Source organism: Sciurus vulgaris (genome assembly GCF_902686455.1).
Source record: "Sciurus vulgaris genome assembly, chromosome: 13".
Lineage (NCBI taxonomy): Eukaryota > Metazoa > Chordata > Mammalia > Rodentia > Sciuridae > Sciurus > Sciurus vulgaris.
The window spans coordinates 20124449-20196537 of NC_136474.1; the positions used below are offsets into that span (position 1 = coordinate 20124449).

The 72089-nt window shown below is 41.3% G+C and overlaps 1 pseudogene across 1 annotated transcript; it reads right to left on the reverse strand.

The window, feature by feature from the left end:
• Window positions 1-42977: 42977 nt before the first annotated feature.
• LOC306643306 (electron transfer flavoprotein-ubiquinone oxidoreductase, mitochondrial-like) lies at window positions 42978-45044 on the reverse strand (annotated as a pseudogene). The gene has a single exon. The product of its transcript is annotated as an electron transfer flavoprotein-ubiquinone oxidoreductase, mitochondrial-like (transcript).
• Between the last annotated feature and the right edge of the window lie 27045 nt (window positions 45045-72089).

Sequence of the window (72089 nt, forward strand, 5' to 3'; positions counted from 1 at the left end):
GCCTTCTATAAGCCAAAGAGAGAGGTTCCCCAAGACTCCAGAGAGAGGCTTCCCAAGACTCCGGCCAGCACCTTGATAAGGAAGCACCCTTCAGTCACTTGACAAGAGAAATAGGTCTGAATTCACAGTGGGGTGCACTTCAATTGGCCAGCCCAGGCCCTGCTGTTCCTTCAGGAGGTGGCAGAAGCATCCTTAGTTCATCTCTTTGAGGGTGCGCACCTCCTCTCCTTCCATCCTGGGTGAGTCACTTTCTTCCCCAAGGATGTATAGTTGGCCAGGAGAACCCACGCATTGAGGAAGGACTTGGTTGACCTCCTGCAATAGTGTCTCTGGATGTTATCTGGGACTCTCAGGAGCCACAACTAGACCCAGTGGTGTCTGAGGTGCTACTTGGATTTTGCTATCTCTGAGCAGTGCGTGCACGTTGCCCTTTAAAATTTCTTTGTGTAGGAGAAGACTGCATGTTTCCTCTGTAGCAGAGACATTACAGGAGACAGTCACAATGTTCCAAAGACCTGAAAAGACTTAGTCGGCGTGATAATCACATGACTCATAAAGGAATTTGAAGACATCAGATCTGCCATGTTATAGGAAAAGGATATTTACTTATTATTTTAGGTCATTCTATACTACATGCATTTTTTTACCATGCGTATATTTGTACTTTTATTGAAAATGTAAGAGAAAAATAAAAGAACACTGCCCATCTATTGTGAAGAAGAAAAAAAAGAACAGAAGAATACAGGGCGCGTCTCCAGAGCTGAGCTACAGGTGCAGAGGGAAAAGCAAGTCCTGAAAGACACAGAGACAGGAAGAGGCAGAAAATCAGAGAAAAGGACAAAGGACCCAGGTGGACAGAAAAGGCAGAGAGGGGCTGAGAGCTGCAGCTGGAGACTCAGAAGAAAGTCAGAGCCAGACACATGGAGGGACAGATTCTCAGGGACCAGATCCAGGAGGGCAGGCAGAGAAGCCAGGAGACAGGAACTGGATAAAGATAGGGGAGAGGAAGACCAGAGGACACCAAGAGGGAGGTGAGACTAGGGAGACAGAGAGAGAGAGAGAGAGAGAGAGGGTAGACTGCAGGAGTAGGGAAAGGATGGAGATGGGAGGGTCAGAGGGTGGAGGCCAGTACAGGGCAGGGTCACCATGGAGGCAGGCACTCCCATCCTGGGGACCCTACGTGGCCTGGACACCAGGCATCCAGGGTTCTCCATCCATCCTAGTTCCTTTTCCCAGTGGGGACCTGGCCAAGGACCCAAAGCCACAGAGTAAAGGCCAGAAGGCTGACCTCACTAGAGCCCTGGAGGCTGTCTCTGTCCCCACTCGCTCAACAGGCCTCTGCACGTTGTTTGCGTAAGACAATATTCCTGTGGGGGATGCTAATGCACTCTGATATTTTTGACTCTCCTGGATTGTGGTTTGAATATATTTGCATATCCTGAGCTAGAAGAAGTCTGGGATCATGTAAATGAACCAGACAGCTTGGGGTTCAGTTGGACTTTGGGCTCCCTGTCTGTCAACAAGCTGTGCTGGCTGCAGCCATCATCTGGGGGTGCCCTGGAAGGTTGACCCGGTTTATTGGCTGTGTGTTTCCCTATCCTGATGCCACTGTCCAACTCAGGTCTAGAATAATCAGGGGGAGTTCTCAAAAATCTGTGTCTGAGCGTGTCTCATCCTTCCATGGCTTCTAGAATCCTAGAATAAGGCCAAAATTCTCTGCAATCACAAGACCAATGTCTACCAATCCCTGAGCACCTTCTTTCTCCCTCTGTCTCCTCCCTCCAACCACAATGTAACCTCTTCCTCTCAGGGCTCTCTCAGCAGGCTTCTGCTCACCACAGGACCCTTGCACATGCTACCCACAGTGGCCACGTTATGTTTCCCTCCTCCTTTTCACTCCCTTACAGATAATTCATCCTTTGGATTCCAGGGAGAGTTCCACTTCATTAGGAAAGCCCTCCCTGTCATGTAACCGTATCCCCCATTAGGCACTCAGTTCCCTTGGAAAGCTGGAGTTATTCTTGATGAAGTCAACTAGTTCATGCCAACTTCCCCATGAGACTCTGAGACTTTGTCTCTTTCATCACTGCCCTCCTAGCAGTGCTGCCAGGTATGTAGAGATTTCCAACTAATTACAATTTGTTGAATGGATAGGTGGGTAGATGATGGATGGATGGATGGATAGATTGAAGGATAAATGGATGGATGAATGTATAAGTGAATGGATGGATCAGTGGACAGATGGGTGGATAAAAGAGAGAGTGGATGGGTGGATGGATGGATGGATAGATGCACAGAAATTTTTAAGCATCTGTTTACTCTAAGCAAGGGTGAACATGAAAGTACATGTACATCATCTAGATGACCATGATATGGGAGGTATGGAAGCCACATCCACAATACAGATGAGGAAAGAGACTCAAAGAGGCACACCAGAATCTTGGCAGGACTGGGCGTCCACCGCAGAGCTCTGGGACCAAGATCCCCCAGCCCCACCCATGCACATTCCCACTGACCCTCTGGGGGCACCCACCCATGTGAGGAGTACACATCTCTTGACCTCACGCAGGAACTTGAGTTCACCAGCATGCACACAGGCATGGCCTGGCTGGATCACACCTCAAGGCCCATGAGAGTCCACACCCCATGCCTGTGTGCACCCACACTGACCTGCAGTCCTCATGCACAGATGCCACACATACACACACAAGCCCACCCAGACATTCCTTCAGACATTCACCACCAGTTCACTGCACCTGCTATACATGGGCCTCTGTGCCAGAAATGGCAGGGTTTCTAGGCTCCTCCAGCCCCTTCAGAGTTTCCCTAGGGATACAATCCCAATCCCCACATGCATTTAAACTTTGGTTCCCTGGAGCAAAGCTCTCTGCTCACGTGAGAGTGAACAGATCACAGGGTAGAAGTGTATGAGATGAACTATCACACACACAGAGCACGTGCCCCTACTGCACACTCCTAGTCCAAAGGCAGAACACTTGTCCTCAAAATAACATGCTCTTCCTCTGGGAAGTTCTATCCCAGACACTGATGGAAGCCTAGATGCATTCAGAGCCCAGCCACCAAATTCCCGCCCAGCAACCTACACCAGGTTAACTATTAGAAATTGTCATCTGCCAGGCCAGCTGGGGTTTGCTGAGGCCCCCACGTGTACCCAAGGGTAGGCATCAGGCCTGGCCAAAGAGAAGGGAAGGGTGTGAAGCAAGGAGCAGGAGCAGGGGATAGAGGATGTGAATGTGGGTCAGGTGACACTGTGGTGGCATGCTGTGGCCAGGCACCCAACAGGCTCATGGGATAATCTGTAAAATGTTGAACAGTTGCTTTCCTTATCTCAACCCTGTCTTTGGTGTGCTGCCTCCTCCACCCCAAACACATCTTTACCCAGCGTTGAGGCTAGAAGCAGAGGGAAATGAATCACCCTTGAGGTACCACAGGTACATGAGCCCTGGGGACATTTGTGTCCTCAGACAGAGTAATGTCACCATGGAGTTCATGAGTGGAATAAATCTCACTCTTGGGTACAGTCACCAGAGGCTTCTGGGATTGTTGGGGCTTGGTGAGGCTAGGGAAGCAGCCTAGGGATGGGGGTCCACACTTGGTGCAGTCTCTGAAAGAATGATGTGGACCACTGGTGTCCTGGTCAGGAAAGGTCACCTGGGACTTGGTATTGTGAACTGAAACCTTCTTGACTGCCATTAGTGGAGGGCAGGCATCACAGTGGTCATGGCTTATATGTTGGGGGCCTGACATGTCAGCACAGGGGAAGAGAAGTCCCACCTGGGTTGCCAAAGGGATCCTCCTTGCCCTTGTCAAGTAAGCAGGATGCCAGGCTGAGCTGGACACACTAAGCTGTCCTCCTGAAGACCGAACCACCTGCCGGCTCTGAGACTCAGTCTTCTCTGAGAAATGGGGCAGTGCTCAGACTTACCTCACAGCACTGTGGGCTGGGTACACAGTGCAAAGAGAATGCCTAGCACATAGTGAAATGCTCTCTTCTATTGTGAACCTACCCAGAAAGCCTCAGGTGTTTGCTGAGTTCACCACATTACCAGGTGACCTCAGGCAAGCTCATCCCCTGTTCTGGCGCTTACCTGCCCAATTTGAAAAGTAACAGGTCTCACCCCAATAACATCCCAGAACACTTATGGCTTTACCCTCTCTGGTTAGATGTTCTGTCTCTTGAACTCCATGCATATCTCTGCATCCATGATCAGAATCACCCATTTCCAAGAGCATCAGCCCTAAGAGTAAAAACATTGCTTTTGAAAATGAACTAACAAAGAAGAGTTCAGCCTGATCCTCCATTAAGATCCTCACCTCACATTGTTCACAACATCCCTCCACACAGCCTTCAATAGTCCTAGTGGCCATGCTAATGGAGGGCTTATTTTGTGCTAGGCACACTTCTGCATACAAAACCCCCATGGACACAACTAGGACCTCCATTTATAACAAAGGAACTGAGGCACAGAGAGGTTAAGTAATTTACCCAGAAACACATGAGTCAAAAGAAGCCCAGCAGGGATTTAAATCCAGGTCATTTGATTTTCCACTCCAGACTCCTCAAACCAAAGATTCAATAAGTGGAAGAAGATCAGGCATGTGTTCAACCTGTGGTAGAGACATCTTTGGTGAGTGGAGCCTTCCAGTGAAGCAGACATGTCCCATTCTTGAGGGCTGCCTCACCTGGCCTCATGAGTCCCACTCAGACTCGAGGAGAACAGACAATCCCCTCCCAGCCTGTTTTAAAAAATTTAATGGTCTGAGCTGCAACAGTCTCACAGTCTCCTATGCTCTGCTGAGCTGAGGAGGCTCCTCCATATCCTGTCAGAGATGATTAGAAATGACATCGCTTTTAAGGAGACAAGCCCATGGCCAATTGTTCAAGATTGGTTAAGTCGGTGACCAGTACAGGCAACCAGGAGAGGGGACACTATTGTCTTCCCTGAACGCATTCCATTACCTGCCCATTTCAATGATGACCCAGACCAGGGTCCAGGGGCTGAGCAGATGGCCAGGGTGTAGACCTGGTGGCTCCCAGCTGACATTCTCCCTGCCCAGGAGCTGCTAGAAACTGCTTTAATGGGGACTTGTGGGTGGATGTGTGGGAGTAACTGCTAGCTTGAACCCTGAGGCAGGACAGGGATGGTTTCAGGCCTCACCAGACTGTGCCTGAGCAGGATGGTGTCAGGGAGGGGACTGCACCAAAGGCCTCCATCTCACAGCACTTTATGCACTCTGGTGAACCCCTACCGTGCCCCATGGGAATGTATCCTGAAGGTGACCTAAGCAGGCCAGCAGCACATGCAGAGGGGCAGAGGCCTGTGGGCTTGGTACATTTGTGCCATGTGGGGAGTTGAGGCTGGCCAGTCAGGATGCACATGAGCATGGCTGCACCAGAAGAGGCAGTTGGACAGTTACTTACCTATTTCCCTTGGGCTCCATCTGTCTTACAAGCCAGGCACAGAGATGAAGCTCTTCCACATTACAGGTGAAGAGTCTGAAGGAAAGAGAGGTGAAGGCATTTCCAGGTCATGTGGGTAATACATGGCAGAGCTGGGATTCTAACCCAGGTCTGCCCCTAGAGCTGTTTACCTGTCCCTTGTAGCATGACTTTCTGACAAGTCCAGATCCACCCAATCCCAAATCAATGCTTTCCAGGGGATGAGGGCCAGAAGGGACCTTGAAAGTCCCTCAGAGTCACCTTGTTCATGGCACATAATGGGAACTTAGCAGGGGGCAGGGGGAAGGGCAAGACACTTGGTTAGGATCAGGTGTGACAGACTGTGTCCTTGTGTGACCTCCCCAAGTTCTATTGAAGGCACCCACAACAAGTGAAAACCAGTTGAATTTTCCCAGAGCTTCACAAAACCGGATTTGTGAATTGTTTGGTGGGCACACATTCCTTCTTTGAAGACCATGGTTCTGCACTCCCTTGAGTTGATAAAATGCTGCCCCCTATACCTGCTTTGGAGAGTCACATGTACTTGAATCATATAAGGTTCTGATACGTTCTACTGCAAAGGAAGTTACTAACATCTCCTTATTCCAGCACTTCCAACATTCATTTGAACATGAGATACTTATAAGCATGACATTTCAGAAGTGATCTTGGGAGAGACTGGTCTTGGTAACTACCAGAAGTTTCAAATAGTTTCCCTAAACTCACAGAAAAGAATTCTGAATACATTTTGGAGACTGAGTAACATGGCTAAGGGATGGAGAAAGATTTCAAGGACCAAGGGGCTATTTCAGAGCAGGGAATTATCCCTAGGAGGATCCTAAGTTGGACAGTGGAGATATTTCCTCCCTGATCCCTGAGAGCAGACTCAGGGCCAGTGAAAGGAGGAAAGGGGTTGGAGACTAGCTGGAAAGGAGGAAAGGGGTTGGAGACTAGCTGAGACTTGCCATTTTAGTAGGGAGAGAGCTCCCCATTCCAAGAGATGTGCAAGTAGAAATTAGGAGACTCTTGTATCAGGCTGCTGAAGATCACTTCCTCTAGGATTCTGGGCTTCAGGGTAAAGAAATGCAAGCTGACTCAGCCATGCTCAATTTCTCCTTCTCTCAAAAGTGTGCAAAAAGGAACCAGGGTTGATACATTCATCTGACTTTATGAAAATTATTATAAATAAAATGGTTCCTATAAAAACTGAGCTCTCCACAGTCCATCTCATCTCAACAATAATAACACCAAGCCCATAACCCCTCATCTTTCCATCAACAAGAGGAAACACTTAAGAAGTCTTTTAAAAAGTAATTTAAAGTCTATTAACATTTTTAAAAATGTGTCAGCAAGAACTTGGAATATATTACTGGCTCAATGAGAGATGCAGAGACATGAGGAGAGTGGAATCATATTGATTTTCCTCCATCTCCATTTTAACCTGGAGGACTGCATGTCTCCCAACCACTTCAGTCTCCCAACCACTGCTGGCTTGGTGTTCCCCCTTCCCGAAGAAGGTTTTGTTGGGAAAGGGTGGCAGGTACCTTGGCCTGGTGGTGCACAGATTTCAAGATTTGGGTTCCCAACCTGGCTGAGCCCTGACAATTCAGCTGAGACCCAGGTTTCTTCTTCTGTGAGTGTGGGCAGGTGATCTGACCAGTGTGGAAAGGGAATCCAGGTCCTCTCTTTAGAGAGAAGGCCTTAGCTATCCAGTAAGGCTTGGCAGGACTGGGGGAATGGAGAGATACACATCGTAAGTCCCCACCTGGCCGCCTCCCCTTGCCCCACCCAGAGTTACCATCTACATTCCCTGTGCTGAGCTCAGCCCTGGATAGGAGAGTGAAGGGATGGGGGTGGATTTCAACCCACAAAGCACGCCAAGTAGAGGGAAATTATTGTAGGATGGACACGAGGCAACTCCAGCAGCTCCCTGTGGGCAGGCAGGGGCAGCCCCATCAGGGGTTCATTGGGTCAAGGACTGAACCCAGACTCATGCTCCACATGATGGCATCTCAGACTCCCCTTCTAATGCACATGTGCACGTGCACACCCCCACACACATGCTGCAGCAATACGGACACATGTGCATGGGCCACTCACTCTCATGTGTGTGGATGTTTCACATGTATGCCAACATCATCACATGTGTGAGCACCTCTCTTCTTAGGTGCTCACACATACATGTCAGTGCAGCTGTCCATGTCTGCTCAAACGTGGGCACATCGTGCCCAGACCAGGTGTATGCACACCTACACATGCCAGCTCTGTCTTTTGCATTTACACACTTCTGTGCACACATGAGGGACAGACACTCATCCTGACCTGTTTCCCACACTCCCAGCCATGTACCCACCCAGCACATGCCAATCACACATGTGACACATACAAGCACTCACCCACAGTGGCCTCCCCACCTCCCCATGGCATCACACACCCCAGCTCCCCACTCCAGGACCAAGGGCGCCTTGATGGAGAATTTCATAGCCCCTTTCCTGCCCCTAGGCTTCAGAAACCCCAGCACTGGCTTTGTTAACCAGGGCAGAGCTGCAGGGTCCCCTGATGTGCCCTCTTCAGAGGCCTGTGCCAGTCCTGCTTCCCCCAACTGGGTGCCCAACCAGGGCCCTGGGAAACAGAAGGGCCTCAGGAATCCTTCCTATGCCCCCATCACCCTTTTCCAGGTCTTATATGTGGGGGTGGAGGAAAGGGCAGTGGCTTCAATTTAAAGAGGCCTTTTCTAGAAGCACATGCCAGCCCCTCCCCTTCATCCTCCACCAGCTCAGCTCCTCACATCTGCCTTGTGTTCCCACCCCTTGACCTTTGCCCTTACACCATCTCTCCCCTTACCAAGGCCAGCTCAGCTGCCTCCTCCAGGAAGCCCTCCTCATTTCCTTTCCACATGGACTCCAAGCTGCCTGCACATCTTTCCTTGTCCCCTTTTACACCACGATGTCAATTTCTTACATCCCGAACATAAACATGAGATAAGGATGTGCAGAGGTTGGGGGAAGGTGGGGAGCTGGGTTTCCATCATCCTAGAAGCCCCCAAAGGAGGAGGAAGCCATGGCCAGGTTCCAGAACTCTGCTGGAGAAGGGGGGGCTGGATGGAGACCCCTGGAACTGTGCATGGCACCTCGTATCCAGGCTGCTGGAGTGAATTAGGTCCCTGATCTTAATTTAAGAGTTAAAGAATACCACCACACATATTAGAAAAGGTAAAAATTCCTTCCCTCCCTTCATTACTGGAAAACTGTCCAATTCTGGATTGTGATGATGTGCATGGGTAATGAAATTAGCTTATCTATCAACACACTACCAGCTCATCATGGACAGGGAAGGGCAAGTGTGTTGCAATTCCAAATCACCCTCTTCTGTAGGCTCCCTGGGCATGGGCTCCTAAATGGCCCAGAGGAAGACCCATCTCACTAACCCCTGCCTAGGCCCTACCAGGCAGCCCCAGGAGCACTGAGGGACCTTCCTGAAGGGGGGTCCTCACTGTAGTGACTTTGGATACAGTGAGTGGGACCTGTAGGTTGAAATTGGCATTGCAGGGGTGGGCATCCTGGGTCTTCCCATGCAGATGGAGGCCTGTGGAGGGCTCTCACTGGGCCCTCCCACCTGTCAAGTGGATGTCAATACACATGGAAAAATAGGAAGTGCTCTTAAAGCAGTTCTAACAAGATTATGGTGAAGTGCATGACCCTCCACTCATATGCATGTGATTTCTTCTCTCTGAGCCTCAGTCTTCCCTTCTGTAGAATGGAAATAACAAGTGAGTCAAAGTTTCCAACAGCACTCCCTGTGTCATGCGGGGCTCCCTTCCAGGCACACATGTGCTCCTTGAAGGCCAGGGATCGAGGGGCAGATTGGGCATTTGACCCAACCTGGAAGTGGATTCACCTCTCTAGTAAGAACTGTGTCCAAGGAACAGTACCAGGCACACAACCAGAAGTCAGCCTGTGGGTTGCTTCCTCCTCTCTGATGGGCTCTCCAACTCCCTGGCTTCTCCTGGAATTCCATCAGAACACCATATGCTGACTCTTTCCAAACCTGTCTGATGACCAAGTGCATTGGGAAGGACCAGTGAAGCCCAGGGTCATCGGCCTGTCTGTAATGGTCCTTCCTCTCATTACTAAGGGGCAATAGGGAGCTAGTGAATGCTCAGGAGCAGAGCATGGATGGGTTCTCTGTTTAGCTTTGCAAACTGTCAATGTCAGACCTCCCTGGGGATTTCTGGCCCCACAGAAAAGAGCTCAGGTCCTGGGTCATTACCATCCTCAGTCTTGAATTCCACTTACCCCCTGCTACAAGCCTGGCTTGCCCCAGGTCCACCTGCCCTACATATTGACTAGAATCTTTACAAATATCATCACAGTCCCTGGAGGAACCATGTTGTTCAAGATGTCCTTGCGAAGATTTCCAGCTAGAGTTTTCTGTGACAAGTTAAGTTTCTTTGTCCAGTGATTCTGATTGGATAATGCTGCTTCCCATTTCATACATGAGGATGGAAATGTTGATCCAGGGTCATGGAGGCAGTCTCCAGAACCTCCCACTGAGATCCAGGTGGCTGGGCTTCTTTAAAACAGAGGATACATATTTTCATATTTTTAAAAATTCTTTCCCAATTCACCCCCTCCCCATGACCTTTGAAGGACATGCCCCATGAAAGGTAAATGTGTGTTGGTAATAGTAAAAATGCAGTTAAAACTACACTTCCTACATGCTATATGCACTCTATGCATAGTCTCTCATTTATTTCATATAAAACTTCTCACCCAACACCCAGCATATACCAAAAGTTCAATCAAAGTTTACTAAATATATGAATGAGTGAAACAACCACCACCAACAAAAAGAGAATCTCTTAACTTCAGCCCAGTGATGGGTTTCAGAAACGTGGACTGGAATCCCTGTTCTACCACTTAACTTGTGATATTGCTCCAATGACATTCCCTCTCTGTGACTTCAGTTTCACACCTGTAATGTTGGAATGCTGAAATAAGATACAAGGAGTTCAGCATATAAAATGCTCAGCCTGACACTTGGATCAACCCACAGTGTGGTCATTATTACTGTTGGTGCATATGACATCGTTGTGTGTCTCAGTCCACTCAGCTTGCAGTTGTTGGTCAAGAAGTTCAAGACCAGAAGTCACATGTGTAGTTCCCAGGCTTCATCCAGCTCCCAGATGTGTTTTGTTTAGCTGATATGATACTTCATTTTTTTAAAATTAAACAAGTTGCCAGCAGTTGAAGATTGAGAGACCTTACATAAAAGTACAAACTCTTGATCTCTCTTAGAATCTTTGCTGTTTGAAGAACATCAGAATCACATTCTCTCAGAGCTCTGGTTGACTGGAGCTGAGACGTATCTGCCCCTTTCCATGGGGCATGGCTTGCTCTAGTCCCCACCTCTCCCAATTGCCTTCCTCCAGGCCAGCTTCATTTCTTTAGGTTTTTCACCTGCCAACAGAGTCTATTGCACTTGGAGTCCTTGCTTCAAATCGTTTCTTCTGTGAGACGGATAATCTGAGTCACACTTAACTAAATGGATATAAACAAAAAGATGAAAACCTCACACTTCACCAGAGTTGGGAGGCACTTCCCCAACTTTAGTCGAGGACCCAGAATGAAGTCCACATTGCCCTCCTGAAAGCCTCAGCACCATCTGGTTGCCACCCAACACCCACCTGCCTATGCCCAAAAAGACAATATTTCCTTTAATGGGACTTAAGACCTACACTTGTCAGTCCCACAGCCCTGATGCCCCCAAATTCTGAGGCTTTTTTCATTGAAAAACCCATATTTATCTCTGCCTACCAAAAGTAAGCTGGCCTCTATACCTTAATCTTTCTTACTCCACAAACTGGCATCTTACCCCACAACCAAAGCCTGCTCATTCCAATAACAGCACATATCAGACACAGGAGACCCCCCAAAAATAGTCTGTTATTCATTGGGCTGAAAACAGCCACTGGGCTTAACACAGGAGCAACAGGATTAGGAACCTCTATTCACTATAAAAATAGTCAGCATAGATTATTGCAGATATCCAACAGGTCACTGATTTGGTGCTGAATTTACAAAATCTGGCATCTGTCATCCTGTAAAACCAATCCGGGAAGAATGCTATTTCTATGTAAACCAAACAGCAGTGGTAAGAGACAAGGTTAAACAGCTGCAGGACCACCTGGAATATGGAAAATAAACTGCTCAGGGAACTTTTCATATCTAGAACAGTGATTTTCAATATAATAAGTTTAAAAATGTTACCCACCTTAATATTTCTTTCATAAGAAATTCTATCTCACAGCATGTGTATTAAATAACCATGTTTTATTGTCTGGACTTATTCAAGTACAATATGGTGCCTCATAAAACATATATTATGCTAAATGTGAAAAATGTATGTTACAACAATGTGTCAATAAGACTGTATGATAAAGTTCAGGACAAATTGTTATGATTCCAAAAATGTCAGTAGCCTCCTGGCTTCCTGTAAATGTGTTAACCTTTTTATCTGAGGACTAATAGATGACATTGTTACCTTGGCTGGGATAATCACCTCTGCATTTTCTACAGCAGGGGCATTGCACCAGCAGACACTGACAACTCATTTCCTTCAACAATTTCAAATATTTTACTGAGAACTGGCAAACTCGGTGGGTTTCTGGACTGGGTAAAATATCAGTGAGCAAGGCCTGGAGGAGCAAGGAGAGAGGGAGCCTCAGCTGGGACTGGTGTCCATGATGGGTGCTCCTTGGGTCCTCCCATGACCTGCGAGTTCTCCCACATGCAGCCTGAAGGGTGGGAGCATTGCTGGCGCTCATGGCACCTGGTGCTGTTACTCACAGAGGTGCATCCTCCTGACCCCTTTTGGTGGTGCTGCCTGGCAGGCTGCAGTGGTCACTAGGGCCCTGGATGGAGAGGGATCATCCATAGCCCAGATGAGCTATGTGCAACCACAGACCAGCACTCCTCTTCCAGTGGGTGAAAAAGTTGGGGTAGGATTGCCAAGAACATGAGAATGCAACTCGGTGTGCAGGTCCTCCATGTGGCAGCACAGCTGAGCTGGCATTTATCTTAAATCTTCCTCTGGAGTGGCCAGGACCACTGCTTGCCCAAGTGTAGTGAAATCATAGTGCTGTGGGAAAATGACTGGGAGTTGGGGCATGTCCCCATCTTAGGCCTCCCCCTGGGCTCTCAGGCTGGGAATTTCTCAGTGTCCTCTTTCAGACTCCATTTCTGCTGCATGGGGAGGAAATCTGGACACCCTCCTAGACCATGCCTGCCTCTGGAGTCAGGGGTACTCACTGCCTGGATGAAGAGTGTGAGGGAACTTGGCCACACCCAAGAGGTCCTGGAGCCTGGGATTGGTCAAACTCTTTAATTTCTAATAACAAAGGTAAACACAGTCTTTATTCCTCATTTTATTCATTATTGGATAAGCAATTCATGCTTATCATAGATAAGTTAGAAAGTACAGATCTACAAAAAAAATGTTAAAAAAATCCTATAAATAATGATTTCAGCACCCAAGGAACCCTCATCATTGTCACTGGGGTGTACCATCTTCATGTTTTACTTCTCAGTGGGCTCCCCTTCCCACCTTCCCATGAGAAAGAGGGAGTCCTTAGAAATGCTTAGGGTGTGGGGTTTCTCAAGAACATCATTTTGACATGCTATGTACAGTTAGGGTGGGACATATTGGTGTAAGAGGTGACATGGTGAAATCAGGAAAACAAATATTAAAGAAATTGAACTCAGATTTGACCAGGATTCCTTGAATGTGGCCTTACCTTTTTGAGTGTATGGACGGTGTTGTAAGCAGGTGTCATGCAGTCATTTAAAAGAAATCTACATTGTGGTGGCCACAGATACACACCTAGAGGATGAACTTGCACATATACTAAGCCACACGAAGATTTCACTGTTGTCAAGAATGTCCTGATTCACAAAGACCTTTCCCTCTTCTTAGATGGAACAGAATCTGGAGTCCTAAAAATTGCCTTCGAAGATTCAAAATTGGCTTTGGACATGAGAAAACACCGATGTCAGGAAGGACTGTGAAAATTTTGAGTTAACAATTGATTTTTAAACGTGGAAGCACAATATAGTAATACATAGTTCTAATATTATGTATAATATAAATATATGATTGCTTCTATATTATCAAGTTAAAACTCATGAGTATGTATTTAAAGTTTATATCATCAGGACGAAACCCTATTTTTATTCTCTCACTGGGAAAAATCTATTCCCACACTGAAAATTTTTCTCAGTTTCATTGGGTTCATAAATTCATAAATTGGGTTCAGTTTATATTTGGATACTTATAGTTGTATAGTCATGTTCTAAAAACATCTAGAGTTACTTGCACATATCATCTAGTGACCCATTTTTAAACTGAATGTAGTGATACACACACACACATACACATGTATCTAAATTAGGTGTTATTATAGCCCATTTACTGCATGAGGAAACAGAAGCTACAAAACCTGCCCAGGATCCCTCAGTGGCTTCCCTTCTGAATGTTTGTATCTGTGTCTCCTCCAAATGTATACCTTGAATCTCTAATGCCAGTGTGATGCCATGACAAGTGCAACCGCCACAGCCCCCAGGTGCCTCAGGGCTGAAGCACCGCTGATGCTGGTGAAGGATCTCATCCCAGATTCCCCCCACATTCTTCAGGGCTGCCTTGTACTTGCCCTTTGCCAGGCTCAGCTTGACCTGCAGATCATCCTCAGTCTTCTTCAGTTGCTCAAGCTACACGTAGTACTTACCCTTGAGTTCAAAATAAGCTTTGAACTTGTCGATGGTCCTCTTGAGTTTCTTTCCCGGCTGTTGCAAGCAGCCTATGGTGGCATTGCACGTGGTACCTGGCTGCAGTCTCCTTAAGAGCCAGCTTGCTCCTCCTCTTGGTCTGTTCCTCCTCCAAGACTCTCCATCTCCTTCCAGGTGAACTTCAGCCTTTCATCCTCTAGCAGCCACTGCTCAGGCAGGAAGATGGTCTCTTTGGCAGCATGGGGCACCTCTGTAGCCCTCTGGAAATACTTTGTGGCTTTCTAAGCTTCTAGCTGAGACTGCTTCACTCTGCTCTGTGCCTCCTGGGAGGGCTTTGAGTCCTCCAAGTCGTTGCCAATTTTCCTCACCAGTTCATGCACTGTCCCTGTTGCCTCAACCAGAACAGAGCAGAGCTAGTAAAAAGTATCCTCAAGTTCAGCCCCTCATCTGCTGATAGCATCCGTGGGTTGATTTAACTTCTCCAGTTCTCCCTGTATCTGGTGCCAACTCTTCCTCTTCTTTCAACCCCTGCTTCATTCTCCTCCTTCTCCTGCTTCTCCTTCTCCTGCTGCTTCCCCTCCCCTTCCTCCTCCACCTTATCTTCCTCCCTGGAAGGCAGCAGGAACTCCACTGGTTCCTCCAAGAGTCTCCATTTCAGTGTCATGTCCACGTGGGCAGCCCAGATGCTCTGGTGCTATGACACCCTGTGGTGGGCACACCAATCATTCAGTGGTTAGGACCCCCAGAGTGGTCTCAGCTACCACAGGCTCCACTGGAGCCACCTCACCACAGCTGGGCAAGGTCATGGAACCACTATGGATGGCACCAGGGAGGTGCCTCTTCCCAATCGACTCAGAATATTCCACTTTACAATGATGCAGAACTGATATGCATTCAGGGAAAAAACACACTGTGAATTTTGTCCTTTCCTGGGCCAGTGATAGTATGATGTTCTCTCATCATGCTGGACTATGGCTGCCAACCCTGCTCCCATTCAGCCTCAGGATCAACAGGGGAAACAAATGACCCTTTACAGTAACTGGGGCCCTCTGCAGTGGGCTGTGACCCTCTACAGTGGGCTGGGGACCTCTACAGTAGGCTTTGCTGCTGAACTAGGATGTTTGGTAGGTTTGCTGCATTGGGTGCATTTTTTGATTTTCAGTGTTTTCTGATGGGTTTATTATAGGGTAACCACACGTATGTAGAGAAGCATAGGCCCAGGCAGGTTCTAGGGCAACAACATGCAATAGTGTTATAGTCTAGAGATAGCAGCAGAGTAGATGTCAGTCATTTGGGATGGGGAGAATGTTGTTGTAGTGTTTCTTTCTGAATCGTGTGACTTTGAGGTGTCTCCCAGAAGAACTGGGAGTCCATCTCCACCTTCCTGGTTTTGGACACAGCTGATGAACTTGCTCAGATCAGTAGAATAGAGTGGAAGACGAGATATGGGCAGGTGCCAGAACTGGCCGTGCATGCCTTGCTCTTCCTTGTGCTTCCATCATTGCCATGAGAAGAACATACTCTGATGGATCCAGAAAGGAGACCCACAGGGGAAATCTTGAGATCTATGGTTTCTTTGTTCAATTTTTGTCTGGAAGATCTGTGCAGTGGTGAGAGAGGCGTGTTAAAATCACCTAGTATTATTGTGTTATGGTCTATTTGGTTTCTGAAATTGAGAAGGATTTGTTTGACATACATGGATGAGCCACTGTTTTTGGCATAGATGTTTATGATTGTTATATCTTGCTGATTTTTGCTTCCCTTAAGCAGTATGAAATGACCTTCTTATCCCTTCTGACTAACTTTGGCTTGAAGTCCACATTATCGGAAATGAGGATGGATACTCCAGCTTTTTTGCTGAGTCCATGTGCATGGTATGTTTTTTCCCATCCTTTCACCTTTAGTCTGTGGGTATCTTTTTCTATGAGGTGAGTCTCTTGCAGGCAACATATTGTTGGTCTTTCTTTTTAATCCAATCTGCCAGTCTATGTCTTTTGATTGATGAATTCAGGCCATTAACATTCAGGGTTATTATCGAGATATGATTTGGTTTCCCAGTTATTTGGTTCATTTTTTTAATTTTATTTATTTATTTGTTTGACACAACTTGTTTCCTCCTTTATTTGACAATTCCTTTAGGATAATTCCTCCCTTTGCTGATTTGCTTCTTTGTTTTTCATCTCTTCCTCATGGTATATTTTGCTGAGAATGTTCTGTAATGCTGGCTTTCTTTTTGTAAATTCTTTTAGCTTTTGTTTACCATGGAAGGATTTTATTTCATCGTCAAATTTGAAGGTAAGTTTTGCTGTGTATAAGATTCTTGGTTGGCATCATTTTCTTTCAGGGCTTGAAAAATGTTGTTCCAGGCCCTTCTAGCTTTTAGTGTCTGAATTGAAAAATCTGCTGATGTTCGTATTGGTTTCTCACTTAGTGTAATTTGGTTCTTTTCTCTCACAGCCTTTAAAATTCTGTCTTTATTTTGTATGTTAGGTATTTTCATTATAATGTGCTTTGGTGTGGGTCTGTTGTAATTTTGTGTATTTGGAGTCCTATAAGCCTCTTGAATTTTATTTTTCATTTCATTCTTCAGATTTGGGAAATTTTCTGATATTATTTCATTGAATAAATTGTTCATTCCTTTGGCTTGTTTCCCTAAGCCTTCCTCAATCCCAATAATTCTTAAATTTGGCCTTTTCATAATCTCCCATAGTTCTTGTAGATTCTGTTCATGATTTCTTACCATTTTCTCTGTTTGTTCAACTTTGTTGTCAAGGTTAAATATTTTGTCTTCAATGTCTGAGGTTCTGTCTTCCAGGTGTTCTATCCTACTGGATATGCTTTCTATTGAGTTCTTAATTTCGTTTATTGTTTCCTTCATGTCAAGGATTTCTGTTTGGTTTTTTTTCAATATCTCTAACTCTTTATTGAAATGATCTTTTGCTTCCTGTATTTGCTCTTTTAATTGTCGATTGGTGCGATCATTTAATGCCTGCATTTGCTCTTTCATCTCATCATTCAGTGCGTGCCTTTGCTCTTTCATCTCATCGTTTGCTTCTCTGATCATTTTAATTATGTACATTCTGAACTCCTTTTCTGTCATTTCTTCTGCCATGCTGTCATTGGGTTTTATTGATGTAACATCTAGATTTGTTTGCAGCATTTTCTTTCCTTGTATTCTCATATTGTTCAGGTATCAGTGGACCGCTGAGATATTGCAGATTTCCTCTATTGACTTACAATGTCCCTGAAGATTTCTATTTATATCCCCCCTTAGCCTTCAGTAGGCTGAAGTCTTGGAGGAAGTTGATAATGTGTGCTCCACAAGGAAGCTGCCTCTCTAGGAGTGGTGGCCTTCAGGTGGGGTATAATCCCTGCTAGTGGGCAGAGGTGCCTCCACTTGTTGACCAATGGTTATCCAAAGGGGACCTAGGCTGCGGGCTGAGGCAAGGCCTGTTTGGGCCTGTGTGTCTGGTTTTACCATCCTTGTGGGGAAACTCACCCGGCAGGGAAGACTCACCTGGTGGGGAGGTCTCGCTGGTCAGTTCCCTCCTAGAGGTTCCCCTCAATTTACAGCTACCGCCTGGGCTGGGCTGCCTTCCTCTGCAAAGTTCCCAGGGGCCCGGCCCTACCTCCTGGGCCTGGGAGCTTCACCCTTCGCAGATGAATCTCCTTAGGCTGCCCCTCTTTAGAGAATCTGCCCACAGGCCTGGAACCTTCGCTCCGCCCCTAAGGCTGTCTCTGTGTGGCTCTTCCACCCAGAAGCCTCCTAGATCCTGGGACCCTGCTCTGTACCTAATCGCCTGGCTATGCGGCCCCTCCTCTGAGCAGCCTCCTGGGGCCCCGTACAATCGCTCTGAGTCCCAGAGACCTGCCACGCGCCTCTTCCTCCAGACAGCCGCCCAGTATTCCGGTGTGGCCACTAGGAGTCCAAGAATCTCACTGCATGCCTCCTTCTCCCACCAACCACCTATAGCCCTGGGCAATCAATCACTCCGAGTCGAAGTGACCCTCCCCGTTCCTCCCCCTCCAGATAACCCCCCGGGTGTTTAGGAGCCGTCGCTCTGAGTGGCTCTGAATCCACATGACCCGCTGCACGCGTCCTCTGGGCAACCGCCCGGAGCTCTGATGCGGCCACTCGAGACCAAGTGACCCATCGCGCTTCCCCTCCAGGCAGCCCCCCTGTGTTCAGGAGTGGTCACTTTAAGTCCAAACAACTCATCACTCACCTTCTCCTCTGAGCAGCCGCCTGGAGCTCTAATGCAGTCACTGTGAGTTCAAATGATCCGCCGCGCTCCTCCTCCTCCTGGTCCTACTCCTCCGGGCAGGCCCTGGTGTTCAGAAGTGGTCTGAGTCCAAACAGCTCACCACGCAGCCCCTCCTCTGGCAACCGCCTATAGCTCTGGTATAGCCACTCCGAATCCAAGCGGCCGCGCTCCTCTTCCTCCTCGTCCTCCTCAGGACAGGCCCCGGTGTTCAGAAGCGGTCGCTTAGAATCCAAACAGCTCGCAGCGCAGCTTCTCCTCTGGCAACCACCTGTCTGCACTATTTCTTAAATGTCACTTTAAGAAGTTTAAAACAATTTAACATTATATCTAAAACATGAATCAAGAAAGGCCTAGACAGCTTTTAACTTTCCTTTTGTGTGGCAAAGTGGCAAAATGCTTTCATGTTTCATGATATTAACCTTTAAACATATCAGGCTCACACTAATTTTTAGAAACACATTTACATTTAAATTTCTCAGTGTAACAAATTTTACATATACCCTATTGATGACAGGTACAGACAAGGTTAATTTGGAGCAGCTTGATAAATTTTCTGCTTTAAAGGCTTGTATACCTTGAAAATATGAGCACATTTAATATTGACTCTAATTCTCTCATTTTATTGTAAAAAAAAAACAAGATATCAGACAAGTGTAAAAAATGACAGGATATAACAACAGTATTTGCTGTCTATTTCCTGTGGAAGAAAAGTCCTGGAAAAATTGATGTTAGACATTTTATAAACATCAACATTTAATGAGTTTGATCACCTAGAGACTTGTGAGTTAATTTTGAAGACATTTTGCTTCTATTACTTTACCCAATTTAAATTGAACCTTTTTAAATCACATGAATTAAAAGTATTTGGATCCACTTTTAAAATTTTAATTTTATGCATGCTTATATTCAACACAAAAGTAAAGACCTTGTAATGTTTATCTCCATTGCAATGTAACAGATGTTCAAAAATAACTCTAGAGTTGGATAAAAAGAACTGATCAAAAAATCATTAACCTAGGTATGTAAGATCAAAATTTTGAGCTAGAATTTAAGAAAAACAAGAGTCCTAGAAGAAAAATGATAATGGCCATTAATTATAGCATGAGAAAATGAGAAAGAGAAGGGCATAGAGAAAAGATGAGAAGGAGAGATAAAGTGATCTATGTTGCAGCCCAGGAGAATTTTAAAAATGGACACTTTTTTCCTTTTCTTGGGTTTGAGACTGGTCTAAGAATTGACTGAGATCTGAAAGGGACTAACAGGTTCCTGGTTAGTAATCAATTCAGGTTTAGATGCAGAAAATTGTGAAACATTATCTCCCACTACTTGTGAGGAATGGGGCTGCTATATCATATTCCTTACTGGGACATGCCACTGACTGTTGAGCTGGTTACTCCCTCTACACTGGCCTATGCAGGACCTCATGGAAGGAGGACTAGGAGGGCTGGGCTGGGGAATGGAAGCAGAAACAGCTGAGTCAAAGTTGAAGGAGGGGGGAGGGATTAAGAGGGGGAGAAGAAGGAGGCATTCGAGTTTGCAGGAAGAGCATAGAAGCGCAGGAAAGAAGAGACTTGAAGATAAGGAATCCCTTTCCATCTGCCCACTCGCTCATGGAAGCTGTGTGCCATTACAAAAATGAATTTTGATGGCTTTATGCCAGGGGTCGGGTTAAGGTTTCTCAGGGATGAATCTTCCAGGTTGGAGGACCCAGGTCTCATGGTGGAGAATGATACAGCTGAGTCTGTGGCCAGGGTGTCCAGAGGCCAGAGTAGTTGACTGGAGATGAGAAGGCAGCACATAGATGGTGTCATCACACAATCACCAATGCGGGGCCAGGCAAAAGCCAAGAAGAGTTGAGGACCTGATATCAGGGTTTGTGAGTATGAGTGCTCGAGCGTGAGATGAGCCTCAACCCCGAGAGAGAATCTCCACCATAAAATCAGGAATCCACCCAGGAGATAAGACTGACTATAGGGACCAGCCATAACTATAAAAGTTGTGGCTGGGGGTACCCCCACCCCTCAGTTGCCTCAAGAGCTCTGGACACTCGAAGGTCACTTCTCAGGTCAGCAGAGGTGTGTTTAAGTGGTCTAGAGTGGGGACCTGTCTAGGGGAACTCACCAATGTGAAGTCCAGTGTTGCATGCAAAAAGCTGAGCATCCAGGCGAATGGAAGGTGAGGCTGTGTCCAGGGGGTACTGGGGTGTCTGATGGGGTTCCACTTGCCTAAGAGGCAGTGGAAGGACCCATCCCAAGTTACAGCACCAATGTAAGGAAACTCACCAAAACGACACTGGACATGGGAAATCACATAAGGAAGTTTATTAAGCAAACAGAGTGTCTCCCTGCAGGGTAAGAGAGGAAATGAGAGGAAAAGAGAAGGGAAAGAGAAAGGGCACATGCTAGAGAGAGTGGAAAGTGAGGAGGAGAAAGAAAACAAGTCAGGGGAAGAGAAAAGCAAGAGAGTACAATGGCTTTCTAAATACCCATCATCACTCCTCAGTCACATAAGAATACACCATGTATTTATTCTGTACCTAATTTATCATTTCCATGAGGAAAAAACAAAACCTTCATGACTACTACCACAAGAGAGGGAGGAGTACAGAGCCAAGGAGCAGCTCTTTGCTGGGTCCTCACCTCAAGGCTTTCCACCTCTCATTTAGGCTGACTTCCACCCCTTCCCATTTCTACCAGGACACTTAATTTACAGATAGCCACATAGCCTGCCACAGAGGGCTGCCACTTGGTAAAGACTAGTGCTGGTGTTCCTTTGAGTGCCACCTCAGATTTCCTCACACAAATACCTTGTGGCAACATTTCATCTTAAAGGGTAAGCTGGTGGAACCCCCCCAAAAAAAGAATAAGCAGTTTCATGTGACTTGTGATACCTGTCAGTGTTAGAGAGCTGTCCCAGTCCCAGGGTTGTGGTTAGGATCAAAATGAGATTTCCCAGAAATCCTTAAATTTTTTTTCCATACTTTTACTGGAGCATTATAGTTGTACATAATAGTGGGATGTGTTCTTACATATTTGTATTTCCATGCAATATAACAATATAATTTGACCAATATCACTCCACAGAATCCCACATCCTCCCATTCCTTGGTCCCTTTTCTCTACTAATTTCCTGTAATGGGCCTCTCATCTAGTTTCTAATAGTTTGCTAGAAATCTTTGGTGTTCCTTGGTTTATAGAGGGATTCCCCAAATCTCTGCCTTCATTTTCATATAAGATTCTCCCTGAGTTTGTGTCTGTGTTCAAACTTTCCCTTTGCCTGAGGACAACTGTTATGTTTCATTAGCAACCATAGTATTGACCTTAATTTAAATTGATTACCTCTATAAAACCCCATCTCCATGGGTCACACTCTGAGGTACTAGGGTTAGGTATTCAACATTTAAGCTTTGGGGACCTGAAATTCAGCCCATAACACATTCACCAGTCTAACATGTTCCATTGAACAACACACATGAGGATGTTTGAAAGGCACAGGCCACAGAGGAGAGCTGCACAAATCATGGAATTGGGTGACCTGGATTCAACCACCTCTTCCCCTTATCAGCAGCACATCCTTGATTGGTTTCATCCCTTAGCTCTGCCAAAGGTGGAAGTTATTTTAGTAGAAATGATTATTTAAGAATCCATGTGGAGTGGTCATCTCTACACATTCATAAACATTTGTTTATTTTCCCTAAAACTCTTTCCTATCATTTAGTTACTTCTCACGTACATTAATCTGTAGGTCTGGAAGTCCATATATTTTCTTCTACTCATTCACAGTCTTCTCAGTCTACTTTATATTCCTATAATGATATACCTGCCTGGGTAACTTTATAAGGAAAAGAGGTCCAAATATAAACACCATTGCTGTATTGTTTTTTCCACTCTTAATATTTCACAGTGGGGATTGAATTTGAGCACTTGAAGCCTTCAAGAACACACTGAAGCCATATCCAAACTGTGCCAGAGTTCATAACATATGCAGGCATGCACACACACACATACACATGTGAGTGTGTATACACACTCATACACTCACACTCACACATACCTCTTTTGCTAACAGGGGCTTTATATTCTCATATCGGTGTCTTCAGACCATTCTCCATATTCTTATATAACAACCCCATTGATTCACGATCTCATTTTCAAAGTGAATTCTCTTCATGAAGAAAGGAAGGAAGTCAATGAGTATTGAGCACACACTGGATGTGGATATGCTGAAGGGAATGGTTCTCTGGTGCTGTGAATACATTAAGGTGACAGAACTAGCAAATATCAGACAGAGAATGTGACCACCTTGGTGAATTTAGAATGTGGAGCGTTTATTCACTGTTGTTCAGAATCTGACTACAATAAATATTGTTCAGGTTTTCTGTGTTTGAGGAAATTGGGGGAGATTCTTTCGCTGTCACACTGGGTTTTTCTGTCCCTGTGTTTCTAAGGGCTCCAGGGGCACTGAATGTGTGTGCAGAGAGCAGAGTGAAATTGGAGTGCCTGGTGAGGACTTCGGCTTCATAATAACACCAGTTTGATTTGGGAGAGAACAAAACTATTAAATTTATTTGCAACTCATTTATTTATATTAATATGATTTGCCTAGCTCTAATCATACTCTGATTTTTATGCAGGTTGACAAAGGGAAGAAAACAAAACACAAAAACCATGAGGCAGCCTCTCCAAGCTTCTAGTTTCAAGGCAACACAGAGTCACAGTGGATTGCCCTGCCCACGCATTGCATGGATTACAGGGTGTGACGGCAAAGTGGCTTTTTGAGAAATGAGATGGTGCATACCATTATTTCCAATATTGCCACACTGCCAGGAATTGCTTTAAAATTGTCCTGAATCCTGAAATGGGAGGGGGTGGACTTGTCCATAGCTGCCAAGTGATGTGGGAGCCTCTGCACTTGCACATCACCCATTTGGACTCCTGGCTCAGGCCTGACAGGACCAACCACAGTGTTTATTAAGGACCCCACTGTCCTGGTTGCTACACAGCCAGAAAGAGGAGCAGTCTGGCTCTCAAGGCTCAGAACAACAGAGACTGACGGTTTTACACTGAGACTCCAGGTGTGTCACAGTGGGCATGGATAACAGTGTGACTTACCAAGGGCACACTCTTCCTTCTAATATAAGTGCAGTCCATGTGACAGGCAGGTCAAGAGATGTTACCCAAATTTACATGGAATTCATGTGTGTGTGTGCACTGGCTCAGGTCCATAGTTTGTGAGTAGCAGAGTGAGAATTCTAATGGAGATCCTAGGAGTATTCTGTCTCTGCTCCTTGTACCCCACACAAGTACTTTTCCCACATATTTTACAATTACTATTTTTAAGCATATCATAGAATGTTAGGATTTCAAATCACAAAGTCACCTTGGACCCTGACTCCAATACCTTAATGCACTTACAAAGAATTGAAGCTTCCTGTGCCGTCCAATGCAGTACAATTGTGACACATCTAGATCTAGAACCTAAGGGACCTAACAGGTCCTAAGGGAACTTGAATCAGGAATATTTCAGTTTCCTTATGTTTCTTTTCCTAATCAAAGTGTTTTTCATTTACAGTTTGGTTTTTTGAGCCAGTCAAGTGTCACAATTTCTAATGAAATAGGAAGATTCCCTTTGAGAGTTGGGAAAATGGGATAATGTCATTGGAAACAGGAGGGAATGATATGAATTCAGCTTGTTTTTTATTTGTAAGGAATTGGTTTTGTTTTTCCAATCTTGGAAAAATCCACTTGAGAGTAAAAGCAAAGTCTGAATATAGCCTTTCCCATAACAAAGTCATGGTGCTTCCAAACTATGCAAGTCTGCAAGTTCCAACTACAGGGAACAAGAATGCTAAGACTCGTCTGGAACTTGAAATGTAGATTTACATGCAAGGTACAAAACTATGAGAAAACTTAATTTAGATCCACAGAGCATTGATACATGTTGGGTTGAAACTGACTCTTTTGGCATCCTTCTTAGAAAGGAACAGAAACAAAAAGTCCTCGAAAGTTTTGTGTCCAGCAACTTTACTCAAAAGAAGAAATAATAAAAGGTCTCACACACATGTATTTATGTTCATATGTTTAAAACAGACCAGCAGGATAAATAAATGGTTTCATTTTTTTCCAATCAGTAAATCAATATGTATTTTTTGTAAGCCACGAGAATACTGATAGCAAGATTAATAAAGCTCAGTGCCCTGCCTTGGAGGAACTCTGAATCCAGCTGGGAAAATGGGGAAGTAAGGAATCAAAAGCCACTAGAGGAAGAGTTCGAAAGCGTTTGCTTGAGAACATTCATCGGAGCTGGGAGAGTAGATTCTGCAATAGTTGACCAGGAAAGTAGCTCCAGGAAGACCTGATAGCCGGTGAAGATAGAGAATGGGCACTCCAGAGAGAAAAATTGGGAATGTGCAGAACCTGGATGGAAGCATGGACTAGCAGGGCTTGCTAAGTGAACATGACTGTCATACAGCCCAGCAGCAAGGGTGCAAGAGCAAGGTGAGCTGGATGGGAGGGGTTTTGGCATATAGCACAGTGAGAGCTAATGGGCCTGGTGGAGTCACGGGACCACCTGGAGGCCACTCCAGTGGGGGACTGCTGTGCCTAGATGTACATCCCAGGAGACTTTCGAAACCTTAGCACAGGGGAAGGAGTTCCTAGGAGAGGAGAGGCATGGAAAACATGTAGTAGGACATGACTTGACCCAGGGAGGACTTAAGAGGAATACTAAACTGGCTCCATGGTGGCAGAGGCAATGCCAATCCCACCGCCTCTGTTGTCCAAGACAGAACATAGGAGGTGGTGTATGGAAGGCTTTGTTGGCCAGGTTGAGAATGCATGATGAATGAATAAGAAGTCTGTGTGGCTGGACACTTCCAGAGTCCATGGATGCACTTTTTGCATATCTAGTTTCAAAATGCTCTGCAGGAATCAGCTATCCAGTCCACTGAGTTCAGATGTCCTGGCTGTCTGGTCAAACACCACTTTCACCTCTTGCCAAGAGGGGAGATTTGAGAAAGCTATTTAACCTCTCACTTGCACACTCTCTTCAACTTGGGTTCAAGGAGTAACAGTGGCACCACTACCATTCACTAATTGTGGAGGTGACAATAGTTAATGTACAGAAAACTTTCAGAAGGTTGGTGCACAGTCACCACTGCATATGTGACCCTATTTAAAATAATGAAATATACACTTCCCATAAGAAAAACACATGGGGTCCATGAATTTTCTGCACTTTTTAAAAAGCTAGCAAGCACAATCTAAGGCAGAAGTGGAGGGAAGAGAGTTGGACAGAATCGGGATACCTGTTCACCCTACCTGTTCATTGGCCAGGTGGTCATCTAACTGGACATGGCTGGTGGAATTCAGGTACCTCACAATATAAATCTACAACACAAAATCACTCATTCTCTCTTTAATCATCTAACAAGGAAAGAGTAGAATAGACAAGTACCAGGAAGAGAAGAGGCAGACCTACAGGTGGAGGAAGCCCAAGTCCTAGGGACCAATGCAGAAGGCCAAGCAACCAGAGCCTTCTCCAGTGTAGGCTGGAGAAAGAAATAGGAAATAAAGCTCTGTGGAGCTAGGCCACTGAGGTTTTTGTTTCATGTCCCATAGCAGGTAATTTAGCTAGTGCATTCTAAATGACATAATGTACAACCAGAACTTAAACCTGCACAGTTATAAAAATCCTGAGAAAGGAAATGTGTAACCTTTGGAAAGAAGATTACTCAAATAGAAAAAGGCCCACCCACAAGTACATGAACCAAGGAGAGTCAAGAGTCAAATCAGAAACATGACCTGCAGTGTCAGGGCACAGGCTATGAAGAGACAGATTTGAAACTGAAAGTTAAAAACCTGGTGGCTGAGTCTTGATGATTTGTGACATCACTATGAATGGTACCTTTAAAATTCAGTTTTCTGTGTCTTTCGTAAACTTGTATCCAGATTTTGTTAAATTTGTTTAATTGTAATCTTTGATTCATAGGTTCTTTTGGATATTCTATATATTTATAAAATTATCCTTTCTACAAATAATGACAGTTATATTTCTTCATTTTCACTAACACACAACATACTTATTTTTCTTTTCCTAATACACTGGCTAGGACTTACAATAAAATATCAAATAAAATTTGTGATAGGATGCATCTGCATCTTCTCTCTAATCTAAGGGAGATATTTCCAAATTCATTATTAAGTATGTTAACTCTGAATTCATTTATTTATTTAAAGATGTTGCTTATCAGATGTGGAAATGTTCATTCATTCCTGTTTGCTAGGAGTTTTAATTATGAATTAAATGAAAAAAATTTAAATATATTGTTTTTACTTATTAAGAGAATAATATGACTTTTGTATTTTTCGCTTTTCGTTTACCATTTTTTGATATTTAAATGTTGCATTCTTAGAATAATCTTCCCTTTATTATCATGTCATCCCTTTTACATTTGTGAAATCTAAATTACCAAAAATTTTCAAATTGCTAGTAATTTTCCTTTCTTATACTGTTCTTATCCAGTATTGATAACAAGATTTTATTGTCCTCATAATATGTGGAAGGATTCTTTTATCTTTTGCTCTCGCCTTTCGAAAAAACACTTTTTTGAAGGATCATACAGGCTCATAATGTATCTGAAAGATAGTTTGTCATTACAAGTAGAAAGAGGTTTTAAAAAGACAGACAGACATAAAGACAGATGATATGGTATGGTATGATACAATATGATATATAACATGGTATGCTACCAAGATCTCCTGGAAGAAAGCGGAATTAAAGTTCATATTCAAAACTAAGTAAAGTTGCTGGAAAACAAAGGGAAGAAAAAGAACAATGCAGAAAGTTGTCTGTTTCCTTCAAGTTACTTGGAACCTTGAAGTTTCCCATGGAGAAGACCAGGAAGTCAAGTGGGAAAGAGACTTTGTAATCTCTAGCTAAGAGGGGGACTCAAGGGCTGGACTGGGTAACTCAGTGCCAGACAGCTGGCCTATCATGTGTGAGGACCTGGGTTTGGTCTCCAGCACTGTAAATCAATCAAAGTGACAAAAAGAAATGTTTTTAAGATAATAATTTCCAAGTGGAAGGCAGATCTGAGTACTGATAATAATGATAATAATAAATAATGTAGCCCACTCAACTATGATATTCGATTTTCTGTATTGAAAACAGGATATTATTTTTACCAAATTTCTAAATTAGCATTAAATTAAATTGCCAATGAAAGACAATGCTGTCAAATTTTGCTGAAATCATGGCACTCAAATGTTACTGGTAATGTAAGTTGTCAAAGCTGTTTGGAAAGAAATATGAAAGTTCATTTCTAAGAAAAAATATATACAACAGTAGCCTTTGGAGTAGCATTACTGAGAATTTAAGTGAAGAAATTATCCCAAAGTTGAAAGTTCTGTATATATAAAAATGATTCTTATGGCATCATTTATTAATAGCAACAACAACAACAACAACAATAAAAACAGTAAACAAAAAAGTATCCCACACTAGGACAAAGGGGACTAAATTTTGCCACAATAAGCAGAGTAAGTATGATTCACAACAATTAGCCAAATATTCAAAACAGCTACTAGAGAGTATTTTTAATGTTCCCAACACAAGAAAATGATAAATGTCTGAGGTGACGGATATGCCAATTGCTCTGATATGATCGTTACACATTGAATGCATGTATTAAAATGTCACGCTGTATCCCATAAATATGTACAAGTGCTCAGGGTCAATTAAAAATGAAAATATATTTTAAAATTCTCTCACTTTGGTCACATGGGATATAAGGCGCTGACTAACATAACTAAGAAAACATGAAAAAAAGTTGAGTTGATATGCTGCTTATAAATACAAGCATATTTCCACATCATATTTCTACTGTGTAAAAATTATGTGTGGGGTTGAATAAAAATCGAAAGAGAACAAAAACAAATGAACATTATATAATGTGTCTGGGAAGTAGAATTTTCTCATTATATTTAGAGATGCATTAATGTTTTTATAATGATGTTTGTGTGATAAAGTAGCATACAAATGGCTATCATTTATTGAGTTCCCATATTACACTAAGCATTGTTCATGGTTTATCTTCTTTAATTCTTACAACATGCTATGAGGGAGATACTGTTAAGATCCATCTTTTAAGTTAAGTTTTGCTTTTTATTTTCAAACGAACACACGCAGAAACGTTGAAAAGAGAAAACATCATAACCATGTTATCAAGAATGAAAGTAATACCCTGCCACTCCGATTCTTTTAATATTTTAGGTATTTTTTCTTGTGACTCGCCTATAATTAAAAATCACATGTCAACATTAGCCATTTAAAATTTTCAGCTTTAGGTATGTATGTGTTAGAATTCAGGCATCGTTTCAAAATGATTATTTGAAGAGATAAGGTAAGATCGATAACCCCTTTGCCAAACCCATGAAGAAAAGAAAGAGCACAAGCTACGAAAATCAGGAAGGAAAAGGGGATCATCATACATATTCCACACATTTTAAAATTATAATGAAACAAGGTGTGTATGTTACATGGCAAATGTACTTGAATATTTAGAGAAATGGGAAATATCTACTGGAAAACATAATTTATTAAAACAAAATAAAAAAGGAATAGTAAATACCAATGGTACTTCATCTATTAAGAAATTGAAAGTTTAATTAAGACTCTCTTAGAAAGAAAATTCAAGACCCAGGTGACTTTATTGGTGGATTCTATCAAGCATTTTTGGGATATAATATCAAGTGTTCCCCCATTTCTTGTTCTATTTTTGCCTTTTTTTTTTTTTCATTTTATTTTCCTAATGAAGCTTTTCCATGTTCATCTCCATCTCAGCATTTGTTTCTGGAGATCCAGTCAGAAACAAAATAAAAGCAGGAGAGTTTTCACAGTAGCTTTATTCATGGCAGCTAAAACCTAGAATCAATCCAAAGCTCTATCATAAGGAGTCTGAAGGAATAGTGCTAGACCATCCCTGGGATATGACACAACAGCAAAATAATTATTGATGCATGTGACCACCCAGATGAACCTCGAAATCCATATGCTGATCCCAAGATTGAACAAAAGAGCACATGTCATTTTATACCATTTATGCAATATTAGAGAATAAACAAGAAGAGTTTAGGGAAATAGACTTCAGAAGAGTGCTAAAAGTGGGGGTCTTCTGGGACAATGGAACCTTCCTTGCTTGATTCTGGTAGTGGTTGATGGCTGTGTTTACAAGTAAAATTCATCAATCCATATATTTAGTGTCATCTTCATTTTGTTGAATGTGCGTTATACCTCAATTTAAACAACAGCAACAAAATCATAATAAACATGACAGAATTCCTGGGAGACAGACCATAAAATGGGAAGAACACACTTGCTGTGCTATCCTTTCTCTCTAATGCATTCCTTTAACTTTGGAAACATGGGACTGTAGAAATAAGGGACTAGATGAATGAAGAATCCATGAAAGATGATGAGGCATGAAGCTAGACACACAGTTGAGGAGCAAGTGGGAGAGACTGAACAGCATACCTCCACAGTTATTTTTGCAGTAGTTAAAAGGGGGTACAAGAAGCAGGGATAATGTCATATTTCCATGCCAGAGCATTTATCTGCCATCCCTGGAGAGAGAATTTTTTTAAATTTATATTTATTGTAAACAAATGGAATACATGTTGTTTCTGTTTGTACATGCAGCAACAGCATACTATTTGCATATTCATACATTTACATAGGGTAATGATGTTTGATTCATTCCATTATTTTTTCCTTCCCCCCCACCCCTCCCACCTCTCTTTTCTCTCTATACAGTCCCTCCTTCCTCCATTCTTGCCCACCTCCCACCCCACATTATGTGCCATCATCCACTTGTCAGTGAGATCATTCGCCTTTTGGATTTTTGAGATTGGCTTATGTCACTTAACATGATATTCTCCAATTTCATCCATTTGCCGGCAAATGACATAATTTTATTATTCTTTATAGCTGAGTAATATTCCATTGTATATATACACCATAGTTTCTTTATCCATTCATCAATTGAAGGGCATCTAGGTTGGTTCCACAGTTTGGCTATTGTGAATTGAGGAGCTATGAACATTGATGTGGCTGTATCTCTGTAGTATGCTGATTTAAAATCCTTTGGGTATAGGCCAAGGAGTGGGATAGCTGGGTCAAATGGAGGGTCCATTCCAAGTTTTCTAAGAAATCTCCACACTGCTTTCCAGAGTGGCTGCACTAATTTGCAGCCCCACCAGCAATGTATGCATGTATCTTTTTCCCCACATCCTCTCCAACACCTATTGTTGCTTGTATTCTTGATAATCACCATTCTAATTGGGGTGAGATGGAATCTTAGTGTAGTTTTCTTCTTTTTTTTGTCTTTTTTGGAACTGGGGGTCGAACCCAGGGCTTTGCGAATGCAAGGCAGACGCTTTGCCACTGAGCTACATCCCAGCCCCTTAGTGTAGTTTTGATTTGCATTTCTCCTATTACTAAAGATGTTGAACATTTTTTCATATGTTTGTTGATTACTTGTATATCTTCTTTTGTGAAGTGTCTGTTCATTTCCTTAGCCCATTTGTTGATTGGGTTATTTGTATTATTTATGTAGAGTTTTCTGAGTTCTTTATATATTCTGGAAATTAGTGCTCTATCTGAAGTATGAGTGGCAAAGATATTCTCCCACTCTGTAGGCTCTCTCTTTGCATTGCTGATAGTTTCCTTGGCTGAGAGAAAGCTATTTAGTTTGAATCTATCCAGGTTATTGATTGATTCTTGCTTTTATTTCTTGCACTATGGGAGTCCTTTTAAGGAAGTCTGATCCTAAGCCAACAAGGTGAAGATTTGTACCTACTTTTTCTTCTATATGATGCAGGATCTTTGGTATGATTTCAAGGTCCTTGATCCAATGTGAGTTAATTTTTGTGCAGGGTGAGAGATAGGGGTTTAATTTCATTCTTTTGCATATGGATTTCCAGTTTTCCCAGCACCATTTGTTGAAGAGGCTATCTTTCCTCCATTACATATTTTTGGCACCTTTGTCTAGTATGAGAAAATTGTATTTATTTGGGTTTGTGTCCATGTCCTCTATTCTGTACCATTGATCTACCTGTCTATTTTGGTGCCAATACCATGCCGTTTTTGTTACTATTGCTTTGTAGTAGAGTTGAAGTTCTGGTATTGCGATACCCCCTGTTTCATTCTTCCTGCTAAGGATTGTTTTAGCTCTTCTGGGTTTCTTTTTCTTCCAAATGAATTTCATGATTGCTTGCTCTATTTCTGTGAGGTACGTCATTGGGATTTTAATTGAAATTGCATTGAATCTGTATAGAACTTTTGGTAGTATGGCCATTTTGACAATATTAATTCTGCCTATCCAAGAACATGGGAGATCTTTCCATCTTCTCAGGTCTTCCTCAATTTCTTTCTTCAATGTTTTGTAGTTTTCATTGTAGAGATCTCTTGCCTCTTTGATTAGATCGATTCCCAAGTATTTTTTTTTGAGGCTATTGCAAATGGATTTTTTTTCCTCATTTCCCTTTCAGCTGTTTCATCGTTTGCAAATAAAAATGCTTTAGATTTATGCGTGTTGATTTTATAGCCTGTTATTTTGCCGAATTCATTGATGATGTCTAGAAGTTTTCTGGAGAAGGTTTTTGGATCCTCTAAATAGAGAATCATGTCATCAGCAAATAGTGACAGCTTAAGTTCCTCTTTTCCTATTCGTATCCCTTTAATTTCTTTAGTCTGTCTAATTGCTCTGGCTAGAGTTTCATGGACAATGTTGAATAGAAGTGGTGAAAGGGGACATCCCTGTCTTATTCCCATTTTTAAAGGAAATGGTTTCAGTTTTTCTCCATTAAGAATGATGTTGGCCATGGGCTTAGCATAAATAGCCTTTACAATGTTCAGGTACATTCCTACTACCCCCTTTTTTTTCTAGTGTTTTCAGCATGAAGGGGCGTTGTATTTTGTTCAACGCTTTTTCTGCATCAATTGAAAAACCATATGATTCTAATCCTTAAGTCTATTTACATGATGGATTACGTTTATTGATTTACGAATGTTGAACCATCCTTACATTCCAGGGATGAACCCCACTTGATCGTAGTGCACAATTTTCATAATATGTTTTTGGATACAGTTTGCCAATATTTTGTTAAGGATCTTAGCATCTATATTCATCAAGGATATTGGTCTAAAATTTTCTTTCCTTGATGTGTCTTTTTCTGGTTTGGGTATGAGGGTGATATTAGCTTCATAGAATAAGTTCGGTAGGGTACCCTCCTTTTCTATTTCCTGGAATACTTTGAGAAGTATTGGAAAGAGTTCTTCTTTGAAGGTTTTATAGAACTTGGCTGAGTATCCATCTGGTCCTGAGCTTTTCTTGGATGGTAGATTTTTAACGACTTCTTATATTTCATTGCTTGATATTGATGTGTTTAAATTGTGTATGTCCTCCTGGTTCAGTTTGGGAGGAGCATATGTCTCTAGAAATTTGTCAATGTCTTTGGTAGTTTGTGTTTTGTTGGAATACAGATTTTCAAAGTAGCTTCTCATTATGTTCTGTATCTCAGTGGTGTCTTTTGTTATATTTTTTACATCATGTATTTTTGTAATTTGAGACTTCTTTCTCCTTATCTTTGTTAATGTGGCTAAGGGTTAGTCTTGTTTACTTTCTCAAAACCCCAACATTTTGTTTTGTCAATTTTTTGAATAGTTTCTTTTGTTTCAATTTCATTGATTTCAGCTCCAATTTTAATTATTTCCTGTCTTCTACTACTTTTGCTGTTATTCTGTTCTTCTTTTTCTAAGACTTTGAGCTGCAATGTTTGGTCATTTAGTTGTTGACTTCTCATTCTTTTCTAGAATGCGCTCCATGCAATGAATTTTCCTCTTAGTACTGTTTTCATAGTGTCCCAGAGAATTTTTTAAGTTGTATCATCATTCTCATTGACCTGTAACAATTTTTTTATCTCCTCCCTGATGTTTTTTGTTATCCATGTTTCATTCATTAGCATATTATTTAGTCTCCAGGTTTTGGAGTAATTTCTGTTTTTTATTTTGTCATTGATTTCTACTCTTCAGTCCATTATGATCTGATAGAACACAAGGCAGTATCTCTATTTTTTTTGCATTTCCTAAGGCCTGCTTTGTGGCATAAAATATGGTCTATTTTTGAGAAGATTCCATGTGCTGCTGAGAAGAAAGTGAATCTGCTCTTTGATGGATGGAATATTTTATATATGTCTATTAAGTCTAGGTTATTGATTGTGTTATTGATTTCTATGGTTTCTTTTGTTGGATTTTGTTTGGAAGACCTCTCTATTGGTGATAGCAGTGCATTAAAGTAATCCAGAATTATTGTGTTGTGGTCTATGTGATTCCTGAAATTGAGAAGGATTTGTTTCATGTACAGGGATGCACCATTGTTTGGGGCATAAATATTTACTATCAGTATGTCTTCCTGATTTATGGTTCCCTTAAGCAGTATGAAATGTCCTTCTTTATCCCTTCTGACTAACTATGGCCTGAAGTTCACTTTATCTGATATAAGGAATAAACCCCTGCTTTTTTACTGGGTCCATGCGCATGGTAGGTTTTTTCCCATCCTTTCATATTTAGTCTGTGGATGTCTTTTTCTATGAAATGAGTCTCTTGCAGGCAGAATATTGTTTGGTTTTTTTTTTTTTTTAATCCATTCTGCCAGTCTCTGTCTTTTGATTGATGACTTTAGGCCATTAATGTTCAGGGTTGTTATTGAGATATGATTTGTATTCCCAGTTATTTGGCTTATTTTTGGTTTTTAAGTTGGCTTGGTTTCTCCTTTGAGTGGTTTTTCTCTAAGGTAGTTCCACCCTTTGCTGACCTACATTGTTGTTTTTCATTTCCTCCTCATGGTATATTTTGTTGAGAACATTCTGTAGCACAGGCTTTCTATTTGTTAATTCTTTTAACTTTTGTTTATCATGCAAGGATTTTATTTCATCTTCAAATCTGAAGGAAGTGTAGGATTCTTGGTTGGCAACCATCTTCTTTTAGAGCTTCAAATACATTGTTCCAGGCCCTTCTAGAATTTAAAGTCTGGGTTGAGAAGTCGACTGCTATCCATATTGGTCTCCCCTTATATGTAATCTGATGGTTTTCCCTTGCAGCCTTCAAAATCCTATCTTTATTTTGAAAGTTAAGCATTTTCATTATAATGTGCCTTGGTTTGGATCTGTTGTGATGTTGTGCATTTGGTGTAAGCCTCTTGTATTTGATTTTCCATTTCATTCTTCAGGCTTGGGAAATTTTCTGATATTATTTCATTGAATAGGTTGTTTATTCCTTTGGTTTATATCTCTGTGCCTTCCTCAATCTCAATAACACTTAAATTTGGTCTTTTCTTGATGTCCCATAGTCCTTGGAAATTCTGTTCATGATTTCTTTTCACCTTCTGTGTTTGGGCAACTTTATTTTCAAGATTCAATATTTTGTCTTCATTGTTTGAGGTTCTGTCTTCCAAGTGGTCTAGTCTTTTGGTGATGCTTTTGATTGCGTTTTTTATTTGGTTTATTGTTTCCTTCATTTCAAGGATTTCTGTTTGGGTTTTATTTATTTATTTATTTTTTTTTTGAGAATCTCTATCTCTTTGTTGAAATGATCTTTTGCTTCCTGCAGGTGGTCTTTGAGCTTATTGGTATTATCATTCATTGCCTGCATTTGCTCTCTTATCTCACCCTTTGCTTCGTGAATCATCTTAATCATGTATAATCTGAAGTCCTTTTCTGACATTTCTTCTAACATACTGTCATTGGATTCTATTAATATAGAATCTAGATTTGTTTGGATCATTTTCTTCCCTTGTTTTTTCATGCTGTTCATGTATCTTCCCCTCTAGCAGTGCAGGTCTGGGATATTGCAGATTTCCTCCTATAGGTTTATAGGTTTCCTCCTATAGGCTTATAGTGGCCCTATAGGTTTCCAAAACCTTTTCTTTAAGGGGAGATCAATATTAACAGTGTTCAAATCAGACACTATGCAATCCTAGACCCAATAGCCCCTATGGGGAAATAACAAAATTGTCATAGTAAACAGAATGAGTTCAAATATTATCTTCGGTGGAACAAACAGGTTTGCAATAAGGTTGGAGTTTCTAATGGAGGACAAGAGAATGCAGAGGGATGTAGAATGTGGTTGTTAATGGGATAAGAAAAGAATATACAAAAGTTCCAGAAAACAGAAAGGGTGAGAGTGTAATCAAAAGAAGTTGGATATTAGCATGCAAAAAATGAAGAAAGAGACTCTGAGGGAACAGGTAAACAAAAGGAAAAGAGAGCAAGAAAAGTAAAGAAATAAAACCTTAAATTTTTTAAAAAGGAGAAAAAAGAAAATCTACAGTATAACAGTCATATACTAATGAAACCTCCCAGTGTTCAGTAGCCTGATGTATAAGTGGTACCTGACAGTGAGCTTCAAGCCTCCAGCAGGGGTCAGAGGATGGGATTTGCCCCACCCAAAGATCGGAGCTATGGCTTCCAGAATTATCCAACATGGCTGCTCTGGCTTTGAAATGTGTTGGCAAATGGGGAGCTACAGCTCAGAGGTGTATGTGGTCAGCTGAAGGTCCTGGAGACAGGATGCAGTTGGTCCGGCAGTGGTCCTGGATGTCCAGTGTGTTTGGTGTGGTTGTGGGATCCTGGTTGGTGGGTGCAATCAGTTGGTTTGTGGTCCCAGTGATAGGGCACAGTCATTTGGTCTGGGGGTCCTGGTGGCAGGGAGCAGTCAGTCAATGTGAGGGCCCCAGAGGCAGGGAGTGATTGGTTGGTCTGAGGGATCCTGGAGATGGGGCGAGGTCAGTCCAGCCAGGGGTCCTATAGGGCCTGGCTGTTGTCTCAAAATGGCAGCAGCCACGTGTAATCAAACCTACAGGTATTGTAACAGTGAACTTTCAGGCAACAGCAGGCAGCTGGTGCTCCACTGGCGGTCGGCAGGCGATAGACAGGTGAGAGGCAGGCAAATGGTGGATGATAGGCGCCTGACAGTGAGCAATCTGCACTCAAAAAAGGCATCCATATGTTGGCAGACTGCATTTAATCAACAGCAGACAAATGGTGTAAACACCAGGGGATCTATAAGCAGCAAAAACTGCCTCACTGAGAAACAGATATCCTCTGCTTGAAACCAGAGTTAGGGAGCGACAAGGAATGCAGCCTCCCTCTACTCTGCCATCTTGGATCTCTGAGGCTCAAGAAAAAGTTTTGATAAGGAACATTTTCGTTGAATAACAGTAGCAAATGTCCAGGCAGGAAGAAGAGCAAGGTCTTGAATCTGACTCAGTGTTACAGTGTGTGTGTGTATGTGTGTGTGTGTGTCTGTCTGCACACATGGGAGGGGGCGGTTACTCAGAGAGATGCTGCTAATAAAGGATTATTTGACATGGCTACTCATCAGCTTGCCAAAGCCCTAATCCTCAGAACAAAGATGCACAGACTCAACTCCTATCAAACTAATGGGTAACCACAGAATTTGTTTTATGAGGGATGTGTTCTAAAGCGTCCTCTCAGGATAGTGAGAAAATTCTTCTGCTTTGCTTGCTCATCTAGTGTCAATGGACTAAGTAATTGGAGCCAAAGCTCTCATTGAAAAGAATCAAGAAAGCTTGAAATTAGAATGTGAAAAGAAGTCTTGTCAAGAAGAAAACAACAAACAACCCAATTTTAAAGTGGGCCACAGACCTTAGCAGACACCTCAATAAAGAAGATAAACAGGTGGAAAATAAGCATACGAAAAGATGCTCCACATCAGATGTCATCAGGGAAATGCAAACTAAGAAACAAGGAGACACCATTACACTTGCACTTGAATGGAAAAATCTAGAACAGGCTCAACAAGCAGCCAACAACGTGGAGCAGCAGGACCTCTGTCATTGCTGGTCAGAATGCAAAATGTTTGAGCAGCCTTGGAGGGGAGCTTGGCATTTAGTTACAAAACTACAGCTGGGTGTGGTGGCAGCATATGCCTATAATCCAGCAACTCTGGAGAATAAGGCAAAAATATCACAATTTCAAAGCCAGCCTCAGCAACTTAGCAAGGCCTAAGCAACTTAGTGAGACCCTGTCTCAAAATAAAAGAAAAAAAAAAAGAACTGGGGATGTGTCTTTATGGTTAGGCCCCCCACAGGTTTAATCCTTGATACAAAAACAAACTAACTAACTAAACTAAATATACTCTTACTGTAACATACAGAAATGACACTTCTTGGTATTGATCCAGAGAAGTTGAAAATGTGTATTGAATCAAAAAAAATTCACAAATGTTTATTGCAGCTTGTTTGTAATCTACATATATGGAAGCAGCCAGCATGTCCTTCAGTAGGTAAGTGGAGAGATAAGCAGTGGTACATCCAGACAATGGGATAGTGTTTTGCCTTTAAAGTCACAAAGACACACAGTAAAATTAAATGCACATGACCAAGTCAAATAAGTCATTCAGAAAAAGCTACATAGTGCATGAGAATGGCATTCTGGAAATGTCCAACCTATGGAGACAGGAAAAAGGTGAGTGATTGCCAAAGGTTGAGAGCGGGGGAGGTGTCCAGGACAAGACACTTAACAGGAGTTAAAGTCCTCTATGATATCACAGTGGTGAGCACTGTCATTATACATTTGTTTAAACCCACAGAATGGACAATGCCAAAAGTGAACCCCAATATAAATTATGCTGCTTCAGTGAACATGATGTGTCAATATATGTTCATCAGTGAGAACAATATACTACTCAGGTAGGGAATATTGATAAAGTGGAGGCTATGCTCACATAGGAACTCTTGGTACTCTCTTCTCCATTTTGTTTTGAACCTAAAACTGACGTCAAGCCTCATCTCAGGCATCAGAGCAAATGGGTCAGTAGGAAATGAACAAGCCAAGTTCACTTGAAGGCCTAGAATCCTGTTAGTGACGGACTTACCTCTTTGCTGCACCACATTCTGGCCTGGCTGAAGTAACCAAGAAGCCAATCTCTGATTTTTGGTGACTTTGATGACATTATAGCTAGGCTCAGGGGGACTTTCACCTGATGATGCAGCAGAGAAACCACCACAAAATCAAATCCAGTGTCTTGTAACAGTATATTCCCAGATCTGAGTTCAGAACATGGGCGGGGACTGCTCAGTGTGTGGCTGAAGGCTCTGGGTTTATTCCCTGGGGAAGATCTGTTTGAGCTGCTCTTCAAACACCTGCCATCCTTCAGTCAGCTCTGCTGGCAGTATTCTCTCCTGAAGAAAGGAAGCACATGAAACTTTGTTGCTGACTCCCCACCACCTGCAGTGGCAAGGGCATGTCACTTTACGGGCACGCAGAGGCCAGAGACATTCCTGGAAAACTCACTTAAAATCTAAATGGAAAAGACACAAAAATAAAGCATTCATCATTATGGAGATTGCTCAGGAAACTTGGAATGGATCCACTATTTGACCCAGCTACCCCACTCCTCAGTTTACACCCAAAGGACTTAAAATCAGCATACTACAGTGATGCAGCCACATCAGTGTTCATAGCAGCTCAATTCACAATAGCTAGAATGTGGAACCAACCTAGATGCCCTTCAATTTAATAATGGATAAAGAAAATGTTATATATATACATGATGGAATATTACTCAGCCATAAAGAAGAATAAAATTATGACATTTGCTGGTAAATGGATGAAGTTGGAAAATATCATGCTAAGTGAAATAGGCCAAGCCCCAAGAACCAAAGGCCAAATGTTTTCTCTGATTAGTGCATGACAATATATAATGAGGTGGGGTGGGAGGGGGAAGAGAAGAATGAAGGAACTTTGGATGGTGTAGAGGAAAATGGGGTGGAACGGGGTGGAAGACAGAAAGATAGTAGAATGAAATAGACGTACTACCCTATGTATGTACATGAATGACTACATGAGTGGTGTGAATCTACACTGTGTACCACCATAGAAGTGAAAAGTTGTATCCCATTTGTTTACAATGAATCAAAATGCAGTCTGTAAAAATAAAAAAAAAGATTTTAATAAAAAAAGTCTCTGAGAAGATAATCTTACATGAGTCAAGAAAGAGAATAATTTCTTAAATATAAACTGAAATAGAAAAGAAAAAAAAGTAATGGAATTTTCTTCTGACCTGACCCTGTTGTATGCTTGCTTATAACGTTTTCTACATAGACACAACTGTATCTGTGTTGACAGTATAGTAAGACCTTCCTGTAGGACAATGACCCTGGTACATAACAAAGTGATTCTGAAATGTATAATCAAAACAATTAACTCATGTAATCAAATTATCTGTCTCAACAGGGTCTTTCTGACTTACCTGTGCTCACTTGTCCTTGGGGGTTTTGTGGTTTTTGCCTTTATAAACTCTGTACTTCCAAAATTCAGGTGCTGGGAGTTCTTTGAGGTGCTAGTCTGCTTCCAGGTGCTGCTTGCCTGGCATGCTCATTGAAGGACCATTTTTCCCCTTTCAGTTTGTCTCAGTATGCGTGGTCATTTGGAATTCTCATGAACTCTGTAACATACACAAAAGAGAGATTGATAACACAAAATGCATTAAAATTAAGAATTTCTGGTATTAAAAGATCCTACTAAAGATGAAAAAGGTAAACCTCACAAAGAGAGAACATTTTCCACCCATAAAACAATGAAGAACTTTTCCCCACCATCTATAAAGGTCTTTTACCAAGCAATAAAAAAGGTAGATGCACAATTAGAAAAATTAAAAGGTAGACAGATATTTGATTAAAGAGAAAGTTCAAATGGTCAATAAAATAACCATGTGATAGAACAACTGAATCTCATTATTACTCAGCGAATTGAAAATTAAAACTAGAAAGGTATCATTATATACTTATCTAAATGGCTAACAGAAAAAATGAATGACAGTATCTAGTGCAGGTGGGGAAAGTGTCATCACTGAAAGAGGAAAAGGATATGGGAACAATATCTTATATAATGACTTTTATAATGATTTTCCTAGCCAAATTCTAAGTACACACCCTGGAGAATTCAGCATGTGTTTCCCAGAGAGCATGCTTGGGAAAATTCAGTAAAGCTTGATTATCAATGATGTAAAACAGGAACATCCCAGATGTCCATCAGTTGATGAATGTGCACATACACTATGTTCAAGAAATGGTACCCTATATAAAAAGCAGAGACTAATAAAGTACAGTCCCATGCAACAGAGCATGTGAAATTTGTAAATGTAATAATGGAGAGGTATAAAACATTGCAGGTTTCTGAGTCTTTCATAGGTTTTTTTTTTTTTTTAAGACAAAGGCCAATGAACTGCTCATTTAAAAGATGAGGGAGGCACCTCTGGAGGCACTGGCCTTGGCTTTAGCTCCATCATGTTCAGAAAACTCTGCATTTATGATTTAGACTTTTCTTCCCTGTAGGCATATTCTTTTCCTCAGTAAGACAAGTTTTGAAAAATATGATATTGGTGATTATGTTAATTTTGGGGAGGCACTGCTACAGGTACCTAAAACTGGGTGACCTACACAATGGAATCTTTTTTCTCTCAGCTCTGGAGACTGGAAGTCCAAATCAAGATGTCATCAGAGTGGGCTTTTTCTGAAGCCTGTCTCTGGACATGTTTCTCCCTGAGTCCTCACCAAGTTATCTCCATCTGCCATGCGTGCTGTCTTTATCTGTGTCCCAATCTCATAAAGACATCTGTTATCACACCCTAAGGACCCCATTTTACCTTAATTATTCTTTGAAGGACTTATCTCCAAGCGCAGTCCAATTCTGACTTTCTGGGAAGTAGAACTTGAGCAAATGAGTTTGGGGACCCACAGTTCAGCCGGGAACAGTGCCTAAGCATTTCTCCAAGGAGAGTTCTCACCCCTGCCCTTCCAACACTGTGCTCTGCTGGAGAGGACTCCTTGGGAAGCATCAGAGTGGCTCATAGTTGCACATGTTTACTAGATGCCAGGCACTACTCCACATGTGTCACCTGCAATAGGTCCTGTAACACCACCAGCAGAGTAGGCACTTTGATTTTTTCCATTCCACAGATGATGGCACTGAGGCAGAGAGGTTTTCACTATTATGTTTGATAAGACGAATGCAAATGGTCAGCCTCCAAGATCTTTTCCCGACCCCTCAGCCCTCTGCTCAGTGTCCAGGTATGGATCCAGGTGGAGGAAGGACATCCAAAGGAAATTGTGTGTGTGTGTGTGTGTGTGTGTTTGTGTGTTGGTGATGGAGACAGAGACAGAGGAGAGTGACTACGAGAGAAATTCAGAATAGAAGCAGGAGGGACTGGAAAGTTCTAGAAGCTTTGTCATGCTTTGTAGGGTATTTTGCTGTACTGTAGTTTATTTGCAAAAATCTTCCTGTGGTATGTCTTCACAGGGTTTCTGTAAGCTCACACGTTGCTTTGAAACTTTTCTCACAGGTTTGTTGTCTCTTAGGAAGTTTCCCCCGGAGGGCGAGAGAAACTTGCATATAACAGAAAGTGTTGCTCATCATTTCAGGCAATGCATGTCTCCAGGGTCACATTTCAAACTCTCCATGTTACTATTATCATTCTACAAACAAAAGGAGAATTAAAAGAAAGGAAAACAGAGTCTGTCTGGGAGAAGGAATGCTTGCAGCTGGGAAGCAGACACACACCATTTCCCACCACCATGCACCATTCACTCTGCACCTTATAAACCACCCTTAATGGGCATCTGGGAACACTTTGCAGATAATCACACATGCTTCCATATGAGAAAAAATAATCTGTGTGTTCTTGGGATCCACCAGAGAGTCAATTAGTATAAAGGAGATACAAATCTGAACACAAGCCTACATGCATTTTCTTGATGTAGATTTATAGCTTTAAAAAACATTCTTTTATTCCCCAATAATACATGGGCCATTTAAACAAAAATCATTTCATCTTTGTAATTTTTCAAACAAAATGATGAACAGAAGCATCACTAATATGTCCAGTTTGATGCAGACATTTTTCATTCTCCAGATTATTCTTGTGCTTAAACCCTATAACTTCTTCCTCCATGCTTCCAAATGCTCACTTAAATTTCTACCCTTTATTGGTTGGAGCACAGACCCTCGAGGTAGATGATACTAGTTCTGAGCTGAGACTCTGCAACTTAATGGCTGTTGCGAGCCAGCAGATTGCACCCTGAGCCTCTGTTTAATCATATTTAACAGGAAGAGTAGCGTGATTGCCCACAAGTGATATGTGTGTATGAAGCAAGAAACCACACAGCACTGGCAAGGGTGTGTTCTCATGTGAGCACTCAGAAAGTTTCAGAGCATCGTCATCTAGTGGTTAACTGGGAATATGGTCTCTGAACTACCTGCTCCCTTCCTCTTCTTGTCCCCAAATCTTCAGGACAAAAGAATGTTTCCCAAGTCTTCTTTTTTCTCTTTTGCTATATCATTTACAATTTTATTGTTTAAGAAAGAAATATTTCATAATTTTATGGGACAATTTTTCATAGAGTATAAAACATCTATTTCACCAGTGGTTAGTTTGTGAAGGTTACTTGTTAACCTCTATATATTTTAATGTTATTTTGCCATACATTTACACTTTAAAGAATCTGGTTATCAAATGTGCCTGAAATGAAATAAATTGCAGTTTACATTGCATTATAAGCTGGTCCTCCTCCACTTTCAGGCACCACCCAGTTAATATTCTGACTTGGATCTTTAATATCACATGTTTTACAGTGCACACAGTTCTGAGCATTTATCTGTAACTGAAATCCATCACCTGTTACAAAGGTACAAATTCATGAACTCCTGCAGGGTAGAATTGTTGCTCACGCCCATCATATATTGATAGATTTATATTTACAGGTATGCTGTCATCTTTAAGTTTAAATGTGCTGGCTGGTCATGTTCATGATTAGTACCACTCAAAGCCATAGATGACAAGAGGTCAAAACTGATCTGTCCATCAGGTTTTGGATACTCAATATGTGTGCAATCCTTGGCTGGCTTGAGCTGATCAGTCAGAACCTTTATGTTTTAGAGTCCATTGTTCCATTCCTCTCAAAATCCAGTAAAATATTCCTGTGTAAATCATCCCTCCACATAAACCCAATGCTCCATGGCAGGAAGGTCTAATATTTCTAATAACATATAGCTCTTTCCACACCCAAGATTTCTTTATATTGTCCTCATACTCAGTTACATGGAGTCCTATTGTCTTTGATTGAAGATTTTCACTAGTAAGTTGATTAAAAATTGATTATGCTGGCAAACTTCCACTTTTCATTGCTGTATGGGTCCCTTTGATCTTGGGAACATTCAAGAAGCCAGGGCTACAACCAATTAGTAAACCACCAGGGAAGGTGAGTTTTGGTATAGACTGAAAGCCACCCTCATTGAGAGCTCTGGCTCCATAGGCAATTCTTTTTCCATCTTCCAATATTGGCTGAATGCTGGGATGGTGTTTCCACCTTTGGAATTCTCTGAATGGACTCAGGTATGGATTTTGATGGTCCAGACCAACCACAAAACCTAGAGCTACTAGGGGTTCACCTTCATTTAAATGATAGAGGAAAGAAACTCCGTAAGTATGCCTGTCCAAGGGCCAACCAACAGTGTGATCCACTCACCTAGGTTTCCACTTCTTTTCATCAATAATCCATAACTCCTTCAGTCCAATCACATAGGTTTGGGGATCACAATTGGCCCACAAATCAAACTTCTTGTATAGTTGCTTGGCTAGGTGTCCATGCCAACCCTCTGCAAATACTGACTGGCATGCAGTTCGAGTCCCCACTCAAAAGTTGTCTTTGGTGCGCCGTACTTCTGTATTCCCACATCATTAGTGGCAATTCCTTTTACGATACCATCCTCATGAAAAAGGACCTTAGCAGCAGCATACCCTGGATACACTTCAACACCAAGGGCCTTGCTTGTTCTCTCATCCAACTCACTAAATGTCCCAAGCATACAATGTAATTGCCATGATTGTTCATTGGAAGACCTGGAAGAATTGGCACAGGAATTCTGTATTTCACTGTTAAAATCCCAAATCTGTCTTCTGTTACAGGAGTGTTAGTGGAGCCCTCCTCTCCTTCCAGTCTGGGAAGAGTTCTTTAAAAGCAGATGGATCAAGCAAGCCCCTGAGAGGGTATGACCACTATGACCACCTATCTGAGGAGCTTTCCCCATTAGACACCCACGAATGTCCTTTTCATGTTCAGCATCCAACTGTTTTAGACGAATAGCTGCAGAAAGTCCTGCGGGGCCAACACCAACTATTACCACACCTGCTTCTTCTGCAAATCTTTCCATGTTCACGCCTTCCCATCACTTGTCCTTATCCCGGGGATAAATAGTATAGTGAGTAGTAATTTGAGGTACAACAGAAGTTGAAGACCATCTTGTAGCACACAGAGGTAGATAATTTTTATTAATTTTTGAGGCATGTAAGCAATGATAGGCCGGACAGGACATCATGGCTAGCGACACCAACATGTTCAAACAATCAGGACTTTCTCTGTGGAACACCACGGAAGATCTTGTCCGAGGCTCGCGGAGCGCGCGGGACCTCTATGCCACAGGGGGCGCCATCATTGTCAGGATACACCTACAGCCCAGCTAGTTTGCCTCTCTGTTCCACCAACCGCCCTTGCTTCGCGGCATCCCCGCCTCCCTCCAGCTCTCCGCAGGCACCACGCATGACGCGATAGCAAGAACAGGTTTCCGGGTCAAGTAGCAAAAGAGAAAGAGACTTCAAGTCCTAGGCGCCCTGCGGCTTGAGGTTGAGGATTAAGTCTGGACTTCCTTCTGAGCCCTGCACCAGTAGGCCTCGGGACTAGCTGTTCCCCAAGTCTTTGCATCCAAGCCTCTAAGCACTTTCTGGAGCAAATACGACAGTTCAAATAATAATAATAATAACAATAATAATTAATAATAATAATAATAATAATAGTTCCTTTGTTGGCCCCTTTCTTCTTTGAAAGTTTTTATCCCACTTTTTCCTCATTGTACTCTTATAAAATGGTAGTGTTGGGGATTTGTTATACTTCTTTGGGACCGAGTCAAATAATTCCCAAGTATACCTAATACTACTTTTAACAGTTTATGATGTTTAATACTTACTAAAATTCAAACCTTATTAGTTTTCCCAAAACCACATTTAAATGACAACTCTCCCTATTTACCAGGACACAAAGGAGGGACTTACCAATACTCAGATCTTGGAAGCACTGAGGCTTCATCAAAAGCAGACACAAGAATATGTAGGCACTAAAGGAGCTTCAATTATATTCCTCCTGGACCAAAACTGTGTCTTCTATTTAAATCAAGTATAAAAATAAATACATGAACAAATGCAGCTTGGTTTAGGTTTTATTGAAGTGCCATTTGACCATGCACCTCAGTATTTTCTGACAGCAGCCTTGGGACTGTGTAATACGATGGCCCTGGTGAAATGATTTTTTAATATTTATTTGACCCCTTGGCAGATTGCTCCTTTTATCTTCCTTACCTTTTTGTTCTCTAACATTATTAGATATTCTTAGAGTGTCTGATACCCATTGTCACTTTTTGAACTCAAATATTTTTCTTTATTTTTTCTTCTTCTTTGTATGAAGAAGAAACTGGTATGAAACTGGTTAAATTTATTTTTCTACTCTCTCTGTCCCTCCCTATATTTAATATATAATATTTATTTAATTTTATGCATTTCTTTGTATATTTTTCTATTGAATTGAAGTTCAAGACTTTCTTCAGACATGGACTTCTCAGTATTTATTTCATGATACTATATAAATTCTCTAATCATCATATTCATTCTTCTCCTTAGTTCGTGGAATTTTTCTTCTATTATTTTTTGAATATTGTTTCTGCTTCATTGGTTCTGGTGTGTTTATCAGGAATACAAAGGAGAACTCACAAGTTAGAAGCCAGGATTGGTGCTGATGCTTGCTAAGCAGGGGAGAGCTGTCCTGGCAGAATAGTCTTTAGAAACCAAAGAAAAGTTGGGCTTTTTATAGGTTTGGTGGGGGTGTTAAGGATTAGAGGAGTTTAAGAAGAGGAAGTATCCCGGGATTGATTAGTGTGTCAGCTGTGGAAGTGAGCTGTTAGAGAGTGTGGCTATTGCTGATGGGCTGTCTCAGAACCACAGAATTCCCACTGAATGGCTGACTTTCAAAAGTGCATCTACAGAAGAGAGTTGGCTCAAGTTATTGATTTACCCACAGACTCTTCACTGACACCTCCAGGTTGTCAAGTCCCCTTTTTATTTATTAGTTTTATTTTGGGTGACACTGGGGAGCAAACTCAGGGCCCACATGCTCTGGACTCGTGCTGTACCACTGATCAAAACCCCACATGGTGTCTCATTTTACTATGGTGCTACCCCATGAGCTCCCTCTGACTGGCAGTGCAGACTAGGGGGGACCACGTGTATGCTCTGCCTCCCCATGTGCTTACTCACCTGCAGATGCAGCATTGCAATCCCTCAGCATGGTTCCTTCTCCCTGCCTGGGAAGCCCTTGGCTGGATTCCAGCTCATAGAAAACAGGGCTTGTAAAATCTCACAATTTATTAGACTACTATGGTCCAGTAAAGTCTTATTCTCCTAGTGGGTGGCATGCTGAGCATGTTGGAGAGCTGAAACAAGGAATATCTAGGGGTGAGCTTTTAGACCCTACTCAGAGACACTCTGAAGAGCTGCTTTGCTGCAGGAATCCTTCCTCCAAAGTTGTCAGATGACACTGCATGGAATGCTAAATTTCCTCTTATTAGATGGCTTGCCAGATGGGAGGGTGCTCACGACAGTTGCAGAAAGATACAGTGACAAGAGTAAAACCAGGTCTCACTGGACTCTGAACTCACTTGTGTCTGCTCATTATAAAACTCCATTTGGAGATTTTTAAAATCTTTGAGAATATTTGCTGCAATTGATCATTTTATAGTTTCTACTAAAGACTAGCATGTGTTTTGTCTTCTGTATTATACCTTTTTTGATACAGAACTATTGTAGATGAAGTTCTTGTAAAAAATAATTTTTATATTAACCCAAATGTTTGATTGAAAATTAAATTATAATTAAAATGTGAAATTTAATTAAAATGTAAACTTTTTTTGCAGAGTGTTAGGCAATTAAATGTCCAAAACCTGTTTTTCAAAAATTAGGAGAATTAAATTAGTAATATTTGTGATTATGAGTTTTAATTTAACAAAAATCTAATTTCCTTCATTATGAAGTCCACATTTTCACCATGTGTTTAGAGGCACCAAGGGAAGAACTCACAGAAAACAAGAAACATTTTAACATAGGATCCAAATTTGCCATTGGCTGAATGGCAATGGGTAAATTAGTGAATTAAAGTTGTTTGTAGTTTGAACCCTTGTGGTTTTTATTAATGAATGAGTGGGTTCTTTCTGACAGATACATCTGTACAGACAACTTGTTCATACCAATTTCTAGTATTTCCTCTTTTCCTTCCCTCCCTTTCAACCCCCTTTCTCTACACTCTAGGACTTTCTTACCTTTATTTTTAGTACTTTTTTAACTTGGTGCATTTTAGTTACACATAAAAGTGGAATTCACTGGGATATGTTTGCACATGCACATAGCATAACTTGGTCCATTTCATTCTGCAGTATCTCCCCTTTCCCATCCTTTCTCCCTCCACCTCCATCCCCTTCTTCTCCTCCACTGTTCTCCTTTCTGTTTTTATGAAATACATTTTTTAAAAGAAATTTTTAATTTCTCTCTAGCTTCCATGGATGAGAGAAACATTCGGCCCTTGCCTTTATGATTCTAGCTTATTTCACGTAGCATGCTCTCCAGTTGCATCCATTTACAAGTAAATGACATAATTTAATTCTTCTTTATGGCCAAATAGAAGTCTGAATTATACACTTTTTGATACAGAACTGTCATAGGTCAAGTTCTTACAAAAATTATAATTTTTAAATTAACAAAAGCCCAGCAAGAAACAATAATTGGGACAGCTTCATATTAAAAGCTTCTGCACAGCAAAGCAAAAATTAACAGCATGAAGTGAAACCTGTTCAAACCAGAAGCTATACTGATGTAACATTTAATGATGGAGAGGACTACGCTACAATATTTTAAAACTGACAAATTTATAAAGAAAAAAAATTGTACATTATTGGTGGGATGTGAATTGATATGGCCATGATGGAAAATTAGATGAAGAGTCCTGAAAAAATAAAAATATAACTATCATATGATGCAACAATTCCATTTCTGGGCATTTGTCCAAAAGAATTAAAATCGGAATTTTTGAAAGATACCCGCACTCCCATATTCATGGCATAATTATCCATGATAGCTCAGAAGCAGAAAGACCTAACTGTTCATCATGTCCATCAGTGAATGAAATAGAATGGGAATAGAAATAGAATGAATAGAATGTGGCATAGACACCCAGTGGAGGAGAACTCAGCCATGAAAGATGGAAATCCAGACATTGGGGAAATGTTGATGAATGTGGAGGACATCATGATAAGTGATAAAAAGCCAGGCTCAGAACACAATGCTGCCTGGTTTCACTTACATATGGATATAAAGTCCTCACATAGCAGTGTGATATGGGGAATGGAAATGAGCAGATGTTAGTCCAGCACAGAGATTCCATGAGTTAGTTCTGGAGATCTAACATAGGACATAATGATTACAGTTGGTAACATTATATTTTAAATTAAACCCTACTAATCAGGCAGATCTTAAGTACTCTCCATAGAGACACAGAAGAAAATAGTAACTATGTGAGTTAATGGATATATTGATTAGATTTGGGATGTTTATGACTTAGAGGTCAATCAAATACCTACTGCCTTTCCATGTAGTAGGAGATTCAAAGGCTGCCTGCTGGGCTCACAGCATCCAGAAGTGGGTGTCCACAAATCCTGGAAACCTGATCCCTTTATTAGTGTGTGTGCGCTGAGAGGTGGCTGAGACATCAATCCCTGAAACTCTCCCAGGCAGCTGGTTCTGAGTTGTTTCTTTTCAAAGTCATGCTTTTCTTATTCTAATGAAGTGGAAAATGGGCTCTAAAATGAGATATTCTTTCTAAATAAAATAAAACAGAGGAGGTGCAAGACTGTACTGGAGAGGCAGGGATCATGCCCTTGGAGACACCACAGGGTACTTAGGTGTGGCTGCAGGTGTTTCTGCTTCTGATTCAAGTCATGCTGTCCAGAGAATGAACCTGGCCCAGTGGATGAGTCAGGCCCAGGAAAGCCAGCTGCAAGTGCCAGCTTTGACTCTTAGTCACCAAATAACACTCTCTTGTTCTCAATCTTCAATTTTGTTAGCCTTGACCAGTTCAACAACTGAGATGAGAGTTCAATGGTCAATAAATTCAAAATCCTTTAGCAAATAAAGAAAGCAAGCATAATTTTTAAAATATACAGAATTATAAGAAGGTAGTTAAATGAATGACATTTAAGTGGGTTACTAGTTTTGACTGTAGCTTATGGAAATTGACCTACCTCTATGAAAACCCCAACTGAGACACTCCAAAGTGCTTATCCTTGCATTTTGTTGAATTACTTTAAGAATTGTCTCCCTTCCATAAAGCAGGCTTACTAGAAACATCTGCACAAGTGGTCCAAATGCTGAAACACTGTGCAAGGCTTAACCCAGTGCCTGGCATAGAACTAGGTGTTAATGAAAAGCAGGGAGAATGTTGAGATCAGGATGATGGTGATGTTTCAGCCTAAATGTTCCCCCAGTCAGAGGAATGGATATTAAATTCTATTTTTCAGATTTTTTTAAAATGGACTCCTAGGCATCACAGAAAAAGAATTTGATTTCAACATACACAAACCTGTGAGTGTCTTAGTTGACTTCTTTATTCAATGCTTTCGATAATTATTGTCAATAATATCTTAGCAGCAGATTAGTTAAGAATATAAGTTTGTGTGTTGAATTCAGTTGTCAGTCAAGGGTTGCCAAAAGAAGGTAAAAGACCCAAAGACAGAAACTGAACACATAGGAGTTTTTCAATAAAAAGTAAAAATTAGGATTCCAGCAGATTTTCTCTCTTTTTTTTTCTAAAACAGTGTCTGGTGGAACTGCAGAGAGAAAGAGTGATGTGCACCTCATCATTTAAATTCCCCTGAGCTTCAGCTACTAATAACTGTTCTCACAGGATGCTCTGAAGAATTAAATGCATGTTGTTCTTGAACAAATGGGAATATGGTGCTTCTCAGCTGATGTGGTATTACCACAAGCCCCAGCATCATAGGTGCCTTTACTAAGATATTCAGTCCTTGCTCAGTTCTTCAGTGGGACTCCACACAGTGAGTGACACATGCCCTGAGTGAGTTGAAAGTGCAGTGGTAGCCTTGAATTAATCTGCCTCCTTTCCCAATCAGAAAAGACTGTCTGGAAGAAGAAACCCTTGAATCCTGAATGATGAGAAACATTACCCAAACCTAAGTGTGGAAAAAGAGCATGAGAAAAAAGATAGGAGTCCAGAAAGTATTTCAAAGAAGAGAAAATGGAAGTGCACTTAAGGAGGAGACAATGAAAGTTGGGAGAAGAGAAGGACATCATCGGAGGTAATCTGAACTGTTTCCTTTAACCATGAGTGTTAGAAGTCTAGCCAAAGGGAATATGCCAACATTAAGGAACGCCAGCTATGCTGCATGGCCATTGGTAGCAAACAGGGTCAAATGGTCCACTTTTGAGATTTCTGAATTAATTAAAAAACAATATCTGAACAGCAGGAACCTAAATGTATGTCGACTCTATCTGATTAGTGGACATGGATGCCCCCTGATGGAACCACAGACTTGCCCTTCTTCTTGGCCTTGTCTTCACCTGTGGCCCTGATTGGATGGTACTAAAGTCACTGCCACCTCAGAGTTATACAGCAAACAGCCATTCCATGCTGCAGATCCTTTTCTTCTTTTAGCCATTTCCTGGATGCCACCTCACATTACTCTTCCTGGCAGAAATACAACAATGAAATAAAGTACAATTGTATAAAGGAGCTTTAGCATTCCCCAGGACCATGAGCCAAGGAGGAAATAAAATAAAGAAGGAAAATAGTCCCTGTTCCACTGCAGAGTGAAATTTAAGCAGGTGGGAAATCTTAATAGGGTAGATCAACCTCTTTGTTTCTTCCCCTTTCTTTATTCTCTAAGCACAGCTGGAACAACATGGCTATGATGTGTAGGCCTGGTTCAAGCCCACAGTCCAGGATTGGGGCTATGGGTGGGAATACTGAGGGTTTCTTGGGATCATAGGTTAAGGAATTCCTAGCCCAGCTGGGAGCCAGCCTGATGGGCATCCCCATGTCGCCCCAGTTCTCAATGTCCCTCTTGGGATCACTTTTTATCCCAGGTCTGTTCTAATTCCCCTATACTGCATAATCTTCTCTTCCTTCCACAGCTACTTCTCTAGATTCTGGATTCAGATCACAGATATTTGTCCTAATAAATAATTTTAGTCATTGGTTTCCAATCCTAAAACTATAAATTCACATTTTATATCTATATATAGCTATCAATAACTTTTTTTTGCCATCAGTATTTTCCCTAGTTATTCATATTTCATCCCAAATACATGAAATACTGTTCATGCCCAAATACAATGCCTTAACCACTTTATAGGAAGGAGTTTCCCCTGCTACATTACTCACTCATTCAATCAATTGTTCATTTATTCATTCAGCAAATGAGCACTTGCTACCCATGACCCGATCACCAAGACAGCAGACATGAATGAGGCATGATCTCTGCCCTCATGGAACTCACAGAAGAGCTCAGAACATAGAGACATCCATAAATTAGCAAAATACATGGACTAATCATATAGAATTTTGCATAGAAAAAATGATGCTTCCAAGCTGGGGGTGAGGAAGAGCATGACAACAATGGAGAACCAGATATTATTGCATAACAAACCACCCCAAGAGTCAAGCAATCATTTCTTTACATTTACAGATCCTCTGAATAATTCCATGGAATTTGAAGGAGGAAATATTTCAAGAGATAATTAAAATTCAAAATCCACACAATTTGTCAATTCACTGGCTACTGAGCGGAAGGAATGTGATGTCCCTGTTGTCATTATCTCCTTGTTCATCATCTTTCCCACATAACTAAGTCCTCCAATTAGATGAACAGACTGGGAAAGGGATCACATCCAGGTTGACCCATCAGACCATCCCATTGTGTCAAGGCTGAGTGGGAGGATGTTCCCCAGGTACAGCCCAAAGAGACTGTCATAGAATTTCTGAAACTACTAGATTTAGAATTTTGATCTGCTCTTTTCTATGCAAAATGTAAGAATGAATTACTTTCAGTAACACCACCACCAGTCATATTTTCCAAAAAGGGAGCAGTTTCAGAATGAAGTCAGCCCAGTGAAAATCAGAGTCAAGGGAGGGGAAGAGAAATATAAATACTAGATAACATTGTTGGAAGCCACAGAGCCTCCTGTAGTTCAAGTTAACCACTAGGATATTAATTCTTTCCGAAAGCATGTTCCAGCTGTGTTTCCATCATCAAAATCAGGAGTCCTCACCTATACAAGGGAGAAGGCAAAAAAAAAAAAAACCCTGAAGCCCCAACATGAGCATTTGGGAAGGAGCAACAAAATTCTGCTACTCTCATGAGGACCAAAAGGATACAAGAGGCATGGATGAGAGTGTAAATCAAAAGGCTGACGGTCAGCAGGCAGTTTTCACTGTGGTGTGTGCTGATGTCCACACAGGTCACATGACCATCAGAACATCCCTCTTGTTAAGCTCATTTATTTTTAATGCACTGGATCTAACACCATCACACCCTTGTTGATCCAAGAACTGCATAATACCAACAGGTGGGTGTGTGGTCACCATCTACACCCTCACTGATTTACATATTTCATATTAATCACTTGCTACCTTTGCTTTAATTGAGTATCAATAGTGGTGAATGAGTCCAGTCATGTTTCATGACTGATTGAAATATCTGATAAGAGTCTAAACTGTGGTTAAGAAGAGCCCATCTCAGTGATGAGGACAAAGAGGTTGGGAGGGAGGACAGAGTTGAGTTTGAAACTCTTGGATCTAGGGCTTTGTAACTATTTCTCCATCTGCTACGACGGAGGATAATTCAAGCTACAATGTGAAGCTACTAATTCTCAATGTAATGTAAGTAGCTTTTCTCTCCCCGGCATGTTTTATTGATTGCAGACAATATGTAATTACCTTCTGAGATATACTTTTTCCCTCTTAACTCTCTCTGAATGTGAAATGAGCTGTAACAGACAAATTAGCTTTTTTTTTCTTCCCCCCACCCTCCTGTATTTCTAAGATATTTTTCCTGATTTGATGATTCTCTTCTCCTAATATAACAATAGAATGGGATTGATGGCACCCCATGTGACCAGAGAGACATTATATGCCATGGAGTGCTATCCACATTTCAAACCCCTGCTTTAGGGATGGGAAAGAAAACCCAGAGGACAGGGGCCACCCCTTGTTAGGGGGAGCATCACACAACACATCAGGTCTGTTTCCTGGACCGCTCCCCACCTGAAGGTTTCACCATGTGGATTGAATATGACAGACTTCACAGGCATTTTACCTCATTTTTGTCATCCTCACAATTCCTTTCTATGTAATTTGTTTCCATCAGAGCACATGATCTCCCAGATCAGTTTTATTTCATTACTCCTTTCTGGACCAACTTTTTATTTAGAAGTGGCAGGTCATAGGTTACACCTGGTCTCATTATGAAATACATCTGCACCTTCAACTTCAAAATTTGGAGATTTCAGCCAGTGCCTGTTTTGTGTATACAAAGCCAAAATTATGGGTTAGGATAAACATTACCTTTTGTATCAGTATAACCCTTCACAGGGTGTGACATGTTTTTGGGGGATGATTGAAAAGTCACCTTTAGGAAAGACCTGTAGGTGCTTCAGTGTACTTAAATGAGAAGAACCATTCCATCTTTTTAGGCAAAGGTTGTTCATTGATTTTTCAACACAATTTCACAAATAGAGTCAGAATGAAATACACACAATTCCATCTACAATTCAGCTGCCAAGAAAACCCACCATTACTTACTTTTCCATGTTTATTTTTTGTTTCATTTATACTCTGTGCATGCACATACATATTTATGCATTCAAGTTTACTTTTTTTCCTAAACTCAGTATTATTTTCCCTCTTGACAGACTGCATGTGTAGTGATTGTAGATAATGCTTGCTCAGTAGTCAAGTATAGGATTATAATGTAATTAAACATAATTTTCTCATCAATGTTACATTTTTACAACCAGAACTGACAGGGAGATGCCTACAAATGTAATTATAGTTGTTGTTATTCATGAACATTGGGTGGAGAAATAACCAGTGAGAAAATAAATGAAGACATCCCAAATGAGAGCAAAAAGAGGTTCTTTTCTCAGAACTCACTGTAGCAGGGAGTCACTCACTGCCTTTCATGTGTGGCACAGACTCACAGGCAGATGGGGTAAGGAAGCATTATAGTGAAAATAATGGAGGACTTCTGATAGGCTCTGCATGGAACTGGGAGAGGCCTGCTGTCCTCTAGAAGCAGAATGACCAGTGAGATAGAGTTCAGGAGTACACTTGCCTGTCGCTGATTGGTCCTAGTAGGAAGAAGGGACAAAAATTAGGGAAGCTGTGAATCACTCACACCCTTACCCCTTTTTTGGGTGGGGGAAGGGTTGGGGAACAAATTGCTATAGAGTTTTTAGTTTGGTTTCTGGAGTTAGTTGTGGCAGGGGTTATGGATCAGAGTTCTATGGCTAAATATGGTCTGGCCTTTGCCCATCTGTGTTTCAGTGTCTCACTGGATAAAAGATGACCAGATTGCCCACTATCAGTATGAAACTCTCAGAAGTTGTCTCTAAATACAGATGTGAGTGAACACTAAATGCCAACAGAATGTCACTCTCTCAAATAAGAGAAGGTTTAATAAATTCCTATGTTATCACATTAGCAGCTATCTACTTACACAAATTTTATTAGAAATTGTTATTTAGTTGGGGTTTATAAATCATTACCCAATAAACTCTTGTGTTTTATGAGCCTGTTTCTGCCAACATAAATATGATAATCAATTAAATCAACCTGAAAGTGGTCTATGTTGCATTTTTAGGCAGCTTCAAATATTATTAGAATCAGATTATAGTTTTACCTAGGTTACTGGTTCCCATTAATCCTACATTATCACCTACAATTCAAAATATTTTACCTTCCCTCTTTTTTAAGTCATTACTAAATTTAACTACTAAATATTGTGAAATGTGCATTCAAAAATATATACAGTCAGATTACAAATGACCATAGACTGAGCACAATCATTGTGGTGCTGTGGTATCCTCTATTTCAGGCCAAGATACAGTGAGTGTGTTCTTCAGAGGACCCCATAAGTGTTTCACATTTCCATTTTTCTCTTTCCCCAGAGGACCATTATTCTGACTCTTTTTGTGAAATGAATGTCCATTGTCCCAGAACAGAACTATGTTTTGCCTCTGATCTTCAAATTTTTGGCCATTCATGTGCTCCTGTGAAACACTTTTGTTTAGATGCACTTGTTCTCCCAAGAAGCTCAACTGGTAAATCAAACTCCTGTTCTCAGGAAAGTGTACTTCTCCCTGATGGCTTAGTGAAGTCCACAAAGCAACTCAAGTTTTAGGAAACTTGGATCACTGGACATGATGGAGTCCCACCCTCATATCTATTCACAGGTGAAGGGAAAAGTTCTAAAAAGTTAACTAACCAAAATTCTGGAGGCAAAGTATAGAATATAGAATCATTTTCTTTTGAACTGTTCCAAGTTCCCCATAATGAGCTTTGAAATTTACCTAAATTATGTGGAATATGACAGCAATCCTACCACTATTTAATTCCTTTAGAACCCACCACATCACAATGGAAGAAGCAATGGAGGGGCAATTGTCCATTTGATGAGTAAACTCAGAAGGCAAAGGACAGGCCAAGATATGACTACAAATGGCAGGCTTGGAATTGTCATCTGGATTTTTAATTTCCAAGGACACATCTGGGGATCTTCTTGCTGAAACAGTATTTCCTGATACGTTTTAATTAAACAGAAGCAAACCATACCCTTTATGTTTGTCTGAATCAGAGGTAATAACGATTCTAGATCTGAGCATTGATCTAGGAAAGGCTAGAACCCAACCTTTCCTAACGTCCAATAAGTTGCTGAAGAAAAACTCATCCATTCAAGGAGTTAGGATCCAATCCTCCATGACTGGCTATACAACATCAAAGAACCTGACCCTCCCTCATTTAGCATTTAGCATTTCATCTTTTCATTAATATTTACTTCTTAGCACATCTATGGGATAAGCAGAAAGTGAATTATTAATCCAATTTGGCAAAAGCATAATTCATGCTCAGATGAAGGAAAGGGGCTTCATAAACGTACAGAGCTGATGAAGTTTAGAATTCACCCCAGTCACACAGGTCACACATACAAGATCAGTCACAGTTCCAGAGTTTCCTACAGGCAGTGAGTGCTGTCTTCTCTACAACGTGATTAAAGATGTGGTCATTTCAGCCTATATGAAGTCTTAAAGAAGTTGAAAAAGAGAATCTGTCCATGTCTGACCTTGATTGATTGACATTAATCCTCTTCCTCTTCCTCTTCCTCCTGCTCCTCCTTCTCATGGTCCTCCTCTTCCTTTTCTTATATATAGTCACTGTTGAAAGTCAAATTAATATGCAACAAGAGAAGTCAAGACAAAGTATTACCAGTCCAACTACCAATTCAATTGAGTGACACAGCAATTAATGAATGCTAGCTTGCCTCTAGTATCTTTTTAGCTCAAAACTGGGCCCCCAAAAAGTACAAAGAATATATAGACTTTATCTCTTGCGTAGAGGAGCTCGAAAACCTTATATTGTTAAACATATGGTCATACATAAGCAAAATAATTTATTATAAGAATTTTGCCTGTCATGGTAGCACAGGTGCTATAATCCCAGTTACCTGGGAGCCAAAGCAGGAGGAATACAAGTGGAAGGACAGCCAGGGTGACTTATTGAAACCCTTAGCAATTTAATAAGACTTAAGCAAAAAAATTAATAAATAAAAATCAAAAGCATTGGAGATGTAACTCGGTGGTAAAGCGGCCCTGAGTTCAATCCTCAATACTTAAAAAAAAATCATTTCTTAAAATAAGTGTTCTATGATATATATGACCAAAATTTGGGATGGACCTTTGGGTTCATTTGAGTTCCATGACTTATATTATGCATCATGCATCCTTATTTGAAGACTAAGACTCAGAAGAGATGACTAATATTGTATTTTTCAACTTGTAAATTCCTAGCCAGATCTGGGCTTACAGTTTCAGTTAGGATATATTCTATGTTTCGTAGAATGAGCTTACATCTTGAAGGAATTGAGGTTTGGGCTCAATGTGGGAAAAAAATAAATAACAGAAGAAAGTGCACAGGAAATGAGTTGTGTGTGTCTCTGAGGCATAACAATGTTCTTTGTTTCTCTTTTCATGTAGAAAATGTGTTTGAATGCTTACAAAAATGTGGCAGGATACTGATGTTTGTAGCACCTATGAATCAATTGGAAACAGGGTCTTAATTGGAATGTAAGTGGGGACTAACTTCTCCCTGGTTACTTTATCTGAAACTTTCTACATAGATGAAGAGGTCACCTAAAATCCATTCACATGTTCCCAAGTTTTCAATAATAGGTTTCAGAGACAGAAACCATACCCACCATAGGCCTCGGTTCCCTGAAGCGGCATGGGGAGCCCACTGGGGATGAGCAGAGGCTGCTGTGGTGGGGGAGCTGCCCACGGGCTTTGCATTAATCTCCTAATGGGGACCAGATTGGATTCTTTGAAAAATGAGATCTCTCATAAATCTGCCTTCTTTTGGTGAGAAAGCACAGCACTGTGCACACCCTGCCCAATGCAAGAAAGGGCCACTGAGTAGCTGTTCCAAGGAGTGGTCAGGTCAGGGTGCATTATACACTGTGATAAACAGCACAGTACATGCTGTATGTGGGTCCTTTCCTGGGCCCAAGGCAGACATGGGCAAGCGAGGAAGTGGATAAAGACATGAGATCCCCCTCAAGTGGCTGTGCGCCTCTGCCTTCCCATGGAGATCAGGGGTGAGAAGCAGTTCCCTGAAGTCTGTGAAGAGGCTGTGGGGACAGCATGCCTTCTGAGACCAACAGAAAAGGCAGCATCAGAACCCAATCCATTAATGGTCTAAGGAACCAGGAAGACACTTCACAGAAAAAGATATACAGGTGATTGACAAATATGAAAAAGTCCTCATCATCTCTAGTAATTAGAGAAATGCAAATTAAAACCACCCTAAGATTTTATGTTACTCCAATTACAATGGCTATTATTAAGAACACAAACAATAATAGATGTTGGCATGGATGTGGGGAAAAAGGTATACTTTTACATTGCAGGTGGAGTTGCGAACTGGTGCAGTCACTCTGGAAAGCAATATGGAGATTCCTCAGAAAACTTAGAATAGACCTACCTTTTGACCCAGTTATCCCACTGACTTTATACCCAAAGGACTTAAAATTAACATACTACAGTAACACAACCACATCAATGTTTATAGTTACTCAATTCATAATAGGTAGATTGTGGAACCAACCTAGATGCCCTTTCAACAGAAGAATGTATAAAGAAACTGTGGTATATATACACAATAGAATATTATTCAGCCATACAGAAGAATAATATTACGACATGTACAGATAAATGGATGGAATTGGAGAATATCATCCTAAGCAAAATAAGCCAATCCCCAAAAAACAAAGGCTGAATGTTTTCCCTGATAAGTGGATGATGATATATAATGGGCATGGGGGTTGAGAGAAGAATGGAGGAACTCTGGATTACATAGTGGGAAATGAGAAGGAGCAGAAGTTAGGGATATGAAAGATGGTAGACTGAGACAGACATGTATGATTACACAAATGGTATGAATCTACATTGTGCACAACCAAAGAATAATTGTACTCTATTGGTTTACAGTAAATCTCAATGCAGTCTGTAAAAATTTTAAAAATTGAAAAATTTGCATTCTTGGTGTAGAGTTTTTTGAGTTCTTTATAGATTCTGAAAGTTAGTGCTCTATCTGAAGTATGATTGGCAAAGATTTTCTCCCACTCCATAGGCTCTTTCTTCACATTGAGGATAGTTTCCTTTGCTGAGAGAAAGCTTTTTAGTTTGAATCTATACCAGTTATTGATTCTTGCTTTTATTTCTTGTGCTGTGGGAGTCCTGTTGAGGAAGTCTGGTCCTAAGCCAACATGTTGAAGATCTGGACCTACTTTTTTTTCTATAATTTGCAGGGTCTCTGGTCTGATTCCAAGGTCCTTAATCCATTTTGTGTTTAGTTTCATGCATGGTGAGAGATATGGGTTTAGTTTCATTCTGTTGCATATGGATTTCCAATTCTCCCAGCACCATTTGTTGAAGAGGCTATCTTTTCTCCATTGCATATTTTTGGCCCCTTTGTCTAGTATAAGAAAATTGTATTTATTTGGGTTTGTGTCTGTGTCCTCTATTCTGTACCATTGATCTACCTTTCTATTTTGGTACCAATACCATGCTGCTTTTGTTACTACTGCTTTGTAGCAGAGTTGAAGATCTGGTATTGCGATACCCCCTGCTTCACTCTTCCTGCTAAGGATTGCTTTAGCTATTCTGGGTTTCTTATTCTTTTAGGTGAATTTCATAATTGCTTGCTCTATTTCTGTAAGGTACGTTATTGGGATTTTAATTGGAATTGCATTGAATCTGTATAGCACTTTAGGTAGTATGGCCATTTTGACAATATTAATTCTTCCTATCCAAGAACATGGGAGATCTTTCCATCTTCTAAGGTATTCTTTAATTTCTTTCTTTAGTGTTGTGTAGTCCTCATTGTAGAGGTCTTTCACCTCTTTTGTGAGATTGATTCCCAAGTATTTTATTTTTTTCGATGCTATTGTGAATGGGGTAGTTTTCCTGATTGTTCTTTCCAAAGATTCATCACTTATGTATAAGAATGTGTTGGATTTATGGGCATTGATTTTGTAACCTGCTAATTTACTGAATTCACTTATGAGTTCTAAGAGTTTTCTGGTGGAATTTCCGGGTTCCTCTAAATATATAATCATGCCATCAGTGAACAGAGATAGTTTGAGTTCTTCTTTTCCAATTCGTATCCCTTTAATTTCTTTGGTTTGTCTAATTGCTCTGGCCAGAGTCTCAAGAATGATGTTGAATAGAAGTGGTGAAAGAGGGCATCCCTGCCTTGTTCCAGTTTTTAGGGGGAATGCTTTCAGTTTTTCACCATTTAGAATGATACTGGCCATGGGCTTAGCGTAGATGGCCTTTACAATGTTAAGGAATGTTCCCACTACCCCGATTTTTTCTAGAGTTTTGAACATGAAGAGGTGCTGTATTTTATCAAATGCTTTCTCTGCATCTATTGAAATAATCATGTGATTCTTAACTTTTAGACTGTTGATATGGTGAATGACATTTATTGATTTCCTGATGTTGAACCAACCTTGCATCCCTGGGATGAAACTCACTTGATCATGGTGCACTATCTTTTTAATATGTTTTTGTATGCGATTTGCTAAAATTTTGTTGAGAATTTTTGCGTCGATGTTCATTAAGGATATAGGTCTGAAATTTTCTTTCCTTGATGAGTCTCTGTCTGGTTTTGGTATCAGTGAGTTAGTGGCTTCATAGAATGAGTTTGGGAGGGTTCCCTCCTCTTCTATTTTATGGAATACTTTGAGAAGTATTGGAATGAGCTCTTCTTTAAAGGTTTTGTAGAACTCGGCTGAGAACCCATTTGGTCCCGGACTTTTCTTTCTTGGTAGGCTTTTGATGACCTCTTCTCTTTCATTACTTCAAATTTGTCTATTTAAATTGTGTATGTCCTCCTCGTTCAGTTTATGCAATTCATATGTCTCTAGAAACCTGTTGATGTCTTTGAAATTTTCTATTTTTTTGTAGTATAGATTTTCAAAATAGCTTCTAATTATGTTTTGTATTTCAATTGTGTCTGTTGTTATATTTCCTTGTTCATTCCAAATTTTAGTGATTGAGTTTTTCTCTCATCTTCTCTTTGTTAGTGTGCCTAAAGGTTTATCAATTTTGTTTATTTTTTTAAAGAACCAACTATTTATTTTGTCAATTTTTTGTATTGTTTCTTTTGTTTCAATTTCATTGATTTCAGCTCTGAGTTTAACTATTTCCTGTCTTCTACAAATGATCCAATCGACAAATGGACTAAGGAAATGAATAGACACTTCACAGAAGAAGATCTACAAGCAATCAACAAACATATGGAAAAATGTTCAACATCTCTAGTAATAAGAGAAATTCAAATCAAAACCACCCTAAGAATCCATCTCACCCCAATTAGAATGGCGAGTATCAAGAATACAAGCAACAACAAGTGTTGGCGAGGATGTGGGGAGAAACATACACTCATACATTGCTGGTGGGGCTGCAAATTAGTGAAGCCTCTCTGGAAAGCTCTGCGGAGATTCCTTAGATAACTTGGAATGGAACCACTATTTGACCCAGCTATCCCACTCCTTGGCCTATACCCAAAGGACTTAAAATCAGCATACTACAGAGATACAGCCACATCAATGTTCATAGCTGCTTAATTCACAATAGCCAGATTATGGAACCAACCTAGATGTCCTTCAATTGATGAATGGATAAAGAAACTGTGGTATATATATACAATGGAATATTACTCAGCCATAAAGAATGATAAAATTATGGCATTTGCAGGCAAATGGATGAAATTGGAGAATATCGTGCTAAGTGAGAAAAGCCAATCTCAAAAAACCAGAGGTCAAATGATATCGCTAATAAGTGGATGAGGACACATAATGGGGCTAAGGAGAGGTTAGTGTTAGGGATAGAGTTAGGGTTAGGGAGGGGGGCAAGAATGGAGGAAGGAAGGTCTATATAGAGGGAAAAGAGGGGTGGGAGGGTTGGGGGGAAGGGAATAAATAACAGAATGAATCAAACAACAATACCCTATGTAAATTTATGATTACACAAATGGTATGCCTTTACTCCATGTACAAACAGAGAAACAACATGTATCCCATTTGTTTACAATAAAAAAATTAAATAAATAAATAAAATCTATATTTGTATTCAGCAAAAAAAAAATTAAAATTAAAAAAAAAGACCACATTGACAGAAAGAAGACTCGAGGCAGCTGTTCACAAGCCTCCAGCATGCATTTCTGTGACTGCCAGAGAACTTTGCGTTTGCTTCTCTGAAAATCAGTTTTTCCAAGCTAAACCCAGCTGATTTTTCAAAACAAACAAACAACAACAACAACAACAACAAAAAAAACAAATTATTCTGTTTGTGTGAAGCTATAGCAGAGAGCTGGCCTGACCAGGACCTCAGGACCTCTATGGGGTGGCAAACAAAACATATCCCAAGTGGACTTGTTTAGGCTGGTTAGAAAAAAGGCACAGAAAACCTGAGGTAGAGTCTCAGGAACTTAATTATGTAAAGAAAGACTAAACTCCAGGACTAAAGGGGATGCTTCTAAACATTTAAGCATTCTTACACTTGTGCCTGTCAAATAGTTCTCAAGACCTAGTTTGCAAATAATTTCTTGGGGCCGAGAGCTTGTTACTACTCAAGACAGCTCCAATGATCAGAAACTTTCCTTGTGTTAGGCCGAGGTCATAATCCCTCGGGTATCCGATCTTCAGTTTGTTTTGTGCCTACATTTATTTCCACTTGATACAAATCCAGAATTTTATAAGGCTAAATGTCAATGAACAAGTTTATTCCACCTTCCTGCATCTCAGCTTTTTCTTCTCTAAGAGACAGTGATAATATATCTGCTTCATAGAACTTGCTGGGAAAACTGGATAGCCACATGTAGAAGAATGAAACTAGATCCCTGTGTCTCATGCTGCCCCCGAAGTCAACCCAACATGGATGAAAGTCCTAGGAATTATCCATTCATCTGTTGAAGGGCATCCAGGTTGGTTCCAGAGTTTAGCTATTGTTATTTGAGCTGCTATAAGGTCAAATGTTTTCTCTGATATGCAGATGTGATCCATAATGGAGGGGTAGGGAAAGATGGAGGAACTTTTAATTGGGCAGAGGGGAGTGAGGGGAAGGGAAGGTGTGGGGTGGAAAGGATGTTGGGATGAGATGGACTTTATTGCCCTATGTGCACGTATGATTGAACAAACCCTGTGACTCTGTATTGTGTACAGAGAAAAAAGGTTTGCTCTAGTTGTGCACAATGAGTTGAAAAGCATTCTGTTGCCATGTATAACTAATTAGAACTAATAAAAAACAAAAAATACCTAGGAATTAAACCAGAAACTTTGCAACTGCTAGAATAAAACAGGATCAACACTAACAACATATCCACACAAGCACTGAACTGCTTAACAAAACTCTGAAAGTACTAGAAATAAAACCAAGAATCAATAAGAGGGATGGCACCAAATTTAAAAGCTTTTGCAGCAAAGGAAACAATTAAGAGCATGAAGAGAGTCTACAGAATGGGAGACCATCTTTGCCAGCTACTCTTCCAACAGAGGATTTAAATCCAGAATATGTAGTGAACTCAAAATCTTAACATACACACACACACACACACACACACACACACACATACACACGCACACAATTACCCAATCAATAAATGGACAAATGAACTAAACAGATACTTCTCAAAAGAAGAACTATAAATATCCAACAAATATAGAAAAAAGTCCATGCTTAGCAATCAAGGAAGTGCAAATCAAAATTACATTGAGATCTCATCTTACTCCAGTTAGAAAGGCAATCATCTTTATTATAAATAACAATAGATGCTGCTGAGGATATGGGAGAAAAGTACACTCACACATAGCTGGTGGAACTATAAATTAGTACAACAGTGTTAGAAAGCAGTATGAAGATTCCTCAAAAGATTAGTGATGGACCCACTATATGGCCCAGGTAATCACTCCTTAGTATTTATCCAGCTAAAATCCCAAGCATATCAATGATTATAGTAGCACAATTCACAATATTCAATTTATGGAACCAGCATGTGTGCCTGTCAATTGACGACTACAGAAAAAAAATGTATATATACACAGTGGAATTTTACTCAGCCATAACGTATAAAATTAAGTCATTTGCTAGTAAATGGATAAAACTGGGGAACTTCATGTTAAATAAAATAAGAATGTCTCAGAAAGTCAAGGGTTGAATAGTTTCTAATATTCAGAAGCTAGAGAAATATAGGGAGGAAAGGATGGGATCTCTTGAAAATAAAAAGGAGAACAGTAGAGGAAAGGGATTAAGGAGGAGGGAGCAGGGGTGGTAACGGGAAGGACTTGTGAAATGGAAAGGACCAAATTGTGCCGTATGCATGCATGAATATATCCCAGTATATTCTACATTTATATATAACTCTAATGAATGAATTTTTAAGTCAATAAGTGCAAAAAAGAAAGACCAATAAAGTAAAGGAGGGATTAGAGGGAGTGGGAAAGAAAGGAAAAAGGGAAGCAGTGGAGATTTAAATGAAGCAAAGCCTTTAAATGCATTTAAGAATATGTCAAAATGAACCCCACTGTTAGGTATCACTATTATGCACCAATAAAAGCATTTAGAAAGCAAACAAAAGAGATTAAATGAGATATTCCACATAAAAGATTTCACATCTTATCAGACGCGTGGAACAGTCTTGTTAATATTGGCATTTTCTTTAAGTATTATAATCCACATGGCGATCTTTCAAATAACTTTATCACATGGACTATAGAGATTGACATCAGGATATAGGATATCTGTTTGCCTGTTTGTTTTACAGTGTCTGGAGATGAAACCCAGGGAATCATACATGCTGGGCAAGTGGTCTACCCCTGAGCCCCACATCCCCAGCCTATGCTATGCAATTTTAGGTAAAAATAAATTCAATTAGACTGATGCAACCTCAGTCAAGCTTCAGGAAGAATTTTTTACAGTGTAGCCTGGCCTCTGTGATTAGAGTTATTCCTTAATCACACATAATAAAAAACAGATGACTGAAGTCCTCCAAATCCTACCTCAACCCACCTTTCCAAATATCTCACCTTTAAGTCATTTGCATTTTCTCAGTTTTATTGTGAAGGTGTAATGTAAGAAATAACGTCAGTGTTTCAGTGGCTAACTGTAGCTCATATCTACTTCTTACTCATCATAAGTGCTGGGCTCTGTTTTGTGACATGGGTTAGTAGTGGATGGCCTGACCTCTCTTCTCATTCCAACTCAAAAGGAGGGAGTCATAAGGTGGAGCCAGGAGATGAGGAAGCTGGACTGCAGAACTTCCAGCAACTCTCTGAGCATCTGCATTAAAAGGACATGTCAGTATTTCCTCCAAATTCATTGGCCAAAGCATGTCCTGGGATGAAGCCCAACAACCAGCTGGCAGAGAAACATACTCCACCATGGGGGCAGGAAAGGGAAGTGGCTATTTAGTGCAATAAAACAACAACAAATCATCAGGCATTCTACACTTTTGACCACAAATTCTCACTTTGCTTTTCCTCCACTGACAAAATACCCAACAGTCTCATCTAAAGATGCTGGCAGGCTTAAGGTCTGTCTCCTGATACACAGTAGATCTGAAGGTGGCTCCTCTTATCCAGAGACCTATAGACTAAAAGGGCAACATAGCTAAAATAGACTGGATGGAACAGGATAGAATAACACACTCCTTTATTAGTTGTGTGGGGGTTGGGGGATAGGCAGGACAGAGCAGTGGCCAGCTGCAACCATCTTAAAGCTCTCCTGGGCAGCAAAGGGGCAGTCCATGTGTGATGGCCAGGAAAGGGATTTAATTAGCTGCCATCCACTCTGCCTGGAATCCTTCCTTGGTACATTATTCTTCTAGCCCCAGAGTTCAAACTTTGAGAAGCCTCTTTCTTTCCATTATCTTCTTTTTAAATATCTTAATCAGCAGGTCAAAGTTGTGTACATTAGCCAGGTGTGGTGGCACACACCTGTGATTCCAGTGGCTTGGGAGGCTGAGGAAGGAAGATGGCAAGTTCAAAGCCAGCCTCAGCAATGGTGAGGTGCTAAGCAACTCAGTGAAACCCTGTCTCTAAATAAAATACAAAATAGGGCTGGAGATGTGGCTCAGTGGTCGAGTGACCCTGAGTTCAGTCCCCAGTACCGCCCCCCCTCCAAAAAAAAGTTTGCTTTGATTGTATGCTACTCAATGCATTGAAACACGTGTGCATTTTGGAATGGTGAATTGTGCTAATGGCCATATGATTTCCCTCACACTTTTATCATCATTTTGTGAGGAGAACACATAAAATACCTCTTCAGTGATTTCTAAGAACGACCAACATTGTTACTAGCTTGATTCTCCACGTTGAGCAATAATTAACTAAGTGGACTAAGTGGAATTGTGTACACTTGGGCAACATCTGTCCACTGCCTCCCCACTGCCTCCCCACTCCAGGCCCTGGTGACCACCATTCTCCTCTCTACTTCTGTGAGTCACATGTGGTGGATCATGCAGCATCTGTGTCTGTGACCAATTCATTTCACTTAAGACAGTGCCTTCCAAATTCATCCATGTGATTGCAAATGATGGAACATCCTTCTGTACTGACCTGAAGAGCATTCCATCCTGAGTAGGTACCAAAGTTTATCCTTTCTTCTACAGCGATATGTGGGCTAGTTCCATAGCTTGACTCTTAAGAACAATGCTGCAAGGGACACGGGAGAGCAGACAGCCCTTCATATACTGATTTCATTTTGTGGTTGGAACTTGGATTGCCAGATCACAGGGTAGTTTTTCTCTTTGATTTTTTGAGGAACTTCCACCTTATTTTCCTGATGGCTGTACCAGTTTACAATGGAGTGCAAGTTCTCTGTGTCCTTGCTAATACTTGTTAATAGTTTTCTCTTTTGCATAATAACCACTTCTAGTGTGAGGTTTAGACTACATCTAAAAAGAACATTGGAGATTATGCTTTTCTTGGGTCAGGCACAGCTTTCTCCCTCTGCTTCTTCACCGTGAACCTCCTCCAAGAGGCCTGTCAGTGATCTGATCTGGAATTGGGGGTGCCTCAGGTAGTCCTTTTCCACATGGAGGAGCCAATAGTATATGCATTTTCTAGCCACACAATGTGTCAATGAAAATAGTGCTCAAAACTATTTGAAGATGTGAGGATATGCTCATAATTTTTTCTCTGAGAGATAAAATATCAGATTACAAAATGGAATACACTGTGATTATAAATCACTGACTCTGCTATTGAAATTAGGGCTGATTTTTATTTTCTCATGTATGTATCTGTTTTTTCCCCAACTTATCTATAAAATTACTTAATTATTTTGACAGAATGTAATTTGAAGGAGTCCCTTTCAAGAATGCTACAGATTTAGAAGGATTCAGGATTCAGGAGCTTTTTGAAACACCTGGGTGCATCTAGTGGCTGGTCTGTAATTCCCTCTTTAATTGTTGAACATGTGTAGATTTAAAACCATTATTTTATGGTATCCTCCTAAATTTTACCTGATCAGTGCATCAGGAATGCCACTAACTAACCCAAAACTAATTTCAGGTGAAAAAGTAATTGGACCATGTCACATGATTCAAATTGAGGCCACCACTGTCAAAGCAGCACTGAGAACTGAGGACCATCCCTCACAGGAGTGTGTAATGAACTTTAAGAGCACTGATTCCACCTCATTAAACATATGATGTGAATTCCCATGTAGTTAAACTGGCTTCTTCACCCTCCAGGGCACCCAGCCAGGCAGTCTGGCAAGTGATACTCAGCACACGGCACCTCAGACTGGCTTGGCTGGGAGCCACCAGAGCTCCTTTGAAAGGCATGGAAAGCATCTGTCTGCACACAGCTGAGCTTTCTCTACACATTTCAGCAGCCGCAGTGGGTGGGCTGGCCTCCTTTGCCTGTGAAAGGCTTCAGTTGGCAACATTTTGGGAATTTCCAAGGGCCAGGCCATTGCAGTCCTTTACTGGTTTGTGTCTCTTTCAAAACCCTATGTTCAGTTGGTCCTGATCAGCCCAGGAAAGAGGTCACATGAGTAGGTCCCCTAGCATTCCAGCACTGGAACTGAGGTACAGCCAATATATCCCACTAAGCAACACCCCTGAGGAGCCAGGGAATGTCAACTTTCCAGAGGGGGAGGCTGAGGATTTCCATAAAGAGCTTCAATTTACCAACTTAAATTCAGAACTGATTGAAATACAACAAACCAGGTTTTTGTACACAAGGTATTATGTTCCTTAGGTAAAGATCCTCTTGGGTAACAGGGCTGATATCTGGACCCAGAATCAGCTAGACCCTCCCAGAAGTCGTAGGCCTTTCTGAAGTGGAGCAGCTCCTCTGAGAAGTATAGATGTGGCCATCTGTACCCAGAACACACAGGAGTGTGTGCTCCCGGCAGAAGATCATCCCCAGAAATAACAGGAGAGGGAGGCAGGGTGGAGACCTCAGGCTACCCCAGCAAGGACCAGGACCTAACTAAGGGTTACTATGGGGAAAGGACAAAGACAGTCAGCAGCAGCCTGCTGATAAGGGGAGAAGGGGTCAGGGGACTGGGCCTGCCCTTTCTTCCCCCCAGAAAACTCACCAGTGAGCTCTGTTATTCCTGCTCACCAGGAGAGGAGGTAGGGAGAGAGCAGAGAGGAGTCAGGGCTGGTGATCTGGGGCTATGGAATAGAACTTTTGGGATGGGGAAGTAGCACCCTCAGGCCCCAGCATGAAGGATGGCCAACATTTCTGTAGTGAAAACTCAAAGAACTGAGGGTCAGTCAGCCACAAGCCTCATCCAAACTTGGGACTCAATCTTCTCATCTGCTCTTTGTTCCCATACTTGCAGAGTATTTCTCTTAAGACAGACACTATACTAAACAGAACTGAGGCAAAAAGATGGAGACAGCCTGTCCCTTCTACAGTGGGGGTGGAGAGGAGATAGCCACACGTGTGAGTGCTGAGGTTTCTAGAACCCTTTAACCTACTGCGATTCTGAGCTTTTCATTGCAGCCATCAGTGCAGTGGAACAGATCCAGTCAAGGAAGACTTGCAGGCACTCCTGAGACTGCTGGAGAGAAGCTTTTTGGCTGGTCTGTGAACAGTAGCTTTGCCCTCAAACACAGAACCCTCCAATGTGCGTTTGCCAAGGTTGAAGCTGTTCACAAAACTATGAAAATCCAGACAAAGAGAAGGGTCATGGAGTTTGGGGTACAGGGATCAAGAAGCAAGGAATAAATATTGATTAAGAACCAATGTTTCTGAGAGGTCCATTGTCTGACACTGGTAACTTTTAGCATTCCAGTTGTTGAATGAGTTAATATGTGATTCATGAATACTTTTTGATACTTTTTGAAAAATATTTTAAGTCCTCTCTCTGATCTCAAAGTCTAGCTAAGGTGGCTTATAAGGACGGGTAGAGGGCTGGCAACATAACTCCATGGTAGAGCCAGTGCTCAGCATGCTACATCTGCTAGATCCCCAGAGCCACAGAAAGAACAGGAAGAGTCTCAGCCCTCCACTAGTTAGAATGCTGTTCTTAAAATCTGTGACAAACTGGACTGAATCTCTTTTCCTTCCCTGGACAGACCACATGTTGTCTGTGCTCTGTATGCTAAAACTTTTTTTGTCTTGGAGTCCTTCCCAATTCTCTTCTGACCCCACCCTCTTCCAGAATGTTGCTTCCCTTCATACTCCAGGAATTGCCTGGAGGTCCCTTGGCCCTCCTGGGAATGCCCCAGCTAATGTCCCTCTAGGCTCCTTTGATCCTGACCAGACCTCAGTGGGCACCTGTCTCCCTCCTCATCACTCACTCAGGAGTACTGCAGGAATGGGACACAGGTGTCCTCCCCATGGCTGCACCCTGGAGCTTGAGTAGAAGAATGAGTGGATTCATAATGCAGAGGTATTCATCCTCATTTTAAGAATGTTATTCAATCCTTAGACTGGAAATGATAGTGTACTAAGAAACACTGTGACCCCATGTCAGTGAGTAGACTGAGAACCAGAGAGAATAAGTGGCTGATCTGGGTTTACTGTGGATTGAGAGATGAGGCAAGAATCACAACATTCTCTTTTCAGATTCCTAGTACATGGTACTCATCTTTTGAGATAGTGAGAATAAAAAATTGATGTTCAATTGTCTCAAGATCATCCTGGCAGACGTGAAGATACAAAGTCACTCAGATGCTAACCTCCTTTAAAACACTTCACTTTAAATGCAATTAGTTCATTTAAAGATGAGTGCATTTTCCAGGGTCAGTGTTGCACACCTGTAATCCCAGGACTCAGGAGGCTGGGGGAGAGGGGGGCAGATCAGAAGTTCAAGGACAACATCAGCAATTTAGCAAGACCCTGTCTCAAAATAAAAGAACAAGACAAACTGGGGATGTGGCTCAGTGGTAGTGCACCCCTGGGTTTAATTCCTGGTACCACACACACAAAATCTAAGAATGCACTTACACATGGGGATAGGTGTGCATGTGTCATGTGTACTATATATACTCGTAAAACAAATGAATTTGAATTTTTCCAGCACATAAAATTCTGAATCTCCTTGAGAAGCTCAGATTTATTTTAATTGATGCTCATTCTTCTGATACATCACACTGTGCCTGACACAGAAGAACACATTTCCTAGATTCAGCTAAAAGTTCTTTCTATGGATTTTTAAAATGTTTATTTGTTGGCATATATTTAAGATAATAAAAACTTTGAAACTCTCACTTGATAATGTAAATGCTATGCCCAAAATTACATTTTAAAATACTAAATTAGCCTAAATTCTGTTGTCCTCCTCCTCCTTTGCTAAGGATTGGTAGAGTATTTACGTTATATAAAAGACAGTATACCCAGGGACTCTAAAGGTTGAGGCGGGAGGAACACAACTTTGAGGCCAGCCTTGGAAACTTAATGAGGGCCTAAGCAACTTAGTGAGACCCTCTTTCAAAATATAAATAAATAAATAAAACTTTTGGGGATGTAGCTCAGGGGTAAAGCATCCCTGGGTTCAATTCCCAGTTACAAATTAAAAAAAGAGGATATGTTTTTGTCCCATGCCAGATATTTAAGAGACACAATTTTATTCAGACCCTACAGATTCCCCTGCATTGTAAGAATTATCATCATCATGGTAGAGAAAATAAAATAAAAATTTAAGAGGTGAAACTTGCCAGGTTTTATGGGCAGTATTTTGCAGCACTGGAGTTCAAATTCAAATTTTCTTACACCCAACTCTGTGAACTTTTCTTCTCCTTTCTAGAATTAAGCATGAAACTTCCTTGTATTTTATCCATGCTCCATGACATCTTTAGGTGCTTAGATCTATGGGAGAAAATTACTAGGGAATATTTGAATGAGGTTCAACTCATGGATCTGGCCTGTCCCAACTAGTTGACCTTGGAAGAATTAATCACTCCTCAGGTGCCATGAAGCTACCAGATGAGACATACTGTTAGTTCAGGACTGGGAGGCTCCTGGATTCTCAGCTGTTTCTCTTGCCATCCAGCCACACAGCCTTGGCTGTGGAAAGCCCTGGGTTTCCACATCGATG